General features: G+C 44.1%; 4 protein-coding genes across 4 annotated transcripts; 1 reads left to right on the forward strand and 3 right to left on the reverse strand.

Annotated features, from left to right (window-relative positions):
- Positions 1-24,808: 24,808 nt before the first annotated feature.
- On the reverse strand, positions 24,809-27,859 carry LOC139830114 (uncharacterized; the record flags this gene model as incomplete). Its single annotated transcript, XM_071821368.1, has 1 exon — positions 24,809-27,859. A coding segment is annotated over one exon (2,958 nt), but the record flags the coding sequence as incomplete, so codon positions are not given.
- Positions 27,860-33,820: 5,961 nt separating this feature from the next.
- LOC127309007 (receptor-like protein EIX2) lies at positions 33,821-34,729 on the reverse strand. The gene has a single exon (XM_051339978.2). The coding sequence runs from the start codon at positions 34,677-34,679 to the stop codon at positions 34,035-34,037; it is 645 nt and encodes a 214-aa protein (XP_051195938.2). The 5' UTR covers positions 34,680-34,729; the 3' UTR covers positions 33,821-34,034.
- Positions 34,730-34,962: 233 nt separating this feature from the next.
- Positions 34,963-37,392, reverse strand: LOC139832270 (uncharacterized). Its single transcript, XM_071821989.1, has one exon. The coding sequence runs from the start codon at positions 37,390-37,392 to the stop codon at positions 34,963-34,965; it is 2,430 nt and encodes an 809-aa protein (XP_071678090.1).
- A 21,604-nt stretch (positions 37,393-58,996) lies between these two features.
- LOC127309006 (putative nitric oxide synthase) lies at positions 58,997-63,074 on the forward strand. The gene is made up of 13 exons (XM_051339977.2): positions 58,997-59,447; positions 59,528-59,713; positions 59,798-59,884; positions 59,966-60,045; positions 60,130-60,211; positions 60,307-60,327; positions 60,645-60,690; positions 60,794-60,912; positions 61,236-61,349; positions 61,439-61,513; positions 61,611-61,700; positions 62,230-62,339; positions 62,510-63,074. Exons 1-13 carry the CDS (start codon positions 59,016-59,018, stop codon positions 62,766-62,768), a joined length of 1,701 nt encoding a protein of 566 aa, XP_051195937.1. The 5' UTR covers positions 58,997-59,015; the 3' UTR covers positions 62,769-63,074.
- Positions 63,075-72,089: the final 9,015 nt, after the last annotated feature.

Genomic DNA, 72,089 nt, shown 5'->3' on the forward strand with positions numbered 1-72,089 from the left:
CAACGTTACGAAACATTTCTTGGCCGCCGCTTTAATGCGTCATTTCCGATGGCCCACTACGGAAACAGACAAGGTGCCAATGATATCCTTTTTCAAAAAATTCAAAGTATTTGAATTGCTTGACTCGGTAGTCGGACAAGGGACATCTTCAACTCTAAGGATGTGTTTGGTTGAGCTGTGGCTTATCTAAAAGCAGCTGTGGGCTGTGTGCTGTGGCAAAGCAGCTGTTGATGTGTGCTGTAAAAAGGCTGTGAAAGCCATTTTGTAATTAGTTGTCCGAACTGTGGCTGTGAATGTAAATGTCTGATATACCCCTAAAGATTCGAGAGATTATTTTATTATTATTTAACAATAATGATTTTTCACTGGAGAATGATTTAGATATTAGTAATGAAGTTGCATGTAATATATTATCTGCGGCGCAAAATATATGCAGCTGGAGCATATCACTAAATAAAATAGGCAGTCGTACATGAACTCATTCTTCCATCGAGGATCCAGAACAGCCGCCGTAGCCGTCCAAGAAGAGGGCGGGCTCCGTCGGCCAGAAAGCTCCTGTACAACTCCACCCGGCGTCACACCGACATCTGAGAAGATGCCGCTGGGACACGGACGCGGCCGGAGGAACAAAAACTCCACCAAATCCGTCGGTAACGCCGCCATACCGACAGATCCTGGAGAGAGAAGATCCACCGCCCGAACCGAGCGGAGGAAGACGCCTCCCACAAGCCCTTCAACGCCTTCACCGACGAGATGGAGAAGGAGCCCGGGATACTTTATTCCCTGTGATGACGCCGCACCACCCGATCCGTCGTCACCGGAAAAACTAGCCCTAAACCTATCTACAAACCGGCACCAAGGCACCGGGGTTCCCCACCCCTCCCGCCGCCGGAGCGGCAGGCGGAGGAGAGGGGAACCCACGGCCTGGGCACCGGTGGTGGAAGGTGGGGAAAAGTTGGTCGCCTCCCTTTTGCCTTGCTACGAGAGGAAGGGGAAGGGAGCGAAAAGGCGCAGTTAAATAAAATAGGCAGTCGTACATGAACTCATTCTTCCATCGAGCTCCACATACAGTGGTGTAATATTCATCTAAATGGTCCAGACCCTTGCCGTTGCCGGTCAAATACAGACAGGACATCACCTTCGGTTGAGGATGAATCGGTCAGGGCAGATGCGTCTTGGTCCAGACCCTTCCTCTGCCGATCGTCCTGGTCGATCTCCCGCCTCGGCTGGTAGTCGTGGTCGAGCTCGTTTGGCAGCCGACCATCGTGGTTGAGGTCGCTCGGCCGGCCGGTCATGGCAGCTGGTAGGGAGGCGGGAAGAGGGGTAGTAGGCGGGGAAGTCTTTGGGAGAGGAGAGGCCAGCCGGGAAGGGGCGGGGACGCGGAGGTCGACGGGGGAGCTCACTGCAGGGATGCGCCGCCGGCTGCTCTAGTGATTGGGGCGGGTGATGAGATTGGGAAATGGGGTGACATGTGCGGCCTCCCGGGGGCAAGTGGTGGGCAATTCCTCATCGGTTTGAGGGGCAAGGAGGGAAATAGTTCGACGTGCGCGCAGCCAAAGCCGAAGAAGCACCTCCGCGCGGGCTTTGCTCGCGACGCTCATTTTCGCGTGGCTTTGCCCATAAGCGCGTTTGGTGAAATTTTTGTTTGGTTGGGCTTACGGCTTATAAGCTGCAAAAGCCACAGCAAAATCCCAACCAAACACACCCTAAGCATGCTTAATCTCAGGTCAAACTGCTCACTCGCGATCGAACTTCCCGATGAATCATCCATCCACTAGTGGAAAATGGTGCTTTTGCACCGGTTGGTAAGGGCCATATGCACCGGATGCCCAACCGGTGCAAAAGCCCCCCCCCCTTTTGCACCGGTTCAGTTGCGAACCGGTGCTAAAGGGGCACCACGTGGCGGCTGGCGGGCGCCCGAGCGAGAGGACCTTTAGCACCGGTTCGTATTACGAACCGGTGCTAAAGGGTCTGCCGCGGCAGGAAAATATCCCAAAACGCTGCCGTGGTAGAACCCCGCTATCGTAAAAAAATTTCGAATTATTTTTCACTCCCTCTTTTTTCCTTTTTTTCAGAATTTCTATTATTTTAGTTATTTCACAAGTTTAGTATCTAACTACCCTTATCTCTAGTCTAATTACTTACTCGTGCTTAGGCTTCCCGCTCGGTCACCCATCCTCCCACTACTCTAGCACTAGCACACTTAACTTTCAAGTTCCTTTCCATCCTGTATCCAAGTGCTTCGCGCGCATGTATATGATAGTAGTATCATATCAATCCTATTAACATATCGGTAGATGTCGTATTTCTTTATTGTTCGAATTTCAAATAATTCTTTTAATAAACAAAAGTAATGATATAATAATAATGTAGACTAAATAAATAAACATTAACTTTGTAATTTGTATTATTTTTAATTATTTTTTAATTATTTTCAATTTTTTTTTTTAGCCAAACCTAAAACCTGAAAATTTGAAAAACATATAATTTTCAGAGTGTAATCTTTATGCAGGATGCAATTATTAATTTTAATTTTGAAAAATAAAAAATATATAAAATCCTAAATTTCTAGAAAAAACTAAAATCTTCCTGCTTTCATATTTTCATTTGGAATTTTGAGAATCTAAAAATTGGCTAACCGGGTAAACCCAGGTGAATTCGGATGTAACTTTTACCCACGATGATTTTGATATATTATACGTTTTTTTTTCGACATCGTATGCAAAAGTTAATGCGGTTTTACCATTCTTCAAACTTTTTTCTGAAAAAAATTGAAATTGAAATTTGTTAGTTCTCCCTAATAGTAGGTTGTGTAACATACAGGAATCTCAAAAGATTTTATTTTTTGAATTTTCTATCATTTTCTTTTCTATTTTACAGTGTTAAAAAAGGCGATCCACGGGGGGGGTTTGTGGAGGTGCGTGGGGAGCAGAAAAACCTTTTGCACCGGTTCGTGTTACGAACCGGTGCTAAAGGGTAGACCTTTAGCACCGGTTCGTAACACGAACCAGTGCAAAAGGGTTCGCGGCTGATGCCAACCCTTTAGCACCGGTTCGTGTTACGAACCGGTGCTAAAGGTCCCACACGAACCGGTGCTAATGCCCCCTGGACGTCCAGACCGCACGAACCGGTGCTAGTGACCCCTTTAGCACCGGTTCGTGCCAAATCCGGTGCAAAAGCTATTTCGAGGACAGGATAAAAGCCCTTGTTTCTACTAGTGATCCTTAGTATGGTCCTATAGTCCAGCACGCTTAACTAATTTGTTCCTTCTAGATGAGGTTTCAGCAAAGGAATTGTACTTTGTTGATAATACTGCCCTATATTATTGATTGAGTTGGAGAGAGTCAGAGACTACCACGGAATCCTTCCATGATCACTCTGCGGTGACACAGCATACCACTGCATATTGTAGTATACAAGTCGTTGATATGATTTTCATGAAGGGACTTCTTCACAAATATCACATCTCTCAGAGTGGTACAACAGAAACATTGCAGGTCATAACACTCTAGATTAAATTACAAACATGGTCTTAACAAGTTGGTATTCTCACAGGTCCGATGAGAACACCCTAAGATACTACTGAAGTACTCTTACAACTCAACTGAAAGATCATACTGAGCTCAGCAACTTATTTAGGTAAGCTACTATGCTGCTCGGCTCTAAGATGTCTAAGGTAAGACTCTACTCCTCCGCCTCGGTGTTGTCAGCTCCGTAGACTATTCCATAGTCCACGTCTTCCACTCCTCCTGACAGATCAGGCTCCTCGTAGACCAGCTCGTAGTCTCCTTCTGGTGCTCCGTCGTTGGCCTCCACTTCATTGTCACAGTCTAGCAAGGGTGTCGAAAGAAAGTGAGTACAGAGGTACCCAGCAAGTTAAAAAGAGAAAAGGTGTTTGATGCACTAGCTATGATCATTGATCAGAAAATCTCAGGTCAATGCATGTTTCAAAAACATTTCTTCAAAAGATTCATTTTATTTTGAAAACTATGCCCGCCAGTATTCACAGGTTGAACAGAACTTCACGGAGTTCCTTTCCTGCCGCATTCGTAGTTCCCTTCCCGGACAGGGAGTGACAAGCCACAATTTAATGCACTCTACAGATGTGTGTTACTTTTCCCATAAGAGAACTTATCCTTAATACCAACCGAGACGCGTTCTCGTCCACACTTCCTTGGTGTGAGGGCAGGTGTAAGATCCAAGCCAATCACTGCCTTCTCCGTGATCCTGCATACCCACCCTTTTGTTCATCCGCACATCCCTGGTAGACATCTCCCATTCATACGGCTTTGCACTCGATGTGCTACGGACAATCCATCATAGACGGTAGAGCGCTCTCATCCACTTGGATGGGGATTTAAAAGGATTTCACAATTTTTAATAGTATTTTTTCTTATATGCATTTCATGAAATTTTCGAAAAGAAAATATGGCCTCCACCTCGCAGAAGCTGAGCATAACTTATAGGACTACCCGAAATGTCGTGGCCAAACTTTACTTAGCTGGTTCTTGATAGTCACATGCTATCCATATTATAACGTGGTTTTTGATAGTTTATTATAAAAATTCTCACCAATGTTTACTTAGCTATTTTTTCACTATTTATTGAAATGGATGGAGTAAAAGTTTGACCAACCTTAATTTACTTGTAGATGGGGCGGGCATCACCTGCTAACTTTTGTGTGCAACTTGCCATGATTTATTTAGGCAACTTTTATGGGGAAAATATGATGGAGAACCTTGATACCCATGCACCTGATTCAAAAAAATGAAAAACGGTATTTAAATGATTTAGAAAAAAATTAAATATTCTGTGTGCATATACTCCCCTTGATACTTACCCGTGAAGTAAAGTGTGACTTCTTCTAACCTAGGGGACATCTAATTGTCTTCACAAATGTCGATCATATTGGATAGATGTCATCAGATAGGTAGTGCTCTTTGGTATATAAGTGGCCATTGATCGCGTAGTTGTAAGATGGAGCATGACCTTCAAGAAGTCTAGCCAACACCAGTTACCGCTACAACACGTTGATGTTATTCTGAGAACCAGCTATATCCAAAAAGGGTGCCAAATCTAGAGGTCATAGTTAGCCATAGCTTGAAGTACCACATTGCAATATTCATGAACCCACACATTTGAGAGCGGCCTTCTTGCCAACTCGTAATTTTTCAAGAGCAGTGAGATTGTGTCGTCGACACCCTCCCAAAATCTAGGCTTTCTGCCTCGTCTCCTCTCCTCTACGACCTTCGCCAGTGGTGAGATAGGGCGAGGTACCACCCTCCTGGTGTGTTGTAGTAGTCTTGGTCTAGAGTTAGTAGGAGTCTAGGTTTGCCCTAGTGGCATCTGACAATTTGCCGATGGTGATTTCTTCACAGTGTCTCGCTAGCAACCTCCGGTGGTCGGTGCTGGTATGGTGATGCTGCTGACCATGATGCTCCGGATGGTGGAGATGAAGGAGAAAGGCGTTCCCTCTAAATGAGCTTGTACCTCCATTAGATACGGTGGATTTGTAGAGAGTGCTCGAATCTGGAGTTGTTGTTCTTCTTTGTTACCGTGGTGGCAAAAAACTGAGGTGCCGCTGGGATCTGGTACTCCAACGTTAGATGGTGGTAATGCTACTTGCGGAGTTACTCAACGGTGCCATTTTGGTGCTCCGTTATCCCATGACTTCTCGCCACCTATTGGTTGTGCTTCGGTGGAGTCAAGGTGGCCGGCGATGTAGTATTACTTCCAGTGGAGAGGACAATGGACTAGATCTTGCTTTCTGTATTTCATCTAGGGTCCATCGTTCAAACATTGAGGAAAATGTAACTATCTCTGCACGGCATGGCTGGTCGGTTCCTGATTTGACCAGCTCCTACCTCACGAGCCGCCGCCGTCATATGTTATGCTAGTAGACTAAGTTACTACCTCAACAGTCGGTAGTAACTCATATGCGGTGTTATACATTGTGTCATTTATTATGTTGTAGACTCATCTTGTTTTAAGGTGTGTGGTGTTGTGGTACTGTCAAAATGGCCCTCCGGCCATGCATTCCCATACAGAGGAGTAATAGATATGTTAGTTCCAGTGTGAGTAGTCCCAATGGCAGCATATATGGTGCGGCCACTCCGAGACCAAGGTCCATGCATATCAGAATTAATTGCACATTGCGAGAGAGATGGATGCAAGCATGGCAACACAACGCGGTAGCCGCAAGAGTCCGTTGGACGATGTGAGTGCTATGATACACCGTACCTATATGTGCACAACATGATTTGACCTGCTCAAACCTTCTCAGACGTGATATCTGTTTTGATAACTTTTTTTTTTACCAAAACATGAGATGTCGGAAACTTTAAGGGTTTATCACTTTTATGCAAAATCATGCTAGAGTTACGGGGAGTTTTTTTTTATGTAACAGAGGTTACGGGATTCCGTGGTGAATGGGGTGCGGGGGTTATGTTCTTTAATCACGGGAGGCAACAAAATCCTAACCAACCGAATCCACCCATGTCAATCCCCGTAAGTTTATATCACCGGTTTGTAAGAGCCTTTAGCACTGGTTGTGTTGACCGGTACTAAAAGGTCTGTTGTGGCAGGAAAACGTTCCAAAACGCTGCCGCGGCAGAACCTGCTATCGGTGCCATTTTTTATCCAATTATATTCCACTTCCTCTTTTTTCTACTTTTTTTTTCTTCAGAATTTCTAGTATTTTAGTTATTTTACAAGTTTAGTCTCTAACTAAATTAATCTCTAGTCAAATTACTTACTCGTGATCAAACTTCCCGTTTGGTCACTCATCCTCCCACTTCAGCACTAGCACACTTAACTTCCGAGTTCTTTTCCATCTCGCTTCCAAATGCTTCACTCGCATGTCATTGATACTAGTATCATATCAATCTCATTAGCATGTTGGTCACGATATCACACTTCTTTATTGTTTGAATTCCAAATAATTCTTTTAATAAACAAAAGTAGTGATAATAATTTGGAATAAATAAATAAAATATAATTTTTTTTTTTTTGCCAAACCTAAAACATGAAAATTTGTAAATATAAAAATTTGCTAACCTTTTTGTACTAGTGAGGCACGCACGTATCTTGTTACATCTTACGGATTTAAATAAGCAGCTAGCCGACGTGCATGCATGATCTAGTATTGCCTGCACATTTGCATGGAATGAATCATCCATGCATGCACATGCAGACGTTGTTATTGATGTCACGATTAGTACAAGTCGAGACCACTGGTGCGATGGTACCGATGGAAGGAGACGTGAGAGCAAGTACAATAGAGTCCAGTCAGCTGACTATAAGATATTAAATAATATTTTCTAGATGAGTTGGAGGAGAGAGAAGAGAGGAGAGAAGAAGGCGGTATTTCTTATCGATAAATTCTTGCAGGTGCTCCTAGGCACTTTGTGAGAGTGGTGGGCCATATATTAGTAAAGTACTACATTCTTATAGCCAACTATTATACATGTTAGCTATATGATGACTACAAATGATATAACATCTTGTTATAGCTAACAATTGGTACCGATGTTTTTCTTCCGTTTTCTTCAGGGAAGAGAGACGGACGTGACATCCCACGGGTGCAGGCCGTTGCTGTCAGCAGCCCCTACCTACGGACAGCAGCAAATTTATGTCGATCCCACTGCGCCCTCTCGCTGTCTGAGGGAACAACGGTACCTATTTTTCTTGGAAATATATAAGAAGTGGCGAAAAGTCACGATCGAGCTAGGCAACTAGCAACGTCACCTCCTCGTGTACGTACCACTGTACTACAAATTGCACGTCCTGTTAAACTGTGCGTGCGTGGGCACCCTACCGGCCGGCTCAAGAGGGATTAGCCAGCCAGCTTTGCACATTCATGCATAATGCACGCACCACACGCACGTACCTCCACGCACTTTGTATCATGCTGTAACGCTCAATCGAGAGGGCAAACAGCCGTGCATGTACATGCACGCCTCGGCTTCAAGGGGGGCATAGGCCGTGTCCATGACCGACGACACTGATCACTGCCTGCCTGCATGCAGCACCCACCAGCAGCCGGAACGGGAGAGCTAGCGTCGATGGGGAAGTTGTACTATCACATAGCAGATCCAACGCCTGACTCACTCGCTTACGTACTCTTGTGCACCGTCAACCCCCAGCTGCTGCATCTCCATGCTAGAGTACACAGCAGATCCAACGCCTGACTCACTCGCTTATGTGGCATCTCCAGCGCGCGGGCTGGAGACCCATCCTCCGATGGTCACAGTCGGCAGGCACAAGGTATACGGGGCCCATTTAGTTGCATGCATCAGATTCCTGCATCACTAGTGCAATGGGAAAGAGTCCCTTGCACGTCGTAGACGAGCCATGGGTCATAAAAATCACGTTGTTTGGTGGCCTGCATAGAGTTTTTTCGGGCCCGTGGAGATTTTGGCTCTGCCCATTTGGTAGGTCGGTTTTCAGACATTGTAGCAGCTAGACCGGCGCCCCTGTTGTTTGGTTGCAACTCAGAATCTGCTTCTGTTTACCTCTTACCTTCACGTGGTGAGGTTACCAGCGATCAACAGCACAAGCAAGAACACAATTCACAGTTCATGCAAACTTAGCACTGATCATAGTTCAAACATGGTCATAGTTCACCACATAGGCCGATCATAGTTCACGACGTACCATAGACGATCATAGTTCAACAGACGACAGGAACAACAACTACACACCGGCCGGGTAAGCTTCAGACATGACTTTGGAAGACGACACACCTGGTGGCGTCGCCATGGTAATGGCACATGGTCATCACCTCAGTGCAGGTGTGGTCGAAGATGACCACATTGTACTGGAAGGTGGACACCTTTTTGAAGACGAGGAATTGACCTATCTGCAGCTGATGAGCGACGGCGAAGGCCGCCCATCCATGGTCGATGTATGCGTCATCGCCTTCTCTCACCGTAGCCATCCTCCAGTAGCGGCCAATGTTGGTGGTGAAGGAGATATGCCCTAGAGGCAATAATAAAGTGGTTATTATTTATATCTTTATGTTTATGATAAATGTTTATATATCATGCTATAATTGTATTAACCGAAACATTAGTACATGTGTGATATGTAGACAAACAAGAAGTCCCTAGTATGCCTCTTAAACTAGCTTGTTGATTAATGGATGATTAGTTTCATAATCATGAACATTGGATGTTATTAATAACAAGGTTATGCCATTGTATGAATGATGTAATGGACACACCCAATTAAGCGTAGCATAAGATCTCGTCATTAAAGTTATTTGCTATAAGCTTTCGATACATAGTTACCTAGTCCTTATGACCATGAGATCATGTAAATCACTTATACCGGAAAGGTACTTTGATTACACCAAACACCACTGCGTAAATGGGTGGTTATAAAGGTGGGATTAAGTATCCGGAAAGTATGAGTTGAGGCATATGGATCAACAGTGGGATTTGTCCATCCCGATGACGGATAGATATACTCTGGGCCCTCTCGGTGGAATGTCGTCTAATGTCTTGCAAGCATATGAATGAGTTCATAAGAGACCACATACCACGGTACGAGTAAAGAGTACTTGTCAGGAGACGAGGTTGAACAAGGTATAGAGTGATACCGAAGATCAAACCTCGGACAAGTAAAATATCGCGAGACAAAGGGAATTGGTATTGTATGTGAATGGTTCATTCGATCACTAAAGTCATCGTTGAATATGTGGGAGCCATTATGGATCTCCAGATCCCGCTATTGGTTATTGGTCGGAGTGAGTACTCAACCATGTCTGCATAGTTCACGAACCGTAGGGTGACACACTTAAAGTTGGATGTTGAAATGGTAGTACTTGAATATGGAATGGAGTTCGAATATTTGTTCGGAGTCCCGGATGAGATCCCGGACATCACGAGGAGTTCCGGAATGGTCCGGAGAATAAGATTCATATATAGGATGTCATTTTATGTGAATTAAAATGTCGCGGAAGGTTCTATGGAAGGTTCTAGAAAAGTCCGGAAGAAACCACCAAGGAAGGTGGAGTCCACATGGGACTCCACCTCCATGGCCGGCCAACCCTAGTGGGGGAGGAGTCCCAAGTGGACTCCCCCTTAGGGGGCCGGCCACCCCCCCCCCCCATATGGGAGGTGGAACTCCCACTTTTGGTGGGAGTCCTAGCTTGGCTAGGTTTCCCCCTCTTATGGAAGGTTTTTGGTTCGGGTCTTATTCGAAGACTTGGACACCAACACTTGGGGATCCACCTATATAATGAGGGGCCAAGGGAGGGGGCCGGCCACCCCAAGACCACAAGCTGAACGCCCCCTTTGAAGTGGCCGGCCACCCCCTCCCAAACCCTAGCCGCCCCCCTCTCCTCCATATCTCCCGCGTAGCTTAGCGAAGCTCCGCCGGACTTCTCCACCGCCACCGACACCACGTCGTCGTGCTGTCGGATTCAAGAGGAGCTACTACTTCCGCTGCCCACTGGAACGGGAGGTGGACGTCGTCTTCATCAACAACCGAACTTGTGACCGAGTACGGAGGTGCTGCCCGTTCGTGGCGCCGGAACCGATCGTGATCAAGATCTTCTACGCGCTTTTGCAAGCGGCAAGTGATCGTCTACCGCAGAAACAAGAGCCTCCTCTTGTAGGCTTTGGAATCTCTTCAAGGGTGAGACTCGATACCCCCCCTCGTTGCTACCGTCTTCTAGATTGCATCTTGGTTTGGATTGCGTGTTCGCGGTAGGAAATTTTTTGTTTTCTATGCAACGTTATCCTACAGTGGTATCAGAGCCGTGTCTATGCATAGATGGTTGCACGAGTATAACACAATGGTTTGTGGGCGTTGATGCTCTTGTTATCTTTAGTTTGAGTACTTTGCATCTTTGTGGCATAGTGGGATGAAGCGGCTCGGACTAACTTTACATGACCGCGTTCATGAGACTTGTTCCTCGTTCGACATGCAACTTGTATTGCATAAGAGGCTTTGCGGGTGTCTGTCTCTCCTACTATAGTGAAGATTCAATTTACTCTTCTATTGAAAACATTAGTATCAACGTTGTGGTTCATGTTCGTAGGTAGATTAGATCTCTCTCGAAAACCCTAAACCACGTAAAATATGCAAACCAAATTAGAGACGTCTAACTTGTTTTTGCAGGGTTTGGTGATGTGATATGGCCATAATGTGATGATGAATATGTATGAGATGATCATTATTGTATTGTGGCAACCGGCAGGAGCCTTATGGTTGTCTTTAAATTTCATGTTGAGTAGTATTTCAAAGTAGTTGTAATAGTTGCTACATGGAGAACAATCATGAAGACGGCGCCATTGACCTTGACGCTACGCCGACGATGATGGAGATCATGCCCGAAGATGATGGAGATCATGTCCGTGCTTTGGAGATGAAGATCAAAGGTGCAAAGACAAAAGGGCCATATCATATCACATATGAACTGCATGTGATGTTAATCCTTTTATGCATCTTATTTTGCTTAGATCGCGACGGTAGCATTATAAGATGATCCCTCACTAAAATCTCAAGATAATAAAGTGTTCATCCTTAGTAGCACCGTTACCAAGTCTTGTCGTTTCGAAGCATCTCGTGATGATCGGGTGTGATAGATTCAATAAGTACATACAACGGGTGAAAGACAGTTTTGCACATGCGGATACTAAGGTGGCCTTGACGAGCCTAGCATGTACAGACATGGTCTCGGAACACGTGATACCGAAAGGTAGAGCATGAATCATATGGTTGATATGATGAACACTTTGAGTGTTCGCCATTGAAATCACACCTTTTCTCGTGATGATCGGGTTTAGGTGCGGTAGATTTGGTTCGTGTGATCACTAAGACAATGCGAGGGATATTGTTTTGAGTGGGAGTTCACTTAGATTTTTAATTATGTTGAATTAAAATTTGAACTCAATTTGTCATAAACTTAGTCTAAACTATTGCAAATATATGTTGTAGAGATGGCGTCCCCAATCAATTTTAATCAGTTCCTAGAGAAAGAGAAACTTAAGAGCAACGGTAGCAACTTCACCGACTGGTTCCGTCATGTGAGGATCTTCCTCTCTGGCGGAAATCTGCAATTTGTGCTTGATGCACCGCTAGGTGACCCTCCTGCAGAAACTGAAACCGATGAAGTAAAAGCTGTTTACGCGACTCGGAAAACTCGGTACTCTCAAGTTCAGTGTGCCATCCTGTGCAGTCTGGAATCCGATCTTCAAAAATGTTTTGAGCACCATGATCCTCATGAGTTGATGAATGAGCTGAAAGCTATATTCGAGACTCATGCGGCCGTGGAATGCTATGAAGCATCGAAACATTTCTTCAGCTGCATGATGGAAGAAGGCAGCTCCGGTCGTGAGCACCTGCTCGCCCTGACCGGCATGCGAAGAAACTCGATGACTTGGGAATAGTGATTCCTAACAGACTGGGGATTAATCGTGTCCTTCAATCACTGCCACCAAGTTACAAGAACTTTGTGATGAACTACAATATGCAGAACATGAACAAGGAGTTACCTGAACTCTTTGGCATGCTAAAAGCTGCTGAGATTTAGATCAAGAAAGAGCACCAAGTGTTGATGGTCAACAAAACCACCAGTTTCAAGAAACAGGGCAAGTCTAAGGGAAAATTCAAGAATGGTGGCAAGAAAGCTGCCACGCCTCCTATGAAACCTAAGAACGGCCCTAAGCCTGATGCTGAGTGCTATTACTGCAAGGAAAAGGGACACTGGAAGCGTAATTGCTCCAAGTATCTGGCTGATCTGAAGAGCGGCCTTGTCAAGAAGAAGAAAGAAGGTATATCTGATATACATGTTATAGATGTTCATTTCACTGGTTCTCGTTCTAGTACCTGGGTATTTGATACTGGTTCGGTTGCTCATATTTGTAACTCGAAACAGGAACTAAAGAATAAACGACAACTGCTGAAAGATGAAGTGACGATTCACGTTGGAAACGGATCCAAGGTCAATGTGATCGCAGTCGGCACACTTCCTCTACATCTACCTTCGGGATTAGTTTTAAGCCTAAATAATTGCTATTATGTACCTGCGTTGAGCATGAACATTATATCTGGATCTTGTTTAATGCAAGACGGTTATTCATTCAAGTCTGAGAATAATGGTTGTTCTATTTTTATGAATAATATCTTTTATGGTCGAGCACCACAAAAGAATGGCTTATTTCTGTTAGATCTCGATAGTAGTGATACGCATATACATAACATTGATGCTAAGCGAATTAAATTGAATGATAATTCTACTTATATGTGGCACTGTCGTCTTGGTCATATTGGAGTGAAACGCATGAAGAAACTCCATACTGATGGATTACTTGAATCACTTGACTTTGAGTCACTTGATAGATGCGAAGCATGTCTAATGGGAAAAATGACAAAGACTCCATTTTCTGGTTTGATGGAGCGAGCTACTGACTTATTGGAAATCATACATACCGATGTATGTGGACCAATGAGCGTAGCATCGCGCGGTGGTTATCGTTATGTTCTAACCTTCACAGATGATTTGAGTAGATATGGGTATATCTATTTCATGAAACATAAATCCGAAACTTTCGAGAAGTTTAAGGAATTTTAAAGTGAAGTAGAAAATCAACGTAACAAGAAGATCAAATTTCTACGATCTGATCGTGGAGGTGAATATCTGAGTTATGAGTTTGGCATGCATTTAAAGAAATGTGGAATACTTTCACAATTGACACCGCCGGGAACACCTCAACGTAACGGTGTGTCCGAACGTCGTAATCGAACTCTCTTAGATATGGTTCGTAGTATGATGTCTCTTACTGATTTGCCGTTATCATTTTGGAGTTATGCATTAGAGACAACCGCATTCACTTTAAATAGAGCACCATCAAAATCCGTAGAAACGACACCGTATGAATTATGGTTTAATAAGAAACCTAAGCTGTCGTTCCTGAAAGTTTGGGGTTGCGAAGCCTATGTAAAGAAGTTACAACCGGACAAGCTAGAACCCAAAGCGGAGAAATGCGTCTTCATAGGATACCCTAAGGAAACTATAGGGTACACTTTCTATCACAGATCCGAAGGCAAAATCTTTGTTGCTAAGAACGTAACCTTTCTTGAGAAAGAATTTCTCACTAAAGAAGTGACTGGAAGAAAAGTAGAACTCGATGAGATTGATGAATCTATACTCGTTGATCAGAGTAGCGCGATGCGGAAGTTGTACTGTACCGCCTACACCGGCAACAGAGGAAGCTAATGATAATGATCATGAAACTTCGAACGAGGAAACTACTGAACCTCGCAGATCGACAAGGGAACGTGCCACTCCTGATTGGTATGATCCTTGTCTAAATGTCATGATTGTGGATAACAATGATGAGGACCCTGCGACGTATGAAGAAGCGATGATGAGCCCAGATTCCAACAAATGGCAAGAAGCCATGAAATCTGAAATGGGATCCATGTATGATAACAAAGTATGGACTTTGGTAGACATACCTGATAGCCGAAAGGCCGTCGAAAATAAATGGATCTTCAAGAGAAAAACAGATGCTGATGGTAATATTACTGTCTATAAAGCTCGAATTGTCGCAAAGGGTTTCCGACAAATTCAAGGAGTTGACTGCGATGAGACTTTCTCACCTGTAGCGAAGCTAAAATCTGTGAGGATTTTGTTAGCAATAGCTGCATTTTTCGATTATGAGATTTGGCAGATGGATGTCAAAACGGCGTTCCTTAATGGAGACATTGAGAAAGAGTTGTATATGGTACAACCCAAAGGTTTTGTTGATCCTAAAAATGCTGACAAAGTATGCAAACTTCAGCGTTCAATCTATGGACTGAAGCAAGCATCAAGAAGTTGGAATCGACGCTTTGATAAGGTGATCAAAGACTTCAGGTTTATACAGTGTCATGGAGAGGCCTGTATTTACAAGAAAGTGAGTGGGAGCTCTGTAGCATTCTTGATATTATATGTAGATGACATATTATTGATCGGAAATGATATAGAACTATTAAGCAGTGTTAAAGGTTATTTGAATAATAGTTTTTCAATGAAAGACCTTGGTGAAGCATCGTATATATTAGGCATCAAGATTTATAGAGATAGATCAAGACGCCTAATAGGGCTATCACAGAGTACATATCTGGACAAGATTCTAAAGAAGTTTAGAATGGACGAAAGTAAGAAAGGGTTCTTACCTATGTTACTGTGCAAGGTATTGAGTAAGACTCAAGGACCGGCTACGGCGAAGAAAGAGAAAGGATGAGTAATACCCCCTATGCCTCGGCGATGGGATCTATCATGTATGCCATGCTATGTACTCGACGGGATATCGCACTTGCGGTTAGTTTGACTCGCCGATCTCATAGTGATCGAGGAATGGACCACTGGACAGCGGTCAAGAATATCCCTGAAGTACTTGAAAAGAACTAAGGATATGTTTCTTTGTTATGGAGGTGACCAAGAGCTCGTTGTAAACGGTTACACCGATGCAAGTTGGAACACCGATCCCTGATGACTCTAAGTCACAATGCAGGTACGTGTTTATATTGAATGGTGCTGCAGTAGTCGGGCAAGCTCGAAGCGGTGCACGGTGGCGAAGTCTTCAACGTAATCGAGTACATAGCGGCTTCAGAGGCTTCATCAGAAGCGGTATGGATGAAGAGGTTCATTGTAGAGCTCGGTGTGGTTCCTAGTGCATTGGACCCATTAATCATTTACTGTGATAACATGGGTGCCATCGCCAATGCACAAGAGCCAAGGTCACACAAGAGGCTGAAGCATATCAAGCTGCGTTACCACTCGATTCGCGAGTACATCGAAGATGGAGAAGTAAAGATTTGCAAAGTACACACTGATCTGAATGTAGCAGATCCGTTGACTAAAGCTCTCCCTTGGGCAAAGCATGACCAACACCAGAATGCCATGGGTGTTAGGTTACAATGTAATCTAGATTATTGACTCTAGTGCAAGTGGGAGACTGAAGGAGATATGCCCTAGAGGCAATAATAAAGTGGTTATTATTTATATCTTTATGTTTATGATAAATGTTTATATATCATGCTATAATTGTATTAACCGAAACATTAGTACATGTGTGATATGTAGACAAACAATAAGTCCCTAGTATGCCTCTTAAACTAGCTTGTTGATTAATGGATGATTAGTTTCATAATCATGAACATTGGATGTTATTAATAACAAGGTTATGTCATTGTATGAATGATGTAATGGACACACCCAATTAAGCGTAGCATAAGATCTCGTCATTAAAGTTATTTGCTATAAGCTTTCGATACATAGTTACCTAGTCCTTATGACCATGAGATCATGTAAATCACTTATACCGGAAAGGTACTTTGATTACACCAAACACCACTGCATAAATGGGTGGTTATAAAGGTGGGATTAAGTATCCGGAAAGTATGAGTTGAGGCATATGGATCAACAGTGGGATTTGTCCATCCCGATGACGGATAGATATACTCTGGGCCCTCTCGGTGGAATGTCGTCTAATGTCTTGCAAGCATATGAATGAGTTCATAAGAGACCACATACCACGGTACGAGTAAAGAGTACTTGTCAGGAGACGAGGTTGAACAAGGTATAGAGTGATACCGAAGATCAAACCTCGGACAAGTAAAATATCGCGAGACAAAGGGAATTGGTATTGTATGTGAATGGTTCATTCGATCACTAAAGTCATCGTTGAATATGTGGGAGCCATTATGGATCTCCAGATCCCGCTATTGGTTATTGGTCGGAGTGAGTACTCAACCATGTCCGCATAGTTCACGAACCGTAGGGTGACACACTTAAAGTTGGATGTTGAAATGGTAGTACTTGAATATGGAATGGAGTTCGAATATTTGTTCGGAGTCCCGGATGAGATCCTGGACATCACGAGGAGTTCCGGAATGGTCCGGAGAATAAGATTCATATATAGGATGTCATTTTATGTGAATTAAAATGTCGCGGAAGGTTCTATGGAAGGTTCTAGAAGGTTCTAGAAAAGTCCAGAAGAAACCACCAAGGAAGGTGGAGTCCACATGGGACTCCACCTCCATGGCCGGCCAACCCTAGTGGGGGAGGAGTCCCAAGTGGACTCCCCCTTAGGGGGCCGGCCACCCCCCCATATGGGAGGTGGAACTCCCACTTTTGGTGGGAGTCCTAGCTTGGCTAGGTTTCCCCCTCTTATGGAAGGTTTTTGGTTCGGGTCTTATTCGAAGACTTGGACACCAACACTTGGGGATCCACCTATATAATGAGGGGCCAAGGGAGGGGGCCGGCCACCCCAAGACCACAAGCTGGCCGCCCCCTTTGAAGTGGCCGGCCACCCCCTCCCAAACCCTAGCCGCCCCCCTCTCCTCCATATCTCCCGCGTAGCTTAGCGAAGCTCCGCCGGACTTCTCCACCACCACCGACACCACGCCGTCGTGCTGTCGGATTCAAGAGGAGCTACTACTTCCGCTGCCCGCTGGAACGGGAGGTGGACGTCGTCTTCATCAACAACCGAACGTGTGACCGAGTACGGAGGTGCTGCCCGTTCGTGGCGCCGGAACCGATCGTGATCAAGATCTTCTACGCGCTTTTGCAAGCGGCAAGTGATCGTCTACCGCAGCAACAAGAGCCTCCTCTTGTAGGCTTTGGAATCTCTTCAAGGGTGAGACTCGATACCCCCCCCCGTTGCTACCGTCTTCTAGATTGCATCTTGGCTTGGATTGCGTGTTCGCGGTAGGAAATTTTTTGTTTTCTATGCAACGTTATCCTACAGGTGGTGACGATGATGTTCGAAGGGATTTCTCCGAACCACCTGAAGAAATCATGAGGGATCCGTAGCCGGTTGAAGGTGGGCCTGAAGACGATGCGCATGAACTAGTCCGGCCCTACGTTCGTCTGGAAGTGGCCGACGTTTGCCGCCCTTCGTTTCTTGGACGGTCCCACGTCAGGGGTCTCAGGTGACCCAAGCTTGAGCTTCTTAGTCTGCCACAAGAACACATGCCATTAGAGGTGTGCTTGCTCACAAGTATATAGATGAAAACGAACATTGGAAAAAATGTGATGCCTCATACATTGGATCACACGGCAGCTCAAGGGACTGCCCACAAACTAAGTCTAGTGTGCAAGTAATCACACACACATCTAAATTTGAGGGTAGCACCCTGCCTTCCAGTGTGCAATTGTTCAATCATTGGCCAATGCACTAGACAAACAAAATGAGGCCTCATATATTGGATCACACGGCAAGCAAAGAGACTGTCCACAAACTAAGTCTAGTGTGCAAGTAATATGGCACACACGACTAAATTTGAGGGCAGCACCATGCCTTCCGTTGTGCCATAGTTAAATCATTGGCCATTGAACAACTGAAGAAGTACAAACATGGAAAACAAAGTAGCATAGGACTCATACAATGAGCACATATGGAGGAGATGTTTGATCTGAACCAATGGCATGGTGATGTTCAGTCATGCCATAGGTTCTGATCAATCATCTCCTCACACTATGATTACTGGTTACAATCATCGGCCTAGTTCAATCAGAAACTACACAATCTACAAAAAAACTACCGTGACTCATTCTGCACAACAATCTCAACATGCTAAACCCCAACACAAAAAATCCTTCCCCACTTTGCATGCACAGTAAGATCTGCCAGTTTCAGCAATCCAAAGACCGATCTAGAAATGATCTAGCGTAATCCGATACTAGAGTAACAGATCTAAGCAAATCGAGACCGTGAAAAGCAAGAACTGGACAAGAACATCAATAAATGGGGACGAACACCTTGCAAACGTCAATCCGACCGCTATCCTAACGAAAACCCTAGCAGATCTAATGTGCATGTCGTCGGAAATGCCCAAGAATGGCATGTTCTGCCAGAACGAGTACGAAGGTGAGAAGGAGAGGTCATTGCCGCCATTGTTGCGACCGAGGACGAGCTCGGCGAAGTCGAGATACCGATAAGACTGTGGAGCAGATTGCAGCCGATGTCACGGTGCTGCTCGCCGAAGTCTCCTCCGGTACCGGTGCTCCTCCGTGCGGCGATACGGCGGATTGGTCAGTGGGAGGGGAACCGTCGGGTGATGTGACAATTTGTGGGAGGTTGCGAGTGAGAGGAAGGAGAGGGAGCGGTGAGCCTAAATATGGCGCGTGTTCCCGAAAAGACGCGGTGTTTCTGCCTCCCTTCTCCACGCGTGCAGGCTTCTGGCCGCAACGGGCCTGACCCTAGAGAAACTGTCATTCCGGGCGTTCCTCCAGGCCTTGTCCCGGGGTGCTTTAAAACCTGGTTCATGCAAGAACGTAGTGGGCTGCAGGCATCCAAACGGACCGAAATTTGTTAGGCTGATGCGAGCCAAGATCCATACAGACTATCAAACGTGCCAACAATGTCCAGTGCGTGATCTAAACGCACAAATTGTCCGTGATCCATTCCAATTTCCAAGATCAAATTTCGTCGAGATTTCTTTCGAAGTGCACAGTGAGACAAAATATCATCACCTCCCTGCTCTCACTTGCCCCAACTTTTCCCATCTTTTTCCAAGGACACCGCCAACCACGTCTGCCGGGCGTCTGCTTGCACGAGTTTGCCCACCTCCACCGCGCGCAACATCGACGAGGCCGACGCGCGTCTTCCGACGAGGCTCGTTGCGCGTGGAGGCGGCGCCCGCTGGTCCTCGCTCCCCCGTGTTCAAGGACATGGACCGATGCACGCGCACATGTCCACTGCGCGCGCGTCGTGATGGCGGGAGGTGGCGGTGCACGGCGTTAACGAGGCCGCGCGGTTGCGACCTGCTACGGCGGCTGGAACCGAGCGCTCGTGCCGGTGAGGCTCGTCGCGGCGGTGCTGGACTGAGAGTGAGACAAGCAACGGCCTAGCGTTCTTCCGCGAGCGCGCGTTGCCGTACAACTAAAACTTTGGTTCAAGCAGCACTGGTGATTGCAGTCGCGACCCACATGGACAAGTATGAAAACAATGCCAGCATTTGTATTCACGAGAAGACCCAACATGATCACTAAAATTTTGGTTCAAGCAGCACTGGTTGCACTCGCGACCCACATGGACAAGTATGAAAACAATGCCAGCATTTCTATTCACGGGAAGACCCAATATGATGAAAACAAACCCGCTAGAGTCTCTTTTTTTGCGAGACACAATACAGACTTAGACGCTCGCATATACGCACATACACTCACCATTATGAACGCACGCACACCCTACCTTTATGAGCACCTCTGAGAGACCGCGTCCAAGAAACATCATCCGACGAGTCTTAAAATTGACGAAATCACCACATACGTCTCGCTGTCAACGGAAATATCGCGTCCCACTAAAAAAATATTCCGCCTTTAATGAGACACCAAAATGTCAAACATAAAGTTTAAACTCTGATGAACTGGAAGTGTCATTGCTTTCATAACCATCCATCCACAGGTTGGTTTTTACTAGTGGCGTCCTTAATATCGTTACTATGCATCAAGGTCATCAACTAGTAATGAACTGGTCCATCCCTCAGCAGCTAGCATGGGCCTGGCGCGCGGTAGGGGCAGTACTACACATGCACGTTTTGCAATCGCATGACCCCATGATTCGTTACGTCCAACGTTACAAAACATTTGATGGCCGCCGCTTTAATGCACCGTGTCCCCTGGCAATCGGTACACTGTTTTGTCCATCGTCGTGGTTGCTCACACACTGACACGCTCCATCGACGAGCTCAGTCGCGTACATGCATATTCCTGCATGCATATAGCTCATCCTTTTGGACAAGTCTACAGCGTGTGATAACTCACAACGGTGGGAATGGGCCACGCTAATCCATGGTTCATGGGCCAGTGGGACAAACAATTCAGGGCCGTTGGTATGGCAAATCCTATGCACCGCCCTTTGCATCGTGTATGGATGCGCCGCGTAACCTCTACAGCCTGCATTGCTCTAATGGGCCGGGCCCATTTCCAGCATTAACGCTTCTCCCGCCTTGTTTTGGTCCTCTGATGACCGTGATGTGCCGACGCCGGAGGAGAAGGCGGCGGAGCAGCGGGTCCTCGTCGAGTCTTTCGAGACGCTGAAGGACGACGCCGCCAACGCGAGGCTGGAGCAGTGCCTGCAAGAGGACGCGGCGGTGCACCGAGCCATAGCGGCCGCGCGGGAGGCGGCGGAGAAGCAGGCGACAGAGCGACGCAACGACGGTGTCAGCCCGTCTGGAAGCAAGTAGTTTAGGCCTATAGATCTACTTTGTATAGTTTTTATGCATTTTTATGTACTATTTTGAATGTTTTTAACTATGTTGCAATTTAAAAAATGGGTCGCCCCGCTGGGAGCACACCCAGACGCAAACGGACGAGCGGACAAAATATGTCCGCGGGGCGACACAAACGAACGCTCGCGATCACTTTCGGACGTCCGAAATGCGTCGCGCTGCTGGAGACGCCCTAAGCCACACTGGCAGATCGATGACAAGCATCGGAAAGACTGCCATTGCTGAGAGGGCATGCCTCACGAGAATGAGCCTGTCTCCGAGCCAGAGGTGCAAATGTTTCAACGATTTTAGCTTTGAGCAAAGCTTGTCAAAGGCATCTTGCAGATCAACTTTCCTTAATCTTTTGTCAGATAAGGGAATGACCAAACATTTGCACGGAAAGGAAGCGATTTGATAGCCGAAGCAGCTAGCAATATCTGAGATGTCCAGGTCGGTTGTGACAATGTTGAAACTGCTCAATATCTCTTTTATTCATGTATGTTGTTGCTATAGTGGCCGGGGAAATCTTGGGTCGGTTTTGGGTGCTTCTTGTGCTCTCAGAAAACACAATCAATTGAATATTATTGTTAGAGTATATCACGTCTAGGCTATATTAGGCAGTTTAAGATTGTACTCCAATTCTATCTCTACTAGGCTTCTTGCCCTCCAAGTCTCTAGTACTATATAAACAGCCCAAGAGGCTCAATGTAATCACCAATTACCACATATCAATACAATCATATTCCGCAGTCCTTCATGGTATCAGAGCGGTTCTTTCTGCGACCTAGGGTTTAGCCACCCACCGCTTCCGCTGCCCCCGGGGAGATCGATCTCCATGATCTCCGCCGGGGGCATCAGATCTCGTAGCTAGTTTTTCTTCCAATTATTATAGACTGGTTCTTAGTTTAGCAAATTCCGTTCTCTTTTTAGATCTGTTTTTTTTTTCTTTAGCCACCAAATAATCCAATCAAGTCTTCTCGCCGGTGGTCCAGTAGATCGATCTACTCAGGCTACACTACGAACTGCTTCAACCCGTTCGCCCGGCCGTGCACACGCTCGATCAACAACAGCCAGCTGCACACGCAGCGCCTACTCCAATGGGCACCAGCGATGCATGGCCCATGTCGCATCACGCAGCGTGCGCGGGCAATGGGGCAAGAAGGATCACCTCTTATCCACGCCAAGCTGCATCGATCGGGCTACACGTCTGCACGGCAAGTCGTCACGGTGCCAAGCCGATCTACGTCGCCTCGCCGTCATCATCACTAACAACCATCTACGCCAACAACTCTGCCGCACGTACTGCATCGTCGCCGTCATCACCAATCAAGGTCTTCGTCAACGCCAACGGGTTCTGCGTCGCCGCGCTCCTGCATGTAGATGAATAAAACGGGTTCGATCCCCGACATCTACTACCGCTACAGTTCAATCGCCATCGACAACCACCTCGTCATCTTCGTCCACAATGACCATACCGCCAGAGTTGCAGTCTAATTTTTTGTTTGCACCGCATGTGCTCAATTTTCTTCTTGCAACCTCTTCGTCTACTCCGGCGCATACGGCGCGCAACCGACCGTACACGGAGGCCTTCTCTGCTACTCCATCCAACTCTGGCGCGCATGGCTCATGGTGGTCCCTATCTTCGCACGCCCGGTACCGGCAACACCGGCGCGTGCCTTCGTCCCCGGCGCGCTCCCGAGCCTGGCAAGTTCGGCGCGGCGTGTCGCCTACCTCAACTACCACAAATCCAGCTACGTCTACCTCGAGTTGACTACCGCTGCAACCGCCTTTTATTTTATCACTATGGCGACTTCCCCCGGGCTCAAGACGACACCGACCACAACAACATCAACATCAACAACTTCATCAACGACGATTAAATAACACACGGCTCCATCGACCACGACTACAACGCCCTGGCTACCGGCTACATCGACATCGGCATCAAGGGCTATCATCCACCGGCCCCCTCTCCAGTCGGCGCCTTCGGCTTATGCTCCAGTCGGACAGTCCGCGACGCTCTTGCTGTATTCGCGTCACTACCGATCCGACTGCGGGGGGGTGTTAGAGTATATCACGTCTAGGCTATATTAGGCAGTTTAAGATTGTACTCCAATTCTATCTCTGTTATCGCCAGATTTTGGACAAATCTAGAGGTGGGCCGTAAGAGAGATGGGCTTGGAAGACTACACGTGGAAGATCTCTGAAGCGGCCTTGCACGGAGAATTTGGGCTAGTTTGCCCGTGTATCTTTAATTATAGTAGATTATGTTTTAGATCAAGATTAGAGTTTGTATCGTGCACGGTGGGATATTCCCACGTTAGAAAGTCCCCTGGACTATAAATATGTATCTAGGGTTTATGGAATAAACAACAACTCACGTTCAACCCAAAACAAACCAATCTCGGCGCATCGCCAACTCCTTCATCTCGAGGGTTTCAATCAGGTAAGCGACATGCTGCCTAGATCGCATCTTGCGATCTAGGCAGCACAAGCCCCACGTTGTTCATGCGTTGCTCGTACTGAAGCGTCTTTGATGGCGAGCAACGTAGTTATCATAGATGTGTTAGGGTTAGCATAGTTCTTCGTATAACATGCTTACGTAGTGCAGCCCTTGCATGTCTAGCCGCCCTCACGCCTATCTCGTGCGTGGGGCGGCACCGCTTGTTCATCATCTGGTAGATCTGATCCGTTACGATTGCTCCTTGCTCTGCAAGGATTAGTTTAATATCTGCAATAGTTAGGCCTTACAAAGGGGTGGAGGATCCAGCGGCACGTAGGGTGGCGTTCGCAAGTCCTAAACAGGATGTTCCGAGGATCAACGTCATGTTGGTTTTTAGGCCTTGTTTAGGATCGGCTTATGAGCACCGTGCGTGGCCGCGAGGCCCAACCTGGAGTAGGATGATCCGATTATGCGGTGAAAACCCTAAATCGTCGTAGATCTCATTAGCTATATCTTGATCAAGCAGGATCACCAAGTATTCGTGCACCCCGTACGGATCATGGGTGAATCGGCTCTTTGAGCCGATTCACAGGATAACCTGAGAGCCGATCGAGGCTCGTATTTAATGTTTACGTGTATGCCATGCAGGAACTAAGCGAGGCATCCCCATCACCTTCCTGACCAGGTATAGGTCAGGTGGCACGCCCTTGCACTTCGCATCGCCGCGTGTGACCAGAAGAGCATTGCGGGCCGTCGCTCGGAGGGGTCTCAGCCAGCCGCAGCTCTAGGCTCTTCCCGGCTCTCCACTGTGTTGACAGGCCGCTGCCCGCCGGTGGGTTTTGGCAGTCAACAATCTCTACTAGGCTTCTTGCCCTCCAAGTCTCTAGTACTATATAAACAGCCCAAGAGGCTCAATGTAATCACCAATTACCACATATCAATACAATCATATTCCGCAGTCCTTCAATTATGAATTGTCGAGAGAAACAGAACCAGAGCTGGAAAAAGCCTAACCATGGGGGTTCATCATGACCCACTAGTACAAACGGTATTGACAGGTGCATTAATTCATTACACAATGTTCACATGACGCGCCTAACGGTCACATGACGCGCCTAACGGAGAAAACAAAATACACACATACGAGCAGAATGCGATAAATATTTTTGCACCTTCATTTATTCATACAGCCCGGTCACACTAGGCACCAGCATCAGGGTAACATAGTTTTGTTGAATGTCCCACTCAACCCGTGGCCTTTCCTTTCATCCTACCCAAAGTAACAACCACAAACACATATGCATTGTCGTAAACCTTGTCGAAGAGGCGGAAATAGGCAACTCTCCATGCTTTCTTGAATAGCAGAGCGCAAAACACGATCCACATGCCAGCAAAAAATCCAGACCCAAGGCCAAAGTAAAAGAACAACACTGACTCGGAAACCTTCTCCCTTTTATGTTGATTCACATGCTCTAGTGTATTGTCTCCCGAGCAATTCCTTTGAAGAGGGTGGCCGCACAGACCAATGTTGCCAGTGTATATGGATGGATTTTCCATATACAAGGTGTCAAGTTGACTTCCAGGTGGTATTCTTCCTTCGAGATTGTTATATGACAAGTCCAAGGAGCTTAAGTATGTCAAATCAGACAAGCTTGTTGGGATTTCGCCAGAAAGGTTGTTCATTGACAGGTCTAGTGATTCAATTGATTTCATCAGCCCAATCTTCGCAGGAATTTCCCCACTCAGCTGGTTCCAAGATAAGTTCAAATTCAACAATCCGTTAAGACAAGTTATCCCATCTGGAATTCCACCGACTAACTGATTGAGCGATAGGTCAATACCGACCACATCAAAAACTCCAAACCCATACTTTAGTTCTTGGCGCTTCATCACAACCGAAACAACCTCTGTAAAGTCACCCACAGCGCCAATGTACCATTTAGCCAACTCAACCCCATTCCTTCTTGTATGTTTTTGGGACATTGCTGTTAAATTTGACAAAGACCATGGTATAGCACCAAACATATTGTTTCCCGCTAAACTCAGTTGACGGAGGCGTCGAAGGTTTGTGATACTAGTTGGAATTTTTCCATGAAACAAGTTGTGGCTTAGTTGCAGAAAGCGCAAATATACCAACTCTCCAATCCACTGTGGTACCTCTCCATACAAATTATTCCTTGACATATCCACAAAGGCCAAGTTCGAGTAGTTTCGAAGTGATGATGGGAACTTGCCAGAAAATCTATTATTATTTAAAAGGAGGAAAACCAAGTTCGGCTCCTGAGAACATTGAGGAAGTTCTCCCTCTAGAAAGTTGTTCGATAAATCTAAGACAATTAGTCTTCCCAACTGGCAAATGGATTTAGGAATATGGCCTATGAAGTTATTGGAGGATACAATGAATTCATATAAGCCTAACTGAATACCAAACTCTGATGGAAGAGGACCTCTGAAAAAATTATTCGATAAATCCAAGTGCAATAACTTTGTTAGAGTAACTAGGTGTTCATTTGTTATCATGCCATCCAGGTAATTGTTTCTAAGGTCTAGTTCTGTCAAATTTATGAGCATACCAATCTTGGATGGCACATGTCCAGTCAGAAGGTTATTAGAAAGACTAAGGTAACCTAGATCAGTGCAACTAGCTATCTCCATTGGTATAGGTCCAGTAAGTTGGTTACTGGAAAGAGAAAGATACCCCATTTTAGTGCAATTCCCCAACCATGGTGGTATAGGGCCAGTGAGATGGTTGTAAGAAAGTGAGAGGTAACGTAATCTAGTGCACAACCCTATGCCCAACTGTATTGTTCCATTAAAACTATTGTATGAAAGGTCAAGATACTCTAATCTCCCCTGTCGCGCTGTCCATAGGGGTATAGGTCCAATAAGATTGTTATTGGACATTGATATATACTGCAAACTAGTCAAATTCGCTAGCTCTGGCGTTATATGCCCAGTAAGATGGTTGTTAGAAAGGTCAAGGTACTCTAAATAAGACAAATTTCCTATGCTTAGTGGTATTGATCCTGAAATGTTATTGTAAGGAAGGTGAAGCCTAATTAAGCTATTTAACTGACCCAATCCAGCTGCCATTATTCCATTCATATTGTTGCTCTTCAAACTCAAGTATTTGAATCTGTTGGATGGACATTGTGGCAGATTCTCTAGAAACTTTGTAATGTTTCCAGAGGATAGACTTCCATCAAGCACTAGTTCTTCCAAATCACAAAGATTTCTCATGTCAACTGTCATTGTTGCCTTGTTACATGTGGTCACTCCGTAATCGAAATCCAGACTGCATGAAAAAAACAGATGTTGGAGGGACGTCATATTTCCTAGTGCGTTAGGAAATGGACCATGAAGAGAGGTTTCAGAGATGTCAATGTATTTGATGCATGTTACATTCCAAAACCAAGCGGACGCAACTGGATGACCGAAGTAGTTATAGGAGAGATCAAGGTGGTGAAGTTTTGTGAGATTTTGGTGTTCAAGGAACTGGTTTGCACCTGATAGTGAGCACGAAGCAAGACCGAGATACTCCAAAGATGGAAGGTTATTTACCACAAGAGACCAACCAGCAGCAATTGAGCTGAGATTCATACCACTCATATCAAGATACACCACCAGAGGTAGGTGGGTTAACCATGAGATGTCTGTTGAGTACATTGCTGAGCCGGAAAGGTCGAGGTATTCCAGCTTGGAAAGGTTCCCAAGCTGTGGAGGGACTGTACCATTGAATACCATGAAGGAGAGATCGAGATGCCTCAAGTTCTTTAGAGAACCCAAGAACTTGGGAACACCACCATTAGGCCCAGTAAGACATGTATGGTTCAGATTGAGGTATTCAATTTGCTCTAGAGATAGCAAGGATGGACTTATCTGGCCGTCTAAATAATATCTTCCGTGAAGGTCAAGCTGGATGACATGGCCGGTCGTGCTTCTGCAGGTGATGCCTTCCCACTGGCAGCAATTCTGGCTCTCATGTTGCCACGACACGAGGTAGTCGTCGATGTCGTAGAGGCCGTGCTTGAAGGCCAGCAAGGCGTCCCTCTCACGCTCTATGCAGCTCGCGCTGGCCTCATGTGCCGAACGTGCATGGGCGTCGAGAAAGAAGCTGCTCCAAGTCACCGCTGCTGCCGCGAGGAGCAAAACGAACTTGGCGAGGGAGCGAACATGGTGCAGATCGATAGTGGTGGTGGGTGGTCACTGATCAGATCGGTGCAGCTTCAAGTAGCTAAATAGAGCTGCGTGTGGGTGGATGTGGTAGCCTGGTAGCTTTCCACAGTTGCCACTACTAGTTAAGTGCGGTCAGGCGTGTGTGGAAATAATTCGTGACTTTGGAAGTCGTCGTTCAAAAGTTGTATACTACTATACAGAAACACGGCGTGGAGGTCGTACTTCATTAGTCTTGCCCCGGCTGGCCGGTCAAGTTCGTGGAGGTCATGGCACCACAAGCCGCTGGCCACAGAGTGCCAACTATTTGTGCGTCTGGGTGTCCCTATAGGATGATCGCAGCTTGGCAATCTTTAGCAGATTGAGTGCGAGATCACTCTTTGGTGGTGTAGACCGCGCGTAGTCGGTCAGCTGAATCCACCAAGGAAATTCGATCGGGGCGGCAGTCCGCGCGCATGCCGTGTAGCGGTTGAATAATTCCCCGCTCGCAGCAGGTGGTCCAAATAGCTCCGGTCGGCCTCTGATTTTCTCAAACTACAGATGTTCTTCCTTACCCTACCCTAATTAACCCCACGCAAACTCTTGCTTCGCCCGTATCGCCAGGTTGGATGGCAACCAGCAGCCACACGCGGATGTGGCCGTACATCGCTCAAGACCATGATGCGAATCTATGATTGGAATATTTTGGGCACCGTATGTATCCTAGAACTCCATGTTCGTATACATTTGAGATGAAGAATGTTACACGCATTTTTTTATCAGGATATTTGTAGACCCATCACTTTAGAGGGTCCCCTACAGGATATTTATAAATCTTATAAAACAGATATGAACACATACACACATGCGCATATATACACACCACAATTCATTAATGGCACAAATTAATCAGCGGAGTTCATTTTTGAGGGTGTTGGGTATTTAGCCTGGAAATCTAGATATAGCATGATTAGAGGCTCGCATTTTCCGTGCTTCAGAGCCTCCGACTAAGGCGTGATAGTTGGCGGTTTTTTAGATTCCCAAAAATTAAAAAAGGAAAACAGAGTTGTTTCAGGTTTTAAATTTCGGCGTAAAAAAAATTTCAAATATGATTTTTTTTTAAAAAAATCACTCTCTCTAGTTTTAAACTTCCCCCTCATCTACCCCTTCTCCACCTTATCCCTTCCTCCTCTTCCTCTTCCCCACCTTCTCCCCTCATACTCTTTCATTTCTCCACACCTTCTCTCCTCCTTTTCCACTTCTCCACCTTCTCCTCTCCTCCTCTTCCACTTCTCCTCCTTCTCCCCAAAAAGACGAGCACCACCTCTGACGATGGAGACCGCCTCCTCCACTCACATCCGGCGCCCTGCTCCGCCTCCTCATACGCACCACCTCCGGCGATCGCCTCCTCCGCACCACCTCCAACGATAGTGACCGCCTCCTCCTCCGCACCAACTCCGGCGACGGCGACCGCCTCCTCCTCCGCATCACCTTCGCGCGACTGCGACCGCCTCCTCTGCACCACCTCCGGCGACGGTGACCTCCTCTTCCACACTATCTCCTCTTGTCAGTGCCACAAGGATACGACATGGACTCCATTGATTTATTTTAGTTTTTAGGGTGTTTTCTGTAAAATCATGTGGATAGCTGGGCAATGGTCCCACTTTTTAAAAAACAATTGCGAAAAAATCACAGTAGCAGCGGACTGTACCGGCCCACGCGACTTGTACCTGTTGTTTGAGATATGCCCGAGAGGCAATAATAAATTAGTTATTGTTATGTCTTAGTGTTCATGATAAATGTTTACACTCCATGCTATATTTGTATTAACCGAAAACATTAATACATGTGTGTTGTGTAAACAACCAGAGTCTCTAGTAAGCCTCTCATTTAACTAGCTTGTTGATTAATAGATGATCATGGTTTCCTGATCATGAACATCGGATGTTATTCATAACAAGATCATATCATTAGGTGAATGATGTGATGGAGACACCCATAGTAAGCATAGCATGAGATCAAGTCATTAAGTTCAACTTGCTATAAGCTTTCGATACATAGTTACCTAGTCCTTCGACCATGAGATCATGTAAATCACTTACACCGGAAGGATGCTTTGATTACATCAAACGCCATTGTGTAAATGGGTGGTTATAAAGATGGGATTGAGTATTCGGAAAGTGTGAGTTGAGGCATATGGATCAAGAGTGGGATTTGTCCATCCCGATGACGGATAGATATACTCTGGGCCCTCTCGGTGGAATGACATCTAATTAGCTTGCAAGCATGTGGCAAGGTCACAAGAGATGACATACCACGGTACGAGTAAAGAGTACTTGTCGGTACCGAGGTTGAACTAGGTATGGAGATACCGATGATCGAACCTCGGACAAGTAAAGTATCGCGTGACAAGGGGAATCAGTATCGTATGTAAATGGTTCAATCGATCACTAAGTTATTGTTGAATGTGTGGGAGCGATTATGGATCTCCAAGTCCCGCTATTGGTTATTGGTCGGAGAGGAGTCTCGATCATGTCCGCATAGTTCACGAACCGTAGGGTGATGCGCTTAAGGTTCGATGTCGCATAAGTAGATTCAGAATATGAGATGGAGACCGACGTTTGTTCGGAGTCTCGGATGGGATCCAGGACATCACGAGGAGGTCCGGAATGGTCCAGAAAATAAGATTCATATAAGGGAAGTTGATTTCTAGGCTTCGGAAAAATTCGGGATTTTTCTAATGGAAGACCGGGAAGGTTCTAGAAGGTTCCGGGGGTCCCACCAGTGGGTACACGACCCTAGGAGGCCTAGCATGGCCCGAGGGGATGCACCCTAGCCTAATGGGCCAGGGGCACATGCCCCTCAAGGCCCAAGTCGGCCAGCCCACTAGGGTTCCCAAAAACCCTAGGGGGATCAACTTGGGGGGAAGAAAACTTCCCCCCTCTTTGGCCGCCGGCCCTAGATGGATCTAGGGGGTTAGGGGGCCACCCAAACCGACCCTCCCCCCTATATAAAGAGGGGGGGCAGGGGGCGTACACCCTTCATACCCTAGCCCTGGCCGCCCCTCTCTCCTCCACCGCAAGTCTGCTCCGGCTTGGCGAAGCCCTGCATCTTTTCTCCTCCACCACCACCAGCACGCCGTCCTGCTGTTGGGATTCCGAGGGGATCTACACACCTCCGCTGCCCGCTGGAACGGGGAGAGGACGGGCTTCATCGACACCGTATGCACGACCGAGTACGGAAGTGCTGCCGGATTGCAGCACAGGACGATCGACTACATCAACAACGAGATCTAATCTCGTAGGCTTGAAATCTTCGAGGGTTAGTCTCACATACATCTCGTTGCTTCGATGATTAGATCTTGCTTCTTCCTAGATTGGATCTTGGTTTTTGTTCATGTTCACGGTAGAAATTTTTGTTTCCATGCAACGAACCCATCACCTGTCATACTAGTCGCGTCCCGGGTTCACATCCGACTAGTAAGACTTACCACTGGCGAGGTACCAGTGGCTGGCCAGGGCCCATGGCGTCATGGTGCGCCATTGCTATTTTTGACTATTTTTTTAATTTTTTTGGCAGCAAAATATAAATCCTTCAAAAGTTCCAAATTTTTATTTCGAGGGACTTAAAAGAATCGATAAATGGCCATAGGACATTGCAATCAGATGTAACTTAACTTTTGCTGGAGATACATTTTCATATTTTTTTCCTCATAGGTCGTATACAAAATCTAGAGCCATTTTACCAAAACATGACGCTATTTTGCAAAATATGTTAAAATTCATATTTATTAATTTTCCTAACAATTGAAATTTAAATCTCTATCTTTTTTCTTTATTTTTTAAAAATAGAAAAGACGATCTCGGGTGCAGTTTGGGGAGCTTACCAGTGGCGCACCAAGGTGATTTTTTGGAACCACTTAATGGTGGCTCACCAAGGTGATTTTTGGGACCACTTACCAATGGCACACCATGTCTTGGTGGGCCACATGTATCTTAAAATTCCCACTCACACTAGACACACTTGTGACGCACCATAAGTCATGGTGCTGGTGTATAGACGTGGCGCACCACAAATATAAAGCGCTAGTGCTACCAAACCTAGGATTAGTAGTTTTTCCTACTAGTGGGGAGATAGCAATGAGGGTAACAACGTCACATGGACCGACAACTCCGCACGCGAACTGAACGCCCAAGGAAATTTGGGGTGTTTCCTCTTCCTAGTGACAGTGACATAAAGCCCTGCAAAGCGGGACCGCGGAGAAACCAGTGCACGGGAACCCTCCCTCAAGAAGGCGAGCGAAGTTCATGAGACGGAGGCTAGCTCAAGCGCCGCTACCGGTTCCTGGGATCCTTAGGTTCCCTAGATGGACATGGGCAGGGCCCCCGCACGCACCGGCGTGAATGAGGGTAATTCCCTCGTTGCCTTCTTCTTTCACATGTGGTTATCTTCTTTTATCCTTACTTTGATCTTTTCCCCTAGCAGATCCTGCCACTGCCACTTCCGCGTCGCTAGCTAGGGAGACAGTGATGGTGTCCCCCCACCTCGCGGATGCATCCACTTTGCTCTTGGGGCAACCCCTAGGAGAATACGATGGACCTAGCGCTGGACCCGCCGCCAGTCACTCGCACAGCCTAGGAACCCCTCATGTCTTGTTTACTTCTAGTGTACTTTAGGGGATGGGCGGATATTATGTTAGATCATGTAAGTTTCCCAATAGTCCATTTACTTCTCCCGGTTTGGAGGGGATAGTCCCGGCGACATCCCCCAAATTCCCACCATTTTTTCTAGATTAAAAACCCTACTTATACTAGGGAGTTTTTGGGAAGCGTATTTGAGAGGATGGTACCCCTCTTTTTCGTAAACTTGGTAGAGGTGAAAATACGAGAGAAGTAAACACGGCCTAAAAGCACTCTAGCAGGCACTACATATTGTCAAACCTGTAAATTTGCAGGCCAGTTTGAGGGTTTGCACTTTTTTTTTGCCAGACCAAACACCTCAAAATGGTCAAACGAGCCCGCAATCTCTATATTTGAAGTTTTGAAGGTGTGTTTGAAGGCCAATTTGGATACGGTCAACGCACTGTCGATTGAAAAATTCACCTCGGGTCGATACATTTCATCGTTAGCCTCCGGACAAATTCCGACAAAACTCCCAAATAATCCGGTCGAAGATCGGCAAAATTAGACGGAGTGGGATGGAATTGGCCGCCGATTGAATTAATTGCGGATGAGCAGAGCATGGCAGAGCTCGCGCGGAAACACGTATTTGGGTTTACCGTTTGCAGTGTCGGCTAGAGTTGCTCTAAAGATGTCACCTCCCGCTCCAGCTCCAGGAGGCCGGGCTCCTCTTAACCCTGAACCACTCCCGGGAGCATCTAGCGGACCTTGATTACGCCCGCCGCGCCCACAACGCCGCGGCCGAGGCGACGAAGGGCAGCCTCCAGCTGACCCTGGTATGCTCCTGGGGCTGGCGAAGAGATCAGTAGCCAGCTGTTCCTCTTGAACACGGCGGAGCAGCTGCAACAACAGGTGCCCCTGTGCTGAGGGAGACGCATGCGAAGGAGCTGGCCTCGCTCGAGCAGGATCGCGTGAGGGTGCTGGACGAGCACAACCACGCCTTGGGCTGCGCGTAGCATGCGATTCAAGAAGCGTGCTAACCTGAAGTTGTCGGTAAGTTACGAGGCTTAATCTGTTGAGAGATGCTTGTGCCAGTGTATACTTCACCAGCTGGTTTGGCTGATCACACGTTCTACCTACGTAAACCGTTCTGCTATTTCTCGGTCGAGACCAAAGGGCAACGCTTCAGCCACAGCCCAATAATTCTAGTGACTTCCACGTGTTTTCTTTTGTTGTTGTGACAATATTGAAACTGATCAATATCTCGTTTATTCAGGTACTGTTGCTAGAGTGGCTGGGGGACTCTTGGGTCAGTTCTAGGTGCTTATTGTGCTCTCAAAAAACACAATAAGTCAACATTTCAAATCTACAAGAGAAAAAGAACCAGAGCTAGAACAATCAAAATCACGGAGGTTTGCCCTGACCCCTTAGTACAAACAATATTAACTGGTGCTTGCATTACACTAAGTTCATATGACACGCCTATGGGACAACAAAACACACACATACTAGCAGAATGTGCTAAATATCTTTACACCTTCATTTATTCATATAGCCCAGTAGTGCGGTCACACCAGCATCAGAGTTACATTTTTTTAACGTCCCACTCAACTCGTGGCCTTCCCTTTCATCCTGCCCAAAGTAACAACCACAAACACGTACGCATTGTCGTAAACTTTGTCGAAGAGACGGAAATAGGCAACTCTCCATGCTTTCTTGAATAGCAGGGCGCAAAACACGATCCACAGGCCAGCAAGAAATCCAGACCCAAGCCCAAAGTAAAAGAACAACACTGGCTCAGAAAACTTGCCCCTTCTTTGTGGATTCTCGTGCTCAGGTACATTGTCTCCCGAGCAATTCCTTCCAAGAGGAGGGCCGCACAGACCAATGTTGCCACTATATATGGATGGATTCTCCATGTACAAGGTGTCAAGTTGACTTCCAGGTGGTATTCTACCAACAAGATTGTTATATGACAAGTCCAGGAAGCTTAAATATGTCAAATCTGACAAGCTTGTAGGTATTTCGCCGGAAAGGTTGTTCCTTGATAGGTCTAGTGATTCAATTGATTTCATCAGCCCAATCTTCGCAGTAATTTCCCCACTCAGCTGGTTCCAAGATAAGTTCAAATTCATCAATCCGTTAAGAGAACTTATCCCATCTGGAATTCCACCGACTAACTGATTGAGAGATAGGTCAATACCGACCACATCAAAAATTCCAAACCCATACTTAAGTTCTTGGCGCTTCATCACGACGGGCCAAACTTCTCTAAATTTACCTACATAGCCAGTGTACCATACAGACTGCTGGTGCTTACTCAGGACTTCTATTACCGGGCTACTGGGTGGCGACACATTAATATGATAGAGTATGGCTAGCCTATTTAGATGTTTGCTGTTCCGTTGGTTGGTTTATGTGGCAACCATGACGGACCCATGATTGTTTTTCTTTCTTTCGTACTTGTTACTTGATACTTGATACTTTATATGTTTAATAAAAGGCCGTGTGCATCAATTGATGCAGAGGCTGGGGCTATTGCTCCTTTATCGAAAAAAAAAAAAAAACCCCTGGCCTCCTTGGATGTTTCTTAGTCATTGAAGTTAATTTTGACAAAGACCAAGGCATAATCCCAGACATACTATTGCCTGCCAAGCTCAGTTGGCGAAGGCGCTTAAGATTTGTGATAGTCACCGGAATATCTCCAGACAACAAGTTGTGACTTAACTGCAGAAAGCGCAAGTATACCAGGTCGCCAATCCATAATGGCAATTTTCCATAGAAATTATTTGTTGAAAGATCCAAGAAAGCTAAACTCGTGTAGTTCTGAAGTGCGGACGGGAACTTGCCAGAAAATCTATTGTTACTTAAGTGGAGGAAAACCAAGTTAGGCTTTTCAGAACACTGAGGAAGCTCTCCCTCTAGAAGGTTATCTGATAGATCCAGGACAAGTAGGCTCCTCAACTTGCAGCAAATAGATTCAGGAATATGACCACTGAAGTAGTTGAAGGATAAAGTCAATTCTATTAATCCCGAAGCTCCATATTCCAATGGCAGAGGTCCTGAGAAAGAATTTTTTGATAAATCCATGTGCTTTAAGCTTTTCAGAGTAGCCATGTGTTCCTCCGTGATCGCACCATCCAAGTTATTGTTGTTGAGGTCGAGCTCAACCAAATTAGTGAGCATCTCAATCTTTGGTGGCACATGTCCGGTAAGATGGTTATTAGCAAGACTAAGGTACCCTAGTCCAGTACAACTTGCTATCTCTAGTGGTATAGGTCCAGATAGATAGTTGTTGGAAAGAGAAATAAACTCCAAGTTAGTTGCATTCCCCAACTGTGGTGGTATATTTCCAGTAAGAAGGTTGTTAGATAGAGTTACATAACCTAATCGAGTGAAATTCCCCAACCGTGGTGGAATAGGTCCAGTGAGATGGTTGTAAGAAAGGTCAAGGTGCTCTAATCTGATGCAACTCCCTATCCCTAGCGGTATAGCTCTGGTAATACTATTGTAAGAAAGGTCAAGGTGCTCTAATCTGATGCAACTCCCTATCCCTAGCGGTATAGGTCTGGTAATACTATTGTAGGAAAGGTCAAGTATCTGTAATCTAGTGCAACTCCCTATTCCTAGCGGTATAGGTCCAACAAGATTGTTATTAGATAGATCTATATTCTGCAAACTAGTGCAATTCGCCAATTCTTGTGGTATACTATTAAGATGGTTGTTAGAAAGGTCAAGATACTCTAAATGAGACAAATTGCGTATGCTTAGTGGTATGGAACCTGTAATGTTATTGTACGAAAGGTCAAGGCTAGTTAAGCTAGTTAACTGGCCCAACCCATCTGCTATAATTCCAACCATATTGCTGCTCTCCATACTCAAGTGTTGCAATCTATTGGATGGACATTGTGGCAAATTCTCAACGAATTCTGTAATGTTTCCAGATGAGAGACTTCCATCAAGCCACAGTTCTTCCAAATCACATAGATTTCTCAAGTCGACTGTCATTGTTGCCGTGTTACATTTTGCGTTGGTTAGGTTAAGATCAAATCCCGGGTAGCAGCCAAAATATAGCACTTGGAGGGACGTCATATTTCCTAGTGAATTTGGAAATGGACCATAGAGAGAGGTTTCAAGGAGTTCAAGGTATGTGATGCTTGTTACGTTCCAAAACCAAGCGGATGCAATTGGATGACCAAACTTATTATTGGAGAGGCCAAGGTATTGAAGATTTGTGAGGTTTAGGTGTGTGAGGGATTGATTTGCACTTGAGAGGGAACAGTCAAAAAGTCTGAGGTATTCCAATGATGGAAGCACGTTCACCACAAGAGGCCAATCAGCAGCAATTGAGCTGAGATTAGTTGCACTCATATCAAGATGCACTAGCAGAGGTAGACGGGTTAACCATGAGATGTCTTTTGAGTACATCCTCTTGGAGAAGGAGAGGTCGAGATATTCTAGCTTGGAAAGGTTACCAAGCTGCGGAGGCACCGTACCAATGAAATCCATGTATGAGAGATAGAGATGTCTCAAGTTCTTAAAGGAACCCAAGAACTCGGGAATACCACCATTACGGTCAGTCAGATATGTCCAGCTAAGATTGAGGTATTCAAGATGCTCTAGAGAAAGCAAGGAAGGACTTATCTGGCCCACTAAATATGTTTCGCCAAGGTCGTCAAGCTGGATGACATGGCCGGTGGTGTTGCTACAGGTGATGCCGGACCATCGGCAGCAATCCTGACGCCCTGGTTGCCACGACTTGAGAAAGCCGTAGGTGTCATTGATGCCTTGCTTGAAGACAAGCAATGCGTCCCTCTCGCGCCCTATACAGCTCCCACCGGCCGCATGCACAGCTTCGAGCTGCAGTGCGTCCGTGACGAGGAAGAAGCTGCTCCAGGTCGCTGCTGCGGTTGCCACAAGGAGCAAGACGAACACGGCAGGTGAGTAATAAGGGCCTGGACACATACGTAGGGCCGCGTGCTTCTAGGTTAAGTACGTGTGGCATTCCATCGCCAATCGTTTTTTTTCCTTGAGCTTATCCTTCCATGGGCATGATTTCCAAGGACAAATTCATCAAGGTGATACAAATTTTTTCATGCCCAATTCGGCTACTGCTTATGGTGATCAGCAAGCTAGAGGTCAGAATTCGGTTGTCAATAGTGGTCAGTATCCTGCTCAAAACTTTGCAAACAACAATAATTCTGCTTCAAACATCAGTGGTCATATTAGAGGTGGATCGACGGGTGCGGGTGCTGTAGGTCCTAACCGAAGTGGTCAAAGTGTTATTCCTATGAATGTGCATGCAAGTAGCTCCTCTAGTGTGTCTGGACAGCAAGGAATTTCTGCTAGTAACAAAAACTGCTACAAATGTGGTTTACCTGGACATGGTGTCAAGGATTGCAAAACAGTGCTATTTTGTATCTACTGCGGAAAGACCACACACATTTCTGGAAACTGTGTCCTGCCTTCTCAAACAAAGCCTGTGGCAGCTCTCATAGGAGGAGGTGCTGATGGACTACAGATGTTTACATCGCTTACCAGTAAGAAGATTGATGCTGAAAAATCTAAACAAGCCATTGCGATAGTTACAGTGCACTCTGGGACAGTTACAGCACAGCAATTAGTGGATGCTTTTAGCAGGCAATTTCAATGGGGTTGGGAGTGGACAGCAAAAGCATACCTGAAAAACAGCTACTTAGTGAAGTTCCCGTCTGTTCAAAAGATTGATGAGATGAAGGCTTTCAATTTCTTTGGTCTCCTAGGACATAAAGCCACAGTTCGTGTGAACAGATGGACCAACAGTTATATGGCCAAATTCAAACTGTATTCTGTCTGGGTTAAGATGTCTGGTATCCCAGAAACAATGCTACATTATCAGGGCTTCTGTGAGGCTGCGTCTATGATTGGGAAGGTGTATGAAATTGATATGGAATTGTATAGGAGCTGTGAGGTAATTAGAGCTAAAGTTGGAGTGAAAGATCCTCGGAAAATACCTTTCAGTGCTCCGCTTAATGATGAGGAATATATCTATGATATATACTTTGAGCTGGAAGACATTGTGGAGGAGGGAGGACCAATGATGGGCGGTATTCTGGTGAGTGATAATGATACTGTCAAGACATCTCAGGATAGTGCAAATATGAGTGCTGGAGACTTAAAAAGAGCAAGGGAACTGTCTCAACCTGATAATTCACAAACTTCAAAGTCTCCAAAGAAATCCGAAGATATGGTGAGAGATGGTGAGGTGTTTTTGGATGACAATGGGGAACAGTTTGTGCCAAGTAGTCAAGAGGAAATGGACAAGAACCTTCGGAAAGAGTTGGAGACCAGAAAGATCCTTTTGGATAGACAGAATATGCACAGTGGTGGCGCTAAAGCTGTGAATGAAGTAAATGAAACATTTGCGGAAGACTCGGCAAGATTGGAGGCTTGTGACCTTGATGACGATGATGATGAGCACCCGGATAGCTTTGCTAGGCAGCTGGGATTGGGAACTCAAAAAATTAGAGAAATCAATAAGAAAGTTGAAGAAGAGATAGAGTTGGAAGTTGAGATGAAAAGGAAGGAAGCTGGATTCAATAAAGAAAATGTAGATCCTGAATATGCAATGGAGGATGAGGATGCTGAGAAGTCACAGAACAACAAAGTAGCTCAGCTTGGGGATGGAGATGGAGGGACTGAGGCCGTGGGATAGAAAAAAGAGAAGATGGGTGTCCAGAAGAATGTGAGTGAAGCGGAGGCAAGAATTCAGAGAGCCAAAGAGAAAGCGGCAGCTGATGAGTTAGAGAACAGAAGGAGAAGTGCCAGAAACAAAAACAAGGAAGATACTCACACAATGGAGAAGACGGAAGACATGGCGAGGAAAAACAACTTGGAGAATATCATACCCGGTAAAGAACCATTTCCCACTGTTCTAAATACAGTTCCTAGTTTTATTTCTGGTATTACTAAAAGTATTGGTGTTAGCTTGGGTAGTAATGATATAGAAATTGAACAATCTATATCTATGATTCAAGATTTGGAACATGCTAGGTGTAACTTATTCTTGGCTAATAAAAGGAAAAATAATATTATAGATGAGAATAAAGAGGCAAAGCTAGAAAGCTTTGACCCTACGGCAGTTAGGGAGGTTTTCTCTGACTCGGATTCAGAGATAGGAGAGGAAGATGAGGAACTTAATGATGATATCATGACTTTAGCATCTATTTTCTGTGCCGGTAAAAGAAGGACTTCACCTAGAAGTTTTAGTGTGAAGCCTAAGGTTAGGGGTAAGAAACTTTTCTGATCATATGATAGGTCTTATATGGAATGGTAGAGGACTAGGTGAGTATGGAAAGAGTGATTTCCTGAAGGAAAGCATCTCGGAATATAGGTTAGATTTCATTTGTGTGCAAGAGACTAAGAAAGAAGATTTTACGGATGCATGGCTTAAGAATATCAGTGGTAGATTTCAATTTATTTGGTTATGGGAACCTGCTAAGGGTGCTTCCGGTGGGCTCCTGATGGGAGCTAGAGTTGATAAATTTGATGTATTTTCTTGCAGTTCTAGTAAATATATGTCACATATGGTTCTTATGGATCGTGAGACTAAGTTCAAATGGAACTTAGTCAATGTTTATGGTGCCTCTAAAAAAAGTGAAAAAAGTGCTTTCTTAGTGGATCTGGTTCAGATCCTTGGTAAGAACTCGCTTCCTTTTTGTTTAGCCAGTGATTTTAATTTAATTAGGAAGATGTCGGAAAGGAATAAACCAAAAAGGCTAAGTAAATGGTCTTACTATTTTAATGCCATCATCGAACATTGGGGTTTAATTGATTTGGAGTTTTCGGGTAGAAAATTTACTTGGTCGAATAACCAACGTGATCCTCTTTTTGAGAAACTAGATAGAGTTCTTGTTAGTCCTGTTTGGGAGCAACATTATCCTTTAGTTACTGTCAAACCTCTAGTTAGAGGGGTTTCTGACCATGTTGCGTTTGTTATTGATTCGGGTATTAAAGAACCGGTAATTTTTAAACAATTTCGTTTTGAGTTATGTTGGCTTCAACGACCAGATCTTGCTGATATAGTTACAAAAACTTGGAATAGTGTTTCTGAGGGTAGAGATGTTTTGGATGTTATTCAAAATAGAAAGAAGAAGCTTAGACGGGTTCTAAAAGGGTGGAATTTAAATATTGAAAGTGTTTACAGAAAAGAGAAGAAGAGATTGTCTGATTTGCTTAATTTTATTGATATTAATAGTGAGACAGCTGGTTTATCGGCTTCTGACTATGAACTAAGAATTTCCTTACAGAATCAATTAGATTGTTTACTTAGGGAGGAAGAAATTAAATGGAGACAGAGAGCTAGAGAGATTGATATTAGAGAAGGAGATAGAAATACTAAATACTTTATGGCTAAAGCTAATGGTAGAAATAGAAGAAATAAAATCTTTCGTTTTAATCAAGATGAGGGTGTTATAGAAGGGGACGAGAACCTTTTAAAATATGCTACAGATTTTTACTAGAGCTTGTTTGGTTGTGTTAAGCTTCTTCCTGTTTCTTTGACATGGACCCTGGACTCGGCCTTGTCGGATGAATCGAAAGAAAAACTTGCGGCTAGATTTACATTGCAAGAGATCAAAGATGCAATCTTCTCAATGAAAACTAATAAAGCATCGGGTCCTGATGGTTTCCCTATCGAATTTTATCAAACATTTTGGAGTCTGATTGCTGAAGATATCTTTGCTTTGTTTCAAGCTTTCTATGATGGTAAGATAGACATATCTAGGTTGAATTATGGGACTATTATTCTTATTGCTAAAGGGATGGGGGCTGATAAAATTCAGATGTATCGACCGATCTGTCTTTTGAATGTGTTGTTTAAAGTTGTGACTAAGGTTATGAATAATAGAGCCATCCAAGTTGCCGATGAAGTCATTTCTAAAATTCAATCTGCCTTCATAAGAGGGAGGTTTATTCTAGATAGTGTGGTTATTTTACATGAAACAATGCATTACATTCATAGGAAGAAGAAAAATGGGATTTTCTTCAAAGTAGATTTTGAAAAAGCATATGACAAGATTAATTGGGAATTTATGTTTTTAGTGTTGGGAATGAAAGGGTTTCCAACAAAGTTTGTTGAATTGACTAGGAAAGTTGTAGAAAATGGTAAGGTTAATATTATGGTTAACGGTAAAGTAGGTCCGTATTTTGTTACTAGGAAAGGGTTGCGCCAGGGAGATCCCTTTTCCCCTTACTTTTCAATGTTGCGGCGGATGTTCTGGCAACCTTAGTTTCAAGGGTCCAAGAACAAGGTTTTATAAAAGGATTGATACCGGAGATGTATGATGGTGGATTAACTTTATTACAATATGCGGATGATACAATTTTCGTGTTCGAGGATAATCTTGAGTATGCTAGGAATTTAAAAATTATTTTATGCACTTTTGAACATCTTACTGGGTTGAAGATTAACTTTTCTAAAAGTGAGGTTTACTGCTTTGGTTCAGCTGTAGAAAAGCAAGATGAATATGCGTATATATTCACTTGCAAAGTTGGAGAGGTGCCTTTTAGATATTTAGGGATGCCTGTACATTATAAGAGACTTTGTAAGATTGATTGGAGGCCAGCAGAGGAAAAGGTAGAAAAGAAATGTCCCTGTTGGCAAGGAGGTCTGCTTTCTTTAGGAGGGAGAATAATTCTTACAGAGACTTGTCTTAGCAATGTGCCTGGTTTCATGATGTCTTTTTTTAGAGTTCCGAAAGGAGTCCTTAAACGTTTTGATTTCTTTAGGGCTCGGGTTTTATGGCAAGAAAGGGAAGGGGTCCGTAAATACCACCTTGTGAAATGGGCTGATGTGTGTCAGCCGAGGGATCAAGGTGGTTTGGGACTCACAAATCTTGACATTAAAAACATTAGCTTACTTTGCAAATGGTTATGGAGACTAGAGAATGAGGAAGGGGATTGGCAAAAAATCTTAAAGTTTAAATACTTTAAGAATGGTATTATTACGCAAGATAGGAAGTATGTTGGTTGCTCCCATTTTTGGTCAGGTTTGATGGAGGTAAAAAACGTTTTTTATAGCTGTTGTAAAAGGGTGTTAGGGGACGGATGTAAAACTAGATTCTGGGAAGATGTGTGGGTGGGAGAGAAACCGCTATCTGTACTCTTCCCGAGGCTTTATAACTTGACTTTCTCACAAGATATTTCGGTAGCTAGAGTTTTTGCACAAGATTTTAATTGCATTCGATTTAGAAGATGCTTGTATGGGGAGTCTCTGGAAATGTGGAACAAACTTCTGGATATGTGTGGTAGTACTACCTTGTCACAGGAACCTGATAGGGTGAGTTGGAAGTTAACCAAATCTGGGATTTTCTCTGTTAAGTCGCTGTATACTTATCTGATGGCTAGGCAAGTTCTTTTCCCGTATAAGATGATTTGGAGGTTGAAAATTCCTCTTAAAATCAAAGCATTTATCTGGTTAATAGTGAAAAATAGAATCTTGACTAAGATTAACTTGGCCAAGAAAGGATGGAAAGGTAGTGTCCTGTGTGAATTCTGTGGGGGAAGTGAAGATATGAACCATCTGTTCTTTGAATGTCCCATGGCTAAATATAACTGGAATGTGGCTAGCTGTGCTTTGGGTATAGGAATAAAACCGGTGAACTTCTATGATTTGTGCCAGAATTGGCTTCAGAAGTTTACTGGCCGTGATAGGACTGTAGTTATGGTAGGTACAGCAGCTTTGTTGTGGAATTTATGGAAGACAAGAAATGCATCTTGTTTTCAACGGAAATTCCCTAACAACCCTGCTGAAGTGATCTTTTCTATGTGTCGACTAATGGATGATTGGAATTTTCTTCAGAAAGAAAAGGTTCAAGAGCTCGTGCGACGGGTGTCTGAACGGATTCGGAGAATTGCGAGCGAGATGTTTTGCAGAAGACATGGGTGGGCGCCTATGACAAAAAGGATATGTGACGGCTGATTCGTTTCATCCGGAAAACTTGGATCCTTTATGTATAGAGACCTGCCTGTCGTTATGGTTGTTATGTCGTGTTCAAATAGTATGGTGTTGTTTGTGTAGAGATGGTCCTGGAAGTTTTAGTAATTGTTTAGATAGTTGGTCTTTTTAGTTTGTGTGACTAAGCCTGGAGGGTGTAGTGGAGGGTGTAGCTGCTGTGTCATACATTTGGTTGTATTGCTGACTCCAATTTCTTATTTGAAATTGGGGGCCATGTGGCCCCTACAATCAAAAAAAAAAATCCTTCCATGGGCGGCAGCGAGTTAGTCATCCCTCGACGATCGCCGGTCAAGTTCAGGGTCGCTCTTCCGTGGACTGATCTGTGGAACCCATGCATGCAACGACTGACATGCCAGTGACATACGTCCAGGACTTACAGGTCTTCACGTATACATCAAGAGAGAATGCAGCCGGGAGGGGCGGTCGCCCTGGGCCCAGCAAAATAAGGGGGCCCTGAATCCTGAATCCTGATACCTTCGTTCGTAGATTAGCTTGGCTGGCCCAAATTTCCAGCATACACAATCATATACTACATGAGCCCGTGAAGAGGATATGACTAGAGTAAGCCGATCTGGGCCTAGGGAGAAGCTGACAATTAATCTCCGCTACCTCCGCTAGACTGTAGTTCCTGCAGCCGCCCAATCTTTGATTTCTTCGGCCGATTCCAAACGATGTAGGGCTGCCCGACCATGACTATCCCATGACGCTACACGCATGGAGCTCAGGCCTGAGAGAAGACCAGACTGGCGGTTGATTCAAGTGATCTGATAAAAGGTATGCCTGCAATTCTCTAGCCCACGACCTAATTTTGTTTTGTCGTAATGATCTAGTGATAGTTTGATACAGAAAGAGATCTAGTGATAGTTGATTTATAAAGAAATACATATATGATGATTAAAAGTTGAGTCTTCTTTCTTGCGGTAGGATCATTAGTAGTAGACATATTCTACCGCCTTACTTAGGTTTGTACTATATTATTGGGATTTGTAAGCTCCACGATTTGACCTAGGCTAGTATATTTGTACCTTTGCACTCATTTTAAGGGGTAAGGAATTATAGGATGAAATTCGTATTAATGCCATCATCTCTGATATTTTTCTAATTTGATATAGTAGGCTATTAACTGTGTACCTTTGCACTCTTTTATTTTTGTTGAGAATTAGTAAAAACTATAGGTGAAATTGATTTTGATACCGTAGTCACCGAAAGAACTTTCTTAAGAATACCAATATACACATGTGGAGGTGGGGGGTGGGGGGTGGTGGTGGTGGGGGGCTCGAATATTGGTTTCGCCACGGGTCCTCGAAATCTCAGGACCGACCCTGTGCAGCTCGCTACCTATAAGTACAATCCTGAAGTCGTCGGTTAGTCGCCTTGCATGGCGTGCCTGGTACACTGGAGAGCGAAGGATATATAGTACAAAAAGCACACCCCTGCCCACGCTAGTCTTATTGATCACACATATTGTTTACATAACAATTTTGCATTTTCTTAGTCGATGCCGAGAAGAAACGATAATATTTATAGTAGTACTCCCTAAAGTGTGTCTCAACTTTATCAAAGTATGCATGTATCAAGACATGGTTTAGTGTGGCCATACATGCAAGTCCTCTTCCACAAAGAAAATTTCAAGGCCTATTAGAAATGCCAGGTACACAAAATCCAGGGTTGTTTCCAAATAAATGGTATGTTTGAGAATATCAGAGGTTTCCGGAAATTGGCTAAACACTTACATATTGATGGTTTTGTTCGGGACATATTGGAGATAGTGCCCTAGAAGCAAATAATAAGATGTATTTATTATTATCATGTCACATTAGTTTATAATAGTTTCGTGTTAGGCTATAACTATATTAATGAAAACTTTAATACATTTGTGATATATTAAACAAACCGAGGTCCCTAGTGAGCACTCGCAAGCTAGTTCATTGAGGTCAATTGTTGGCCGAGATTTTCAGATCATGGACGCACACGTCATTAGATAATGGATATCATTAGATGAATGATATGATGGACATACCCAAGACAAAGTATTGTAACGCGATCAAGTCATAACAGTTCACCGTTGCAATATTTGTAAATAGCGCAGTGACCTAATCCTTAGACCGTTAGATCATATTTAATCGCTATCACCGGAGGTTGCTCTGATTGCATCAAACGTCACAACGTTAAAGGGTTACTATATAGGTGTCTCTCGGGTATTCCGAAGGGATAGGCTAAGGCATATGCATGGAGAGCGGTATTTGTTCATCCACGTAATGGATAGGTACTATGTGCCCACTCGGTGAGATTACATCTATAATGATGTGCAACATATGACTAGGTCATGGGGATGGAATCACACGGAACGAGTTGAATAGCCTTGTCGGTAACAAGATCGAACTAGGTTTGACGATGTCGACGATCATATCTCGGGAAAGTTCCAGTTTCGAAGTAAAAAAGGGAATAGGACATGGCGTAAAGGTTCATACGGCGATCATATCTTTGTAGAATGCACGGGGGTGTTATTGTTCTCCAGAACACCCTGATGATCATTGGCCGGAGAAGTGTCTCGGTCATGTTTGCATACTCCCGAACCATAGGGTAACATGCTTAAGGGTTCAACGAAACTAATGATAGTTTTTGATTCACCGGGAAATTGAGAGAGAATACCGAAAAGGGTTCCGGGAGTACCTAAAGGTGTTCGGAATAGTTCGGGAGGTGTCTCAGATTATTGGCTATTAAAGATTATATTTCATATGTTAATTAAATGAATTAATATATTAAAATGTATTTTATTAATTAAAAATGATTTTTAAAATTAAAAATGCTTCCCACCCAAATAATAGGCCCGACTTGGAGAGGGGGCCCAAGAGGGAAGGGTGGCCGGCCACCCCATGGGAAAATGGGGGAATGCTCCCCTTGGACTCCCCCACTTCCTCAGCGTCAGGATCTCGCATGGCAGCCCCTCTTCTGGTCCTACTCCTCCCTGCGACGACCATATCTTCCTCTGCGAGCTAGATTCAGGATGCGAAGAGCAGGGGGAAGCTCGAAATGGCAGTTTGACTAGGGGCCTCATTGTAATTTTTTCGGATGGTCTTTGTGCAATGTGCTTGGCCACATGTGTTTCTCGTTCGAGTTGATTCAGGCATATGTGCAGTGTAACGCGCATCTGTTTGAATGATTGTGCCTTCTTTATTCACAAAAAAATTAGAAAATTATTTGAGAAAATTCAAAACAAATCCGAATTTTTTATTTTCCCACTGTTCCATTATTGGCGCACACTAGCTATAGCCTATAGGGATATCATCGGGCGACCCTAGCTGGCGACCGTTCGCTCAAAGCTTGCTTAGCGATCACTTTTTGACAGCTTTTTTGGGTTACGTGAGCAAACCTCTTTCTTCTCCTTTCTCTGACTCACGTCCACATTAAAACTTATCAAATTCGAAATTTTAAAATGTTTTATCTCTCAAACAACAACTCCGATTTAAGATCCGTTTTCACAATCAAATCCGCCTCGACGAGATCTTCAAAACTAGCACCCATGTTGATATGTTTCGAGAAACTTTTTTTCGGGCTAAAAGTTATCAACCCTCTCTGTTTGAATAATCAACCCCTCTGTACTTAAGTGATCAAAGGTGAATGTATAAAATTATCAACCTGGTGCAAGCTATTGAAGGAAAGTTCTGCATGCATCCACAAAAAGACGAATCTGTTGATGTCAGCGGAATGTTTTCTAAATTTGAAAATTCAAAACGTTTTAACTTTCAAACGACAACTCTAAATTAAGATTCGCTTTCACCAATAAATCCGTCTCGACGAGATCTTCAAAACTAGCACCCATGTTAATATGTTTCGATAAACTTTTTTTCTAGCTAAAAGTTATCAACCCTCTCTATTTGAATAATCAGCCCCTCCGTATTTGAGTGATCAACCGTAAATGTATAAAATTATCAACCCTAAAGTTAATTTTATTTTAAACATTTCAACAGTAAATATAAATAACTACCAACCCTAAAAAACTAACTTCATTTCGAATATTTTGGCGACTCTTTTTAGTTTACTAGTTATCAACCCGGTGCCCCGTTATTTATCAATGGTAATTATAAATAACTACCAACCCTAAAAAGTATTTCATTTAGAATATTTTAGCGGACATTTTTTTTATTTTACAAGCTATCAACCTAGTGCCTCGTTATTTATCAACGGTAAATATAAATAAATAATAACCCTAAAAAATATTTCATTTAGAATATTTTAGCGACTCTCTTTTAGTTTACAAGCTATCAACCCGGTGACCCGCTATTTATCAATGGTAAATATAAATAAATATCAACACTAAAAATATAATTTAATTTAAAATATGTAGCGACTCTATTTTTGTTTACAAGTTATCAATCCGGTGCTCCGTTATTTATCAACGGTAAATACAAAAACCTAGCGACCCTAAAAAGTAAATTTCATTTAAAATATTTTAGCAATTTTTGTTAGCTTACAACTTAAAAACAGTACTTAATTTGAGTAGCAAGTGGTAGTTCATTTGAGTTACAAGTGGATCTTCCCACCCGTTATTTTCCCCCTTAAAAACCACTGGCCCGAAAAAGGGAATTATAAAAATTAATCCAAAAAATATGAATTACCGTACGAAATAACAACATAAAGGGAATTGCAAAAAAAAAAAGAATTATCAAAAGGGAATTGCAAATAAAGAGAATTAAAAGTATGCGTCGTGATGGAAAAAAAAAGAGCGAGATGCTCTGTGCATGCATGCAGCAACTTGTGAGAGCTAGCCTCATGCTAAAAAATTGGGTCATTAAATGCAGACACATGAGATACTTTATACATGCATGCAGTGTGAACGTTCTTGGCTATATGCAACTTGCAAGTGAGAACGTAAGCTGTTAGTGTGAACACAAAGCTACATGTGAACGTAATTAAACACTACGAGACAAAAAAGGGAATTGATTTCGCGCATGGCGCGAACGATGCCGCGAAAGAAAACAGATCGCTCGAGCGAGCGATTGCCAGGGAGGAAATTCCATATCTATGGCACGCCTCAGCTAACTGTGACAATAGTAGTCACGCAGCATAGGTACGTCATTGCTAGTTGTTTCCTAGTAGTGTTTTCAGAACTATTCAGTGATTTCTTACAATAAAAAAAACTCCAAACATTAACTAGGAGTACAATTACAATGGGTTGGATTTATCATACTCCCTCCATATCAGTGTATTAGTACGTGTGTACCTAGGTCGGTAATTTAAGCTAAACTATACATAACAAAAAAAAAACCATGTAAAATAAACATCCAAAATTTATATTGATATATTTTTTATGATATATACCTTATATTAAGTTGGTTAAATTGACAACCTAGGGCTACGCGTAAGACTAATAAATAGATATAGAGGGAGTAGAATTGTATCTTCTTGAAGGTAAAGTTAGCATAAATGTAGCCAGGAATGATACACATACATCCTAGCTAATCAATCTCGAGAAAATTACTTATCACAAAATTATTTCGCGATACATGTGCAAATATGAATCTTGGTAAAAAAGAGAACAAAGTGGTTTCTTGCATTTTTATCTCTATTAAGAGCAACTTTAGTGGATCCCAGATATCCGCTCTGCCTGAAATAACCGCTAATATGCGGTTTTGCGAGGAAAAGATGATCGGATCAGATCTCGAAAAAGGGCCGGCATTCGCCGGGTCTTGAGATTGACAAAATCACCACAGACGTCTTGCTATCGATGAGAACATCGCCTCCTACTAAAAAATATTTCCTTTTTTAGTGAGACATGTTAAATCTAGGATTTAAACTCTTGTGGGTTGGGAATAACACTGCCCTCCTAACCATCTAACCATAGATTGGTTCTGAAGGCTCGCATTTCCTGCACCACTGATTAATGTGTGACAGTTGGTGGGCGGAATTTTCGGCTACACACATCTAGCTCTCGTCGCCAATCTCATTGGCCTTGCCGACGAGCTTGGATGGCAGTGGCACGGCGCGGAGCCACAGTGGGCAAGTGTTTTATTTGCGCTAGCAGCCACGGACGGATGCATTGCTCGTGGAACAGGCGGCCGCACATCGCTAGACGAGCCATCATGCCATGGTGCGAATTTATTCTTGGAATTTTTTGGGCACCTTATATATTCTAGAATTCCGTGTTCGTATACACTTAGGTTCAAGAATATTACGCGCAGTTCTTTTATCAGGATATTTGTAGACCCTTCACTTTAGAGCTCCCGACAAGATATTTAAAGATCTTATAAAATAGATATGAACACATATACACATGCGCACATATACACACTACAATTCATTATTGGCACAAATTAATCAGTGCAGTGGAGTTCATTTATTCAGATTAGAGATGATTTGGTCTAGAAAATGTTATTGGCCTTCATATCATTAAAAATTTCATGTTGAAAACATTGTACCCTAACACTTAGAAAACTATATAATTATTTTCAAAGTATAGTATTAAGATATTTCTTTATTAGGTTATCTTGATAGAACAAAATTTAAATAAGTAGTAAAGTTCAATATAAATAATATGTAATGTTTTGCAATTTTAACTTGCGCTCGTCCCACTAATTACTTGTGTTGACTCTTGGAGTGTCGAGTAGTTGATAGCGGCATGTGTGCCGGGACTTTAATTTTTTTTAAAGAGGTATTACTTAGACGTTTGTCTAATGTCGCTCGTGTCTTTTCATAGTTCTCCGTTGACGCTGTCCGAACTATTCATGCATATGCTTACATTTGATAGGTAGTCCCAAAAGTAGATTAACAAAGGTTTGGATTATCCTGGAATTTTTTCATCTTGAAGATAAAGTTAGCACAAATTAGCGAGCAGTGATACACATACATCCTAGCTAACCCATCTCGAGAGAATCTCATACCACATAATTATTTCATTGTACATGTGCAATTGATAAATCTTGACAAAAAAGCAGCAAACCAGTTCTTGCATTTTCTTTATCTCTATTAATATGTTACTTAAGAGCAATATCCATGGATCTTGGCATTTTGATCTCGTATTCTAATCTTGGATAACCATTTGGTGAATTGTAAATTTTGGATAGCAAGGTTGACACCATATTTACTAGGAAAAACAATCTCAAGCTAATTTTTTAAGCAAGAAATGCTCTTTTAACTGTCGAGTCATCCAAACTATTTGTCTGGAATTAGGAGAATTAATTTATGGGGCTCTGTTGTTATCACATCCGGGTGGATGTTAGATAAATTCGTCATATTATGTGTGGCTAGGTGCAATAAATAAACTCTGCTAAGTTACTTCTCACTGGTGGAAAAAAGGGCTTTGGTCGCGGTTGGCAACTGCCATTAGTCGCGGTGGCGCAACCGCGACCAAAGCAGCGCGACTAAAGGCCCCCCCCTTTAGTCGCGGTTCCTTACGAACCGCGACTAAAGGCCCGTCCACGTGGGCCGCAGGCGAGCGCCAGGGCGGAGGACCTTTAGTCGCGGTTCTTCTGGCCAACCGCGACTAAAGGCCTCCGCAGGGTTTAGGGTTTTAGCCCCCTCCCCCTAAATCTGGTTTCTTTTTAATTTGTATTGTTTTATTTCTTTTGGGTTTTAATTTTGAAGGAGTTTCACATATTCTACCATCGTATACATACATGCATAAGAAAGTACAATTTCAAACAAATTTGAAATTAGAACCAAAAAGAATTCAAGAGGAATATACAATATATATTCAATATCGGATGACCATATACAATATATATTCAATATCGGATGACCATATACAATTTTGAACAAGTTAGTTACAAATTCTGGTGCATATAAAGTTCTACGTCATCGTAATAGTGTTCTCCTCTAGGATCGATGACTTCCCTCGCCAACCATCCAGCTAGTTCCTCTTGAAGTGGTCGGAAGCGAGCTTCTGACTAAGCGTCTTCCTGAGGTTATTCCTCGTGATGTTGTTCTCACACGTCCGGCCCCGCTCATTGCAAAGTATCTCCGGATCCTCTCACAAACATAGTATCCACATAGATTGGTCCCCTGGCTGAATATCCCCAGTCGTCCGCACCGCCATTTTAAAATGTAGCTCTTTTTGAATTCACCGACCTTGGTATCTACGAACCGTCTCCAAACCCTACGAGGCAAAGAAAATTAAATAAACAAGAGAGTTATTAATTAGTTACTTGATATTAGGAAATGATGAACGAAATAGGCCGATCGATATAGAGCGCAAATGAATGAAAATAATTACTTTTGCATCATTTTTCTCATGTCGCCCCAAAGCGCCGGATCCATATTCAGAGAGTCGTGGACGAGAACCGAGGAGGTCTGAACTTTAATTACCATAAGAATCCAAAGTGGAACCTGCGGACACGATACATGCACAATCATGCATAACTCATCGATTAGCCACATACCATGCATGGAGTAAACAAAAGAGAATGTGCTCAAGACAGAAACACTCACCCAAAATGGTAAGGAAATAGAATATCACTTTTCTCGTTGTCGTTTTCTAATAAACCGCCACAGTCATCCTCCACGTCGGCGGGGTGGTGTTCTAACACATGTGAATTAACGATGTGTGGGTCAATGAACCCAACATCATGGATGTTCCTTATTCGCATTTCCCGCTTCTTCATTCTGCATAATAGCGTACACAACAAGATAGTTAGGACAATATATATATATATATATATATATATATATATATATATATAGTGCAGGCAATGAACGAGATGGGGTAGAAATTAATAAATCACTTACAGAACGTAGCAACTGATGATAGATTTGTCGAGGTCGCGCAGATTGAACAGCTGGAACAATTCACTCGGATGAATTTGTACCCGATAATGTTTGAAGTGATGCTCATATCTAACTTCCGCATAGATATACTCTTTGGCGTTTTTATGTTTTATGTAACCCTTGTACCAATTTAGCAGACCTTTCATTTGTCGAGGTAGATCCTCTTCCCCGCGCAGGCTCGACGAGAGGGCCATTCTTCACATATGTAAATACTACGTCCTTCATTGGCGCCTCATCAAGGCCTAGCAAAGGCACGAAGAGTGATACCTAACTCGGCCGCTTGTTCTCTCGGCACTCGTTACGGTCAATCCATGTCTTTGCCGCAGCTGCTATGATATCGGGGCATCCGGATCGGCGGCTTGCACTATGAGCGGGGCGATCGATTGTTTACTTTGTTCCCCGAGCTGGGCAACTTCTTTCCCCCTTTCTAATTTTGACTCGGCCTCGTCCTCCAAGGCTTTCTTCTCCGCCAACTCTTGGTTCCTCTTGAACGCGAGTGCTTGCCTACGAAGTTCACGTAAATAGTCGTCGTGCAGATTCTTCGCGGCTTGGGACGGTGTGTTCAAAAATGACTTAGCCCATCGTTTTTGCTTGTCGAATATACCGGCTTGGGCTCGCCTCTCTTTTCTTCTTGCACTCCTCCTTCCATTTCTCATGCCGAGCAGCCACGGCCGCTGCATTTTCCTCGACACTAAGTTCCCAAGGCCTCGGGATGAGAGGCTTCATGATGGCTCGTATCTTTGTTTTCTTAGGTACATAAGGGTCCGGTTAATAACCCAGATCGTCGCTTCTTCGCCGGAGGTGGATTGGGGGCGATGTTCTGCCGATCACCCGCCGGACGAGGACTAGGGGGCGGCGTCGCTACCCGCCGGACGAGGATCGGGGGCGTCGGCTGACGTGAAGGAGGTGTATTAGGTGAAGCACCACCACCACCGCCGCCACCGCCACCGTCACCGCCACCGCCACCGCCACCACCACCACCGTAGGGGGGTGGACTTGTTGGCGCCTCGCCTGGAAACTTGATAAACTTCTTCTGCCATAGAATGAACTGGCGCTTGACATCTCCAAGTCTTTTCACCCCTTCTGTGTAGCAATGTCAATGTCCAGGTCCTCAAACCCTTGGACTATCTCCTCCACCGTCACACGAGCATAGCCATCTTGAATGGGGTTGTTGTGGTGGAGTGCTCCAGTGGCAAAGCACCGCCGATGGCTACCTTCATGGACATGTTCCCGATAGGATAATACAGATGACATGCTTTCATCTCCTTTATATCGTCCACGGGGTAGCGAGGAGGCTCCTGCAGTAATTTCGACCACCGTAGGCTCCGTGCAAGTAATTTCTATCGTCGGTGCACCAGCCGGTGAGGCCTCCGTGGAAGCCACGCTGCTTCTTCTCCGCCGCCTGGCTTCCGAGATCCATTGGATGATCTTCATGTCGCGCCCGAGCCGCATCTCTTTCGCGACTAGTACACTCACGGTTTTCTTCATCACATCCATTTCCGTTACCAACTTCGCCACAACATCTCGCATCCCGATCCATCTTTCTCTTACGGCTTCAGAACCGTACGGGTCATCGTTCTGGGGGAACCCTACTTTCCACGGAATGGGCCCCATGCCTCGTACACGTCCTCCGTGTTCAGGATTCCCGAGGGCTTTTGTCAGGGCGTCGTTCTCTCTGTTGAACTTGATCCTCCCCTCTTGAGCCTCCCTCATTGCCTCAATAAGCTTTTGGGTGGGTGTAATTATTTTGCCCTGATAAACACACTCCCTGTCTCCGGGTTCGCCGATCCCCCATGCCCGTACCACCAGCTTTTGGCCCTTGGGTCCCATCCCTCCGCACTGGACGGATTCCTCGCGCCTCGCCTCGTTCTCCATCTTCTCCCACCTAGGCTGCCAAAGCGATACCCTCCTGGCCCCATTTTATGATTATACTCCTTCTTGGCCGCATTTTCCTTATTTTTTTCGATAGTTCAAGGAACTGCTCTGATTTCTTTTGCTTCACAAATTCTGGCCAATCATGTTGCAGTTTCTCATATTGTCCTTTGAAATCCGGAGTCTTGCCCTGGTTGACAAAGTCATGGGCTAGATTTTGCTTGTATTTCCTAATGCGTTGGCCATCCTAGAAAGAGCGAATCTGTTTGACTAGCTTGCGCCTCTTCTTGTTTTCCGCAATCTTGTTACCCTCCTCATCGTATTTGCGGTATTCCGGAGGTAGAACGAAATGTTCCCTAAGCGTGTTGACGCAATCTTTTTTTCTCTTATCGACAAAAGTGAAACCAACACGTGCCTTCTTTGGCTCATTCCACTCTGGCGGGTGATCGAGACGTTGTCTCTAACAACGGCTCCGCATTGGCCGACAAACTTGGTGGCGTTCTTGCTGGGCTCCAGCCGCTGCCGGTTGCTTCGTCGACAACATCGATGGTGCATGTTTCTCCTGCTTTCATCGTCTTGGTTGCGCCACGCTTTGACGACGTACTCGATTTTTTCGACGATCCGGCCGAGGGCTAAAATAAGAAAGAGAGTCTCGCGCGTTAGTACACACACATTTATTCAAATCAGTTAGTTGTATCACCAGACGCTCAATATGTATATATATATACCTCGGCGCCGGAGGTGGTTGCTACTTCCAATTGAAGATCGTCGTTTATCGACGTTTCTTCGGCATCATCTGCTTGCTGACGGCGCCCTTCATCTTCACACTCAAGGTTCAGATAAGAAGAGATATCATCTTCTTTTTCTCCGGTCGGCACATATGGAATATCGCCTTTTATGATGCCGAACATAAGGTCTTCAGCGTCCGGATCATAGTTGTCCGGAATCGGGTCAGCTCTATCGTCCGCCATATGTCAGTCCTGAAAACATGTAGTAAAAACAAATTAATTAAGTGAAGAAGGGGGGGCGGTGGCGGTGGCGAAAGGGCGGTGGCAAAAGGAGGGGGCGAGGACAGGGTGGGCGCGGGGGGCGGCGGACGGGGGGCGCGCGGGGGCGGGGGCGACCGGGGGGCGGCGGTGGCGGTGGCGGTGGCGAAAGGGCAGAGCCGCTTTTCTTTTCTTTTCTTCTCGGTGGATGCAGCATGACGTGCGGGCCCGGACGCGAGGCGCGTCTAGCTGGGCCCGCATGTCGGTGGTTGGGAGCTGCGGAGGTTGGTTCAACTAAATTCACGCGTCGGTTTTGGAATTTCTCGCGAGCGGACGACGTGCGATGGCACGGCACGAGTCGTTCTCTGACACGTGGGTCCTCATCGCAGCCTGTTACTTTGCTTTCTTTGCCACATGGATCCTAGCTCAGCATGTTCATGTGTCTTCCTACTTCCTACTCGGATCAAAGACCCAACAGTAGGTGTTATTTTCTGTTAATACACCCAACGCCTTTTATTTTCCCCTCCAATATTCGTTCACAAAAATGAAAGATAATAATAAGTATGATGAAATTCAACGAAATGAAACGTTCTGAAATATATATTAAAAATTGTTTTTTTGGCACTTGTCAAAACAGTGTCTCATTGGAAGTGATTGAAAATTCCACGAGTCTCAAATTTTAAGTTAAATTTTAATTAGTTCCTTTTTAAGTCAAATTTTAAGTCTTCTTTTAGTTTTTTAAGTCTCAAATTTTAAGTCAAATTTTAATTAGTTCATTTTTAAGTGATATTTTAGTGAAATTTTACAAGAAAAAAAAACTAAAAAAGGAAAAAAAAAAAAACGGCGGCGCCCGCCTTCTCTCTCTCTGATCTCCTCTCTCTCTCATCACCGCGGGTCGCCCCCGGCCCTTCTCTCTCGCCGGTGGCTCCGGATCGACGGCGCGGCTCTGTCGGGCACGGCGACGGCGATGGCGCGGCGACAACGTTTCGAGGCGTGCGGCGCGCGGCGGTTTGTTTAACGCGCGCGGCGGCCGGTTTGCGCACGGCGGAGACGACAAGGGCGCGGCGACGCATCGCGTGGGCGACGACGAGGGCGCGACGACGTCCGACGAGGGCGACGACGAGGGCGCGGCGACGAGGGCGCGGCGACGAGGGCGACGACGGCGATGGCGCGCGCGCGGCTGCAGAAGACGTTTCGGCGGAGAAGACGAGTGGCGCGGCCGTTCGCGCGCTGGAGAATTTATAGGGACAGCCCTTTAGTCGCGGTTGGGGTCTGCCCCACAGCTGTAAAAGTTCATCAACTAATGGCCTTAGGTACACATCGATGTCGTTGCCGGGTTGCTTCGGACCTTGGATGAGCACTGGCATCATAATGAACTTCCGCTTCATGCACATACAAGGAGGAAGGTTGTAGATGCATAGAGTCACGGGCAGTGCTATGGCTGGAGCTCGCTTCGCCAAAAGGATTCATGCCATCCGTACTTAGACCAAATCTTATGTTCCTTGCGTCAGCTGCAAAATCTTTGAACTCTCTGTCGATCTTTCTCCATTGCGTTCCATCTGCGGGGTGTCTCAACTCCCCGTCCGACTTACGGTCCTCTTTGTGCCATCGCAACAACTTGGCATGCTCTTTGTTCCTGAACAGACGTTTCAACCGTGGTATTATAGGAGCATACCACATCACCTTGGCGGGAACCCTCTTCCGGGTTTCTCGGCCCTCAACATCGTCACCAGGGTCATCGCCTCGATCTTATAACGCAATGCAAAGGCATACCGGGCATTCATTCAAATTCTCGTATTCACCGCGGTAGAGGATGCATCGTTGATGCATGCATGTATCTTCGTAACCTCTAAACCTAGAGGGCGTACAACCTTCTTTGCTTCGTACGTAGTGGCGGGCAACTCGTTATTCTTTGGAAACATATTCTTCAACATTTTCAGCAAGTTTTCAAATGCCGAGTCACTACACTGCTGTGCCTTCCATCTCAAAGCAAATCCAGCAGTGCAGCCCACTTTTTCGACCATCATCGCATCCGGTACAGCCGCCTTCCCGTGATCCTCTAACATGCGATCCAAATTCTCCCTCTCTTTTTCGGTTTCGCCACGTCTCCGTGCATCGCAATGGTCCGACCAAGATCATCAACGGGATCATCACGTGCCTCTTCTTCACCTTCCCCTTCACCTTCCCCTTCACCTTCAAGATCCTCCATGAAAGTATCACCGAAATGAGCAAGATAGCTTTCATCGATGAAATCATCCCCTTCTTCATCTTCTTCCATTATAACCCCTCTTTCTCCATGCTTGGTCCAACAATTATAGCTTGGCATGAAACCGTGCCGAAGCAGTGCATGTGAACATCTCTTGAGGAAGAGTAACCCTTCGATTCTTACATTTAACACATGGACAGATAACAAAACCCCCCTGCTTGTTCGCATTAGCCACTACGAGGAAATCTTTCAAACCCGCACTGAACTCGCCGGAGAGTCGGTTACCGTACATCCATTGTCGATTCATCTGCATTATTATAATATAAAATATATAATTAACCATCATGCATTTGTTAAACTAACTAGCTACAAACAATATAAATTAAACAATGAACTACACACACATGCACATTTTATCAACGACACATCAAAGGTTCAAGTTGCTAACCGCGATCGAGGAGGAAAAAATAAATGAGAAAGCTCAAGTGTGGCTCCAACACTTCATATCATGTTTGTTTCATGCTCTTGGGGCATTTCATCAAACACCTTATGTGCATAAGAGGAACCAAAAGCAAACCTAACACCCACTTGTGAAGCTTGTGAAGAGAATGGCACCAAATGGCTAAGTGTTGGCTGCTGGATGGGTATATATAGGGGAGGGGCTTTAGTCCCGCTGGCCTGCCAACCGCGACTAAAGGCCTTCGGGCACCTTTAGTCGCGGTTGGGCGGGCCAACCGCGACTAAAAACCCCCACGTGCACCGGCTGGCCACCGAGCGCCCTGGGCCCAGGCCTTTGGTCGCGGTTCTCCTCCCGAACCGCGACTAAAGGTACCATTAGTCGCGGTTCCTGCAGCATCGCGACTTATGGGGCTCACCCGAAGCCTGTTTTTCCACCAGTGTCTTCTAATATTAGTGTGCGGAATCCAATCCTCGTGGAAGATTAGAACATAAATAATCGCGGGATCAAGAATCCATGGAAATAGGATTAAGAGATATGGTTTAGTTACTGTAGTGGCGATCGGAGTTCTCGTGTAGGCTTAGAAGAATAAGCCAAGACAGTGAACTTGACGAACTTCTAGAGCATCCACCACCATTAGAACGAGAGGAATAGGTGGGAGACCAAGAAGATCTAACAATTCAGGGACCAATATAGGGATAAAGGGGAGAACCCGATGAGCGGTGCAACAACTCTAGGTGGTGCGGGGTTTGCATTGCATGGTGGGCGGTGGAGGTGCAGAGTTTTGGCCATTGCAATGGAGGATAGAGATCCAACTGTACTCGTCCGGCCGAAAACTAGAGATCGGTTGTTTGTTTCCTAGTTGCCGTCTGGGAATCGCGAGGGGTAAGCTAGTACACAAGTTGAATTGATTTGGGAGTAGCGAGGCCTTGCAACTAGTGGGCAGTTTTTATCATCAACTTGAATTGCCAACCGCCCATAGGATGTGTGGCCAAAACTAGGGCATCGTTGTTGTCCTTCCACAATTTGTTGGTGCAGAGGCTGGACGTGATTGGTATATTAACGTATTTCGTTTATTGAAAAAATATAAAATGTGTGGCAAAAAAAGATTGAAAAACAAGAACATAAGGAAAAGTAGGGATAAGTGGGCCGGCCCGCTTGCGCATCCGAGTCGGTACGCGTTGCTTGGAGCGACAAATAGAAATGCCGGGCTCCAGTTGAGATGGGCCGGGCCCGTCTGGCTCGGACGACGACGACGAAGCGGATAAGGCCACTGCTCCCGCCACGGCGAGCCAAGCTCAGCTTCCAATGGCGTGCCCCTGCCCGCGCCCGCTCTTCCTCTCCTTCCCCAAATCCCCGGCGCCGCCGCTCGCCAAGCACCATCCCATCTCCACCGCCTCCGTCTCCCTCCCCTCCCGCGCACGCGCCGTCTCCGCCTCCTCCAACGCCCCCTCACAACCACCACCACCGCCGTCACCGCCCACGGACGGCGTAGGTCCCGCGGCCCCGACGCGCGGCGAACTGCACCTGGGGCGTCAGCTGGCCGCGGCCGCCGCCGCGGGCGCGCGGGTGCGCGCGCCGGAGGAGGACGCCGAGAAGCGCCGCCGCCGCAAGGAGAAGCGGAAGGCCCTGGCCAAGAAGTCGCCCTCCGGCGTCTCCTGCTGCTACGGATGCGGCGCGCCGCTCCACACCGGGGAGGAAGGGTCCCCCGGCTACGTCGACCCCGCCACCTACGACCTGGTAACCAACCAACCAACCATCCCTTCGTTGCGTGGTTACCGGACCATGAGAACTGACATCTGTGCTGCGCGCGTGAGCAGAAGAAGAGGCACAACCAGCTGAGAACCGTGCTATGCGGGCGGTGCAAGCTGCTGTCGCACGGGCACATGGTGACCGCGGTCGGCGGCCACGGTGGCTACCCGGGGGGCAAGCAGTTCGTCACGGCCGAGCAGCTCCGGGAGAAGCTGGCGCACCTCCGCCACGAGAAAGCGCTGATTGTGAAACTGGTAAACAAGCTCTCCCCTGGATGTACTGCAGCACGCTTACTTTCCTTCCGGCAAGCGCTCATTTTACTTACCTGCCACGTGCAGGTCGACATAGTCGACTTCAACGGAAGTTTCCTGGCGCGCGTACGCGATTTCGCCGGTGCGAATCCAATCGTGCTTGTCATAACAAAGGTGAATCTTGCACCTTACCAAAGTTCGAAGCACTACTGCCACCGCTGCTGCCAGCCAACTGAAGCTAGGTCTTCTTTGCAGGTGGATCTTCTTCCCAGAGACACGGATTTGAATTGTATCGGCGACTGGGTGGTGGAGTCTGTTGTCAGGAAGAAACTCAAGTGAGATTTGTTCCCTCTCTTTTGCAATTGTTTCATCAAATCTTTACCCAATTGATACTTTGTTGTATCGCTTTCTGTGTGTAGCGTCCTTAGCGTCCATCTGACGAGCTCAAAGTCACTGGTTGGCATCACTGGGGTTATATCAGAGATTCAGCAGGAGAAGAAGGTTAGCCCTTTGTCTACTTATTATTGTCTATCTATTCTTGTTGGGTGTTGACTTCTTGTTCGCATCCTGACTACGTTTTCGTTGTTTCTTATCAGGCCCGAGATGTGTACATATTGGTAAGCATGTTTCACCTGTCAGGACTTCTTGTTTACAAATGTGTATCGAAATGCAATTCCTGCCTGTCATTGTCAATAATAGGCAGTATAAAAGGAAGATTGGAAGTCGTTGTTATTTGCATACTTGGTAGGCTGATCATCCTCACCAAATACGTAAATAATAGTATGATGATCATATCTACAGTACTTTCCTTTGCTTCTCATTATACACATTAAATGATTACGTCAAAGACAATCTTAACAGTACAAGTAGAATGCCTGATTATTGCCTAATGTAGTTATATCTGACAATCTGTTGTGTTCATACATCGCTACAGGGTTCAGCAAATGTTGGGAAATCTGCATTTATAAGCGCTATGCTAAGTATGCCCTTAAATCTCGACTACCACCCTTGTTGGGATTATGTGGTCTTTTTCTTGTTCATTTGTATCTCCATGATGCTAATAGTTGGATACTACTGTTGTAGAAACAATGGCATATAAAGATCCAGTGGCAGCTGCAGCTCAAAAATACAAGCCCATACAATCTGCTGTTCCGGGAACAACCCTAGGTCCCATTCAGATTGAAGCATTTTTAGGAGGAGGGGTATGCTTCTACTTTTTTGGAAACTTGATAAATATTTCCACTTTGCATGCGAACCTATGTACCATCATTATTGATGTGAATATGTGATGTAGCTGTCAGAGAATGTAATTGTAATGTCTCTTGTACCTTGTATACATGCTAAACAAAATGCTTCTCACATAGGGAATTAGATAATTCGGTGTCTTAAAATATATTTAACAAGTTCTCTCTCTATATATATATATTTAAAATGACACGCACTAGGATAAATGTTTATATATTGATTTCTTGTGGGAGTCCAGTTTGGACCTTACTTTACATACAGTTGATTTTATGCATGACAGAAATTATACGACACACCTGGAGTCCATCTTCACCATAGGCAAGCAGCAGTGATCCATGCTGATGATCTTCCTTCTCTTGCACCACAAAGTCGCCTAAAGGGGCGATGTTTTCCTGTATGTATACCTCAGTCTGTAAACTCGATGTTACATTCTCGAAATTTTGTACACTAATCATTTTCTTCAGAACATAATGTTATGTTCAGGCTAATGATACAGATGTTGAATTAAGCGGGAATACATTATTCTGGGGTGGACTTGTCCGTATTGATGTTGTTAAGGTACCAAAATGAGCTCAAATCTTGGTACTGATATTTTCCCATCTTTTATAACTTCTTTTACAAAGTAGCCACTAACAGATACCCAATCAATTACCAGGCTCTTACACGCACACGGCTGACATTCTATGGACCAAAGAAGCTAAATATTAATATGGTCCCCACGACAGGAGCAGATGATTTTTACAAGGTATGCGTCTGCTCCAGTAGTTTGATTTTCTTGTACTCCCTCTGTTCCTAAAAAAGCTTCTCAACTTTGGATAAATACGGAGGTATATAGACATGTTTTAGCTATAGGTACATCCGTATCTAGTAAAAGCTGAGAAGCTTTTTTTTGGAACGGAGGGAGTACTTAAATGCGACCATCTATTTCTTTTTAAAACTCTATTTCATAACTTGATCCCATCTGGGAAGTGGAGTTCAACATAATTATGTGCATCTCATGTATATTATTTTGTTCTCTTGCTCTCCAAAAATGTTTGTGTTCATGCTCCTTCCTCTCCTTTCACATCATTACCTACTGAGAATATCTATGTATCTATCCTCATATTAGAGAATGCATGTAGGCATCTATCCACAACTATTGCTATCTCCCATAGTACTAGGTGGATTAATATGATTTGGCATGCTTGTTCTGCCAAGCAGAGGTATATTAAATGAGGATTTATATGTGCTTTCATTTTGAACAAAATTGACAAAATGTTGTTCGCACTTTCCAGAGAGAAGTCGGAGTTACATTGACTCCTCCAACCGGCCAGGAGAGAGCTGAAGGATGGTGTGGGCTTGAGGGTGTTCGTGAGTTAAAGATAAAATATGAAGAGCTTGATAGGTAATGCTCACAACTAACACACATGTCGCAGCTTTCCCCAGCAGTCATCTTCTTGGCCAGCACCAGGGCATTAGTGCACTGGAACATGAATGATCATTCTCTACACGCTCTTTTAGTACCTGTTCTGTTTATCTGTACATCATCTTGTAGGCAACATCTTCGTTGTGCAGGCCTGCCAGTGACATTGCAATATCCGGGCTCGGGTGGATCACGGTAGAACCGCTTGGCGTGCCATCTAGCGACCCCGATGGCAGCATCGAGGAAGAAAACAGTGGCATTGGCGAGCTGCATTTGATTGTACATGTACCCAAACCAGTCGAGGTGTTTGTCCGCTCCCCGCTGCCTGTTGGTAAAGCGGCGTCACAGTGGTACCGGTACCAGGAGCTGACGGAGGCAGAAGAGGAGCTGAGACCTAAATGGCATTACTGATGCTGCTGCCAATTACCTATTTTTTGCTACTCCCTGTGATCCATCGGAGGGAGTAGTCTTTTCTGTGTTGCCTTTTGTGATCCTAATACGGCCCGGAATTATGTTGGGCGGATGATCTGATAGGGATGGGTAGTTCTAGTTAGGATCGGCAGCTGAAAATGGTACAGGAAACCTAGGGCTAAATGTAGCCGCCGAAAGGTAACTCTTGTTGTAATAGATCTTCTGTATATGCATTGTCATCATCACAAGTCACAAAGGCATGTATGAGATCGAGTGGATGAAATCGAATATATAATGCTTGATTAATTGTAATCATCCATTTGGAACCCACTAACTAGTTATCCTGGACTCTGAAGCAGCCACGTCGGCATAATTCTTTTGGCCATCCGATCACCTTTCTACAGCCATCTGATCGACCACAATAGTACTCCTTAGCTGCAGGACTTAGTTTCTGAGAGGCAATATGACGGAGAAAAGAAAAGGCGCCGCTTGGGTAGGAGACACGCTGATTTGCTTCTGCCCTTTTGAAATCATGGCGATGATGGTAGGGGCCAAAACAAAAGGTTGGAATATATGCTTTCCTTCTCCCAGATTGATCAGATGTTCTCCTAAGAAATGACCGTTCTGAAATTAGCAACAAAAGTCGCAGCGGCGCAGCCCTATCAGGACACTAGTATCTTTTTTGTTTGATATAGTAAGAATCTAGGCAAAGAATCCTTATGGGTGCTTTCATTCATGAGATTTTCGAAGGATTTATGTAGGACTGAGATCCTATGTATTTTCAAATGATTATGTAGGATTTTCAAAACCATTTGATTCATAGGATCATATCTCATAGGAAATAATCCCATAGTATCTTTAATTGTAAAGTTCATATTAAAAGCATTAGACCTCATGAAATACTTCACCACAATCAAAGAGAGTTACAATCGCATTCTATTCTTATACATTTTCTATCATATGAATAAAAGGAGCCCTTAGGGATGTATACAAGGATTTCTTCCATTCTTACGCAATGAGTCCCTATCATCCTTTGCACCTAATTAACCAAGAACAACTCCATCTTATAATAATAAAACATAAAAGTTTGTCGATGTAGATGACATTCAATTTCTCATGTATAGTATGTCTTGAAATATTCTGGTTTGATGGAGCATTTCCGGAACACGGGAAAGTTGAGGGTTGCCTATACATGTACGGTTTCTCAAACCCTAACTATAAGCTTTTTTTAGGGGATGCCACCAACTATCAATCTTAGACTCAGATCATTCGTGCACACAACGAATTAGAGATTTGAGTGAACATTATATTTTTATTTGAGCCACCTCAAAGTTTCAAGTGAGAAATATATTGAAAGGAGATTTTTTGCATGAATATTCGTTTGCTTCTAGACATTAAATATGTCCAACAGCAACGTGCGGGATATCACCTGATTGAAAACAATGTACGGAACATATTAACCATTGGTACGGTGAGCATAAAGTAACATAATTGTTTTGCTCTTTCATTGACTATAGTATAAAAATACAGGTTTGGAATGAATTAGATGACAATTTAGATAGTACGAAAGATGCATATTTTGAGGTGTGACACTTATTTCGATCAATTAGTGAAAATCAGATACAATGAAGAAAAAGGCATCCAATTATATAGCTAGATTGTTTCGCAAGCAACTCTTGTTTCCTAACTCATATATGCACATAATTTGTGTCAATTACATGTTCTAACCATATAGCTCACCTTCTTCATCATGTCCATCTCTCGATATCGTGCCCTCGACCATTAACTATTTTTTTTGAACATGTGGACATCCCCTTGTCCCTTATAAGAGAGCAAACATAACAAGTTCTTACAAGAGAGCAAAAGGAGGCGGGAAAGAGAAAAATGAGAATGGGTGAAGGATCAAGAAGAGCAACCTAGAGGAGAGTGAAGAATAAGGTTTTACAAATTTAGTTTTTCTTTTCACATGTTTTAGGCTATGCGGATAAATAAAATAAACCTAACAATTAACTAGATGAAACAACCAATGATGCAATAAGGAAGCTTGATGGCTATCACAAAGGTAAAAGAGCTCAGATTGTAACAAAGAGGCATGTGGATATGGAGGTATACCTCAATGTTCAATTTCGTGAGGGGAAGCTAGTTATCGTTGGAAATGTGCGAGTTATTACGAAGGACATGAAAGCTCACCTTATTATTTTTTATCACAACCTCCTCCACAGATTAAAAGCTCAATCCACTGGTGGAGAGTGGAGACCTTGAAGAGGCCTTCAATCCCTTTACAAACTTGTAGGAAAATCACAAATTAAAAGCTTCTCGCAACGCCTTCTGCCAAGAGCACTCAAACTCCAATAGTAACAAGATTGACGGGAAAAGCTCGGCTCCTGCTCAAATCAAAAAGTTGATTGATCAAAAGAGACGAGACACACATATCTTAGATATGGTTAGTGTTGGAGATATGCCCAAGAGGCAATAATAAAATGGTTATTATAATATATCTCTGTGTTTATGATAATGTTTACATACCATGCTATAATTGTATTAGCCGAAACATTGATACATGTGTGTTATGTGAACAACAAAGAGTCCCTAGTAAGCCTCTTGTATAACTAGCTTGTTGATTAATAGATGATCATCGTTTCATGATCATGAACATTGGATGTTATTAATAACAAGGTTATGTCATTATGTGAATGATGTAATGGACACACCCAATTAAGCGTAGCATAAGATCACGTCATTTAATTATTTGCTATAAGCTTTCGATACATAGTTACCTAGTCCTTATGACCATGAGATCATGTAAATCACTTATACCGGAAAGGTACTTTGATTACATCAAACGCCACTGCATAAATGGGTGGTTATAAAGGTGGGATTAAGTATCCGGAAAGTATGAGTTGAGGCATATGGATCAACAGTGGGATTTGTCCATCCCGATGACGGATAGATGTACTCTGGGCCCTCTCGGTGCAATGTCGTCTAATGTCTTGCGAGCATATGAATAAGTTCATAAGAGACCACATACCACGGTACGAGTAAAGAGTACTTGTCAGGAGACGAGGTTGAATAAGGTATAGAGTGATACCGATGATCAAACCTCGGACAAGTAAAATATCGCGTGACAAAGGGAATTGGTATCGTATGTGAATGGTTCATTCGATCACTAAATCATCGTTGAATATGTGGGAGCCATTATGGATCTCCAGATCCCGCTATTGGTTATTGGTTGGAGAGAGTACTCAACCATTTCCACATAGTTCGCGAACCGTAGGGTGACACACTTAAGGTTTGATGTTGAAATGGTAGAACTTGAATATGGAATGGAGTTCGAAGTTTTGTTCGAAGTCCCGGATGGGATCCCGGACATCACGAGGAGTTCCGGAATGGTCCGGAGAATAAGATTCATATATAGGAAGTCATTTTATAAGATTTAAAATGATCCGGAAGTTTCTACGGAAGGTTCTAGAAGGTTCTAGAAAAGTCCGGAAGAAATCACTAAGGAAGGAGGAGTCCCGGAGGGACTCCACCTCCCATGGCCGGCCAACCCTAGGAGGGGGGAGTCCACCTTGGTCTCCACCAAGGGGGCCGGCCAACCCTCCACATGGAAGGGGGGAATCCCACCTCAAGTGGGATTCCCACCTTGGGTAGGTTTCCCTACTACATGGAAGGTTCTAGTGTTGGGGTCTTATTCGAAGACTTGTAGTCCAACACTTGGGGATCCACCTATATAATGAGGGGCATAGGGGAGGGGGCCGGCCACCACAACCACCCCACCTTGGCCGCACCCAAGGAGGCCGGCCACCCCCTCTCCCAAACCCTAGTCGCCCCCTCTCTCCTCCTCTTCTCCCGCACGCTTAGCGAAGCTCCACCGGAGATCTCCACCGCCACCGCCACCACGCCGTCGTGCTGCCGGATTCAAGGAGGAGCTACTACTTCCGCTGCCCGCTGGAACGGGGAGAAGGACGTCGTCTTCATCAGCACCGAACGTGTGACCGAGTACGGAGGTGCTGCCCGATTGTGGCACCGTGATCAAGATCTTCTACGCGCTTTTGCAAGCGGCAAGTGATCGTCTACCGCAGCAATAAGAGCCTACTCTTATAGGCTTTGGAAATCTTCAAGGGTTAGTCTCGTTCATCCCCTCGTTGCTCCCATCTTCTAGATTGCATCTTGGCTTGGATTGCGTTCTCGCGGTAGGAAATTTTTTGTTTTCTATGCAACGTTATCCTACAGTGGTATCAGAGCCAGGTCTATGCATAGATGGTTGCACGAGTAGAACACAATGGTTTTGTGGGCGTTGATGCTTATGTTGTCTTTAGTTTGAGTACTTTGCATCTTTGTGGCATAGTGGGATGAAACGGCTCGGGCTAACTTTACATGACCGCGTTCATGAGACTTGCTCCTCGTTCGACATGCAACTTGTATTGCATAAGAGGCTTTGCGGGTGTCTGTCTCTCCTACTATAGTGAAGATTCAATTTACTCTTCTATTGACAACACTAGTATCACCGTTGTGGTTCATGTTCGAAGGTAGATTAGATCTTACTCGAAAACCCTAAACCACGTAAAATATGCAAACCAAATTAGAGACGTCTAACTTGTTTTTGCAGGGTTTGGTGATGTGATATGGCCATAATGTGATGATGAATATGTATGAGATGATCATTATTGTAATGTGGCAACCGGCAGGAGCCTTATGGTTGTCTTTAATTTTCATGTTGAGTAGTATTTCAAAGTAGTTGTAATAGTTGCTACATGAGGTGAACAACCATGAAGACGGCGCCATGGACCTTGACGCTACGCCGAAGATGATGGAGATCATGCTCGTTGATGATGGAGATCATGTCCGTGCTTTGGAGATGAAGATCAAAGGCGCAAAGACAAAAGGGCCATATCATATCACATATGAATTGCATGTGATGTTAATCCTTTATGCATCTTATTTTGCTTAGAACGCGACGGTAGCATTATAAGATGATCCCTCACATTAATATCAAGATAATAAAGTGTTCTCCCCTCGTATGCACCGTTGCCAAAGTTCGTCGTTTCAAAGCATCTCGTGATGATCGGATGTGATAGATTCAACGTTCATATACAACGGGTGTAAGCCATGTTGCACACGCGGAATACTTGGGTTTGCTTGACGAGCCTAGCATGTACAGACATGGCCTCGGGACAACGGAAACCGAAAGGTTGAACACGAGTCATATGGATGATATGATCAACATGTTGATGTTCACCATTGAAGCTGCATCATCTCACTTGATGATCGGTTTTGGTGTAGTGGATTTGGATCGTGTACCACTTAACAACTATGAGGGATGTTGTATTAAGTGGGAGTTCATTAGTAATTAGATTAAAACATGAACTAATTATCATAAACATAGTCTAAGTAGTATTTTTAATTAATTTTGTAGTGTTGGCATTCGTTTTTCTACCATGCGCTAGTCTTGTTATTGAGATAGAAATACTGTTAAAATCTGACAAGAAACTTTACGGATTGGTACCGTATTGTTAAACAATCAAGAATTGATTAAGTCCTATTGCAAACTTTTAGTAAACCTCACATTGTTGATTCAAAGAGCTATGGTTTCAATTAGTACATAAAGTTATCTTGTCTCCGTGAAAATTGAAGTTCAAATCTGTTTGAAAAGTAAGGAGCTGAAAATTTAGTTTTCAGAAATAATCAAGGTATGAGATATATGTGATATCTAAGACCTTATTGCAAGATGATAGAATATAATTTGGTGAGACTACATAAACTCATAAGTTTTATGGGAATGTACGAAGGTTGAAGATGCAAGGCGTCCCAATCCTCCAACTATTGGGGCACTAACAATATTCGCATATCCATGAAGTTATCATCCTTAGTATGCACCGTTGCTAAGACTCGTCGTATCGAAACATCACGTGATGATCTGGTGTTATAGATTCTACGTGTGCATACAACGGGTGCAAGCCAGATTTGCACATGCGAATACCAAGGTTAAAACTTTATGAGCCTAGCATGTACAGACATGGTCTCAGAAAGTCATCATGATACAATGGATAAAATTATGAGTGAAATTGTTCATCATATTACAAGGTTACTAATAGTGAAATCCAGAACACTTATCATATGATGATCAACTTCAAAATAAGAACCTCAAGGTTATTGGTATTTGACCAACAAACCGAGAAGTTATTGAAGTTGATGTGTTTTTCTGAATAATGAGGAAAGCTAAAAGAGAAACTACAAAAGATTATTGGCAGAAAGAAAGAAAAGACTAGAATGTCTAGCTCAGGTGTATATAAATGATATACATGTTATGGTTGTATTCCTAGTTAGGTCACACAATGAAATTCTTGGGTATTTGTACCATATTGGTTGATATGAAGTGTCATACAAAACAACGCAATACAAGAATACAATGGCCTAAGTGACTGACAAGGAATATGATAGGAATGCACGTCTGGAACAAAATAAAGTGTTATTATGTTCGTTGTTGGCATTCTATCTAGCCCTTAGAATTTATAATAAAGAACTTAATAATTGTTATTTTGCTCTGGTCAAATGAAAACAATAAGTTGTTCAAATTATGACATTACTCCATGTATGATGGATAAGTTATTATAAATCTTAATGGTGAAACACACATACATAACACTGACGCTAAAATGCCATAAGGCAAATGATTTGAATTCCACTTATTTGTGGAACCGCCATTTAGGTCATGTTAGAAAGGAACGCATGAAGGAACTCCATGCAAATGGATTTTTGGAGTCATTTGATTTTTGAATCGTTTGGCGCTTGCAAATCTTTTCTAAAGAAAATGACTAAAATACCATTCATAGGCCAAGAGTTGAATGGGAAACTAACTTAGTGAAAACATACATAATGATGTATGTGGCTCACTGGGCATAGTTGTATGCGGGAGATTCTTCTACTTCATGAAAACTTCCAACAATGAATTGAGTATATATATGTGGATATATTCGATAAGGAAGAAGTTTGAAACATTTGAATAGATTCAAATAAATTTCAGCATGAAATGGAAATCATCGTAATAGAAAAGTCAAATATCTATGATTGGATCATGGTGGAAATATTTGAATTACGAGTTTTAGCGAACATCTAAGAGAGTCATGAAATTGTTCTACAACTCACATTTCTTGGAGTATCATAATGATGATATAGTATCCGAGAGATGTATCCAAACCTTGTTGGATTAATGATGAGATAAAATATTATGACGCCATTATATTTTTGTGGATTATGCTTTAGTGACTACCGCTTTTACACTGAATAGAGCATCATCATGATCCGTTGAAATGACACCATACGAGTTATGGCATGGGTATGAACCCTGATAATCTTTTCTTAAATTTTGGTATGCATAGCATAAGTAAATAAGTTTACAACCAAAATCGGATAAATGTCTTTGTTGGTTATCCCAGAAATTTGATTGGGAATTCTTCCCACGAGACAAAGACAAAAGTGTTTGTCAATGTTTCTTATTTCCAAGAAATTGTTTTCTAGCGAAGTATGTGAGTGGGAGGACAATAGAACTTGATAAGGTTTATGAACCTGAGCATAATGATCAGAGTAGCGCAGCATCGGAAATTGGTTCCGGAAGCGGCCACAACGATCATGGCTCCCATGACTACAAAGTGTTTTAGCCATGGAGATCGAAGTACATATTGAACCTTGTAGGTATGATTTACTTTATGATCAAATAAATGATTTGTGAGCAAAGGATTGTTTTTGAACAATGATAAACCAACTACAAACAAAGAAGTTATGATGGGCCCTGACTCCGTTAAAATGGCTATACGCCATGAAATCCAAGATAGATGAATATTTTTTGAAAGTAAGTGGATCTATAAAATTGATGGACTTGGATGAAATATCCTTGAAGAAGCTCGACTTGTCGAAAAGCTGTTTACGACAAAGTTCAAAGAGTTGACTACGATAAGATTAGATCTTCCGTAGCAATGCTTATAGTCTATGTGGATTATTCTAGTAATCACTACATATTTCTTTTATGAGATATGCTAGTAGGATGGCAAAATACATTACTTAACAGAAGTGTGTAGTAAAGGTGTATACAAGATACAACCAAGAGTTTTGCTGGTCCGTGGAATACTAGATAAGTATACGAACTTCAATTGGATGAAATAAGTATCGCGGAGTTGGAGTCTTCACCAGATGAAATGGTCAAAGAGTTTTTGATTTCATCAGAGACGATGAAGAGGCTTGCATTTGCAAGAAATTAAGTGGGAGCGCTAAGACACATTTATAATACTTTATGTAAGTGACATATAATTGGTTATAAATGATGTAATTATATACTTGATTAAAAGGTTTCATTGATAAATTAATTTCAATGAAAGGATATGGACTGAAACATATCTAGTGTCAAGATCTATGAAGATAGATTGAAACACAAAATAAGTTTAAGTCAAAGTACATAGAATGGATATTGAAATAGTTCAATATAGAAATATTAAGAAAATGTTCTTGTCATGTGAAGTTTTAACAAGACTTGAGTGTATCTGATACTCAATGAGTAAAAACACATGAGTGATTATGGACCACGAATAATATGTACACAATCAGATGTCCTGTGCTCTAAAATGTTATGAGCATATACCAGAATGATTCACGAGATGATCATTGGACGACAGTAAGAGTATCTTGAGTACTTTAGAAGAACCAAGGATATATATATAGTTTTGTATGGAGAAATGACAAACAAATCGCTGTAAGGTGATTACACCGATATTTGTTTTGTCACATATAAAAAAATAGAATTTCAATCTCAAATTAGACTAAGTGTTATTTTAAAAGTAGCACAATGAGCTAGAAGTTGTCTATGTTAGATTTAGAAGAGTTCTAAATATTGTGACGGATTCTACAAACGAAGGCAGAGTATGTCATTGTTTTGACAAATGACTGAGGATGTTGAGTCAAGAAGTTCTTTGAGAACTTGGTGTAGTTCTGATAGTGTCAGAACTTTGAAGCTATATTGTATGTGACAATATTAGTGACTTATTTCAGACCGCGGAATTAAGGTTCCACCCGAAGATCAAACATATTTAATGCCAACTCATTTGGAAATGAGTGATGCGTTGAGACGCAAATGAATTACAAAATATATACGTTTCTGAGCGTGTCAGATCCGTTGACTAAAACCTCTCCCGTGAGCAAAACATGATAAAGCACCAGAAGGCCAAGGTGTTATATCTTTACAAATGTAAACTAGATTATTGACTCTAGTGTAAGTGGGAGACTGTTGGAGATATGCCCAAGAGGCAATAATAAAATGGTTATTATAATATA

The sequence above is a fragment of the Lolium perenne genome, chromosome 6 (genome assembly GCF_019359855.2).
Source record: "Lolium perenne isolate Kyuss_39 chromosome 6, Kyuss_2.0, whole genome shotgun sequence".
In the NCBI taxonomy this organism is placed as follows: domain Eukaryota; kingdom Viridiplantae; phylum Streptophyta; class Magnoliopsida; order Poales; family Poaceae; genus Lolium; species Lolium perenne.

Coding starts and splice junctions, on each gene's coding strand:
- LOC127309007 (XM_051339978.2), bottom strand. CDS start 34,679: ATGAAGCGCCAAGAACTTAAGTATGGGTTTGGAATTTTTGATGTGGTC.
- LOC139832270 (XM_071821989.1), bottom strand. CDS start 37,392: ATGTGTCCAGGCCCTTATTACTCACCTGCCGTGTTCGTCTTGCTCCTT.
- LOC127309006 (XM_051339977.2), top strand. CDS start 59,016: ATGGCGTGCCCCTGCCCGCGCCCGCTCTTCCTCTCCTTCCCCAAATCC. Junction 60,691..60,793: donor ATTTATAAGCGCTATGCTAA/GTATGCCCTTAA, acceptor CTACTGTTGTAG/AAACAATGGCATATAAAGAT. Junction 61,514..61,610: donor TCCGTATTGATGTTGTTAAG/GTACCAAAATGA, acceptor ATCAATTACCAG/GCTCTTACACGCACACGGCT.